The sequence below is a fragment of the Siniperca chuatsi genome, linkage group LG20, assembly GCF_020085105.1.
Source record: "Siniperca chuatsi isolate FFG_IHB_CAS linkage group LG20, ASM2008510v1, whole genome shotgun sequence".
NCBI lineage: Eukaryota > Metazoa > Chordata > Actinopteri > Centrarchiformes > Sinipercidae > Siniperca > Siniperca chuatsi.
The window spans coordinates 16,701,681-16,773,395 of NC_058061.1; the positions used below are offsets into that span (position 1 = coordinate 16,701,681).

At 40.1% G+C, this 71,715-nt stretch overlaps 4 protein-coding genes and 1 long non-coding RNA gene across 10 annotated transcripts; 3 read left to right on the forward strand and 2 right to left on the reverse strand.

Moving 5' to 3' along the window:
- Positions 1-882: 882 nt before the first annotated feature.
- On the reverse strand, positions 883-20,226 carry tex2l (testis expressed 2, like). 5 transcript variants are annotated; one of them, XM_044179456.1, is made up of 13 exons: positions 19,893-20,214; positions 17,681-17,760; positions 14,202-15,645; positions 11,019-11,219; positions 9,919-10,249; positions 8,028-8,305; positions 5,621-5,770; positions 5,405-5,504; positions 4,673-4,805; positions 3,295-3,432; positions 2,666-2,875; positions 1,909-2,029; positions 883-1,809 (listed from the first exon to the last, which is right to left on the reverse strand). In XM_044179456.1, the coding sequence occupies exons 3-13, from the start codon at positions 15,612-15,614 to the stop codon at positions 1,636-1,638; spliced, it is 3,249 nt and encodes a 1,082-aa protein (XP_044035391.1). In that variant the 5' UTR covers positions 15,615-15,645; positions 17,681-17,760; positions 19,893-20,214; the 3' UTR covers positions 883-1,635. The 5 variants fall into 5 exon arrangements, with proteins under 5 accessions (XP_044035391.1, XP_044035390.1, XP_044035393.1 ...); XM_044179455.1 differs by lacking the exon at positions 17,681-17,760 and having other exon boundaries at positions 19,893-20,213; XM_044179457.1 differs by lacking the exons at positions 883-1,809; positions 1,909-2,029; positions 17,681-17,760 and having other exon boundaries at positions 2,803-2,875; positions 3,276-3,432; positions 19,893-20,222.
- Positions 20,227-23,393: 3,167 nt separating this feature from the next.
- On the forward strand, positions 23,394-25,289 carry neurl2 (neuralized E3 ubiquitin protein ligase 2). Of its 2 annotated transcripts, XM_044179445.1 has the most exons (3): positions 23,399-23,533; positions 23,620-24,432; positions 24,972-25,289. In XM_044179445.1, the coding sequence occupies exons 2-3, from the start codon at positions 23,655-23,657 to the stop codon at positions 25,085-25,087; spliced, it is 894 nt and encodes a 297-aa protein (XP_044035380.1). In that variant the 5' UTR covers positions 23,399-23,533; positions 23,620-23,654; the 3' UTR covers positions 25,088-25,289. The 2 variants fall into 2 exon arrangements, with proteins under 2 accessions (XP_044035379.1, XP_044035380.1); XM_044179444.1 differs by having other exon boundaries at positions 23,394-24,432.
- A 509-nt stretch (positions 25,290-25,798) lies between these two features.
- msrb1b (methionine sulfoxide reductase B1b) lies at positions 25,799-29,027 on the forward strand. Its single transcript, XM_044179446.1, has 4 exons — positions 25,799-26,160; positions 26,737-26,879; positions 27,029-27,146; positions 28,290-29,027. Exons 1-4 carry the CDS (start codon positions 26,106-26,108, stop codon positions 28,304-28,306), a joined length of 333 nt encoding a protein of 110 aa, XP_044035381.1. The 5' UTR covers positions 25,799-26,105; the 3' UTR covers positions 28,307-29,027.
- A 1,031-nt stretch (positions 29,028-30,058) lies between these two features.
- LOC122867962 lies at positions 30,059-31,597 on the reverse strand. The gene is made up of 2 exons (XR_006376029.1): positions 31,557-31,597; positions 30,059-30,904 (listed from the first exon to the last, which is right to left on the reverse strand). It is a non-coding gene; the product is annotated as an uncharacterized LOC122867962 (long non-coding RNA).
- A 14,567-nt stretch (positions 31,598-46,164) lies between these two features.
- On the forward strand, positions 46,165-66,888 carry si:dkey-121b10.7 (heparan sulfate glucosamine 3-O-sulfotransferase 6). The gene is made up of 2 exons (XM_044179201.1): positions 46,165-47,367; positions 65,148-66,888. The coding sequence occupies exons 1-2, from the start codon at positions 46,892-46,894 to the stop codon at positions 65,764-65,766; spliced, it is 1,095 nt and encodes a 364-aa protein (XP_044035136.1). The 5' UTR covers positions 46,165-46,891; the 3' UTR covers positions 65,767-66,888.
- The last annotated feature ends 4,827 nt before the right edge of the window (positions 66,889-71,715 follow it).

Below are 71,715 nucleotides of genomic sequence, written 5' to 3' on the forward strand. Positions count from 1 at the left end.
GTCGTGTTTTCTGAAGAATCTGAGCAGAGCTCAAAACGAGTCTTTTCAAGCGCAAAGAAGCACATTTCCCTCGACTTACAATTCACCATATCACTCTTGTTAAATGAAGCTGTGAGCTATGAGATGATGGACAACAGTCATATGATCTCTATCCCCAAATTCAGTCAGTTCAATTATATTCATATTATTTAGGTGATAAGTATAAGTATTAGGTGTACTTATCCCAAACAAACCAGAAAAATAACTTCCTGTGCATCAGAGTACTTTGGCAGTAACAGCAGGGGAGTAAAGGCTCTGCCTTGTGGCCTGATGCTATTGGCACTGATGTTAAAATGCCTGAAATATTGGCTAGCATCTAAAATCCAAAATGAAGACATGATCTAAGAACATAAGCATCATCCTCTGCACTCCTTACTTGATATCTTTGCAAAATAAACTGAATGCAGCCTTATTATTAAATTTGCAAAATATATAATAAAATAAATGCCTGCTTTATTTTCATGAGTCCGATAATAGATTATTGCCACACTGGTTTGATTATTGTAATGCTTTGTTAATGATGGTTTTCAGTTATCAATAGATGGTTTGCTACTTGTTCATCCTAATAAGGGACGAACAAGTAGCAAACCAGGGGTTTTTGATTTAAGGATCATTATAAGTATCCATTAGACGTTTTGGAGATTTTCCTTACGAATAAATATTAACCAATTAAGTAACCAGTGTTAGTCCAGATGTTGACACACAGGTTTTTGCCTTTGGCATCCATTGGAAAATATTTAAACAACTTACAACAGTGAACATTATGTTTGTATGAGGATGAGGGATGGACAGTGTTGGGTATGTCAAATCATAAGCAATAGATTAATAAGAGCTACACCAAAGTAAAATATTAATGAAGTCTTTTAATACACATCAATATCATGTTTAATTGATTTTTTTACATTGAAATTGAGAGGGAGGTCCATTACAGTGTTGCACATGAATGAATTCAAGTATGTGCAGGAAAATATTCACAAATGTTTCATCTTCACTGTTTTTTTTTTAAATAAAAGAGCCCATAGGAAAATGAGAGATTTTTAGAGGATATGTGTATTTTTGTGTCTCATTAAAATTTCACATTTACTCTGCACATGACGTCATGTGGGAGACTCAAACTGGCAGGTGTTTTTTCTAGCTTTTATTTAATGTGTCCATCATCTTATATCCAAAGTGACATTGAGCTGTAAACACCAAAGCAGTATATATATATAATCTCATAGGTATCATTCGCATGTAAACATCTGCAAAAGGTAAAAAGGTATCACCTGTTTGTACAGTAATCTGTTACAGCTCACTCTGACTATACCGTATAATTAAGCTATTCTATTTTAGATGGTACAAACAACCCCCAGACTCTCCATCACACCTACACATACAACGTTAAACATCAGACCTTCAGAAACTCCTGGTTCACAAGGGTTAGTAAGTCTGCCTAAGAGCTACCAAAGTCTATAGAGGCAAATGTAACTTTATGTTCTGTTTGGTGATTCTCATTCTGCTGCTTCTTCCCCTTCGGTCACTGTATATATATATATATATAATGTAATAAATCCATCTTGCGGGATCAGCTCTCCGTTGATCATCAACAACGAGGCACTAGTCAGACTCTGCCCCAGAGATCTCAGGTTGGATCCTCTCGATGGACTCTGTGGAGGAGCTTTGGGACCGTTGGGACTGAGAGGACAGATGCTGCGATGCTTGAGGGCTGTCCACCACAGAGTGCATCAGGGGTAAATAGATGTCATCCATGTTTGGCAGTACAAACACTTTCTGGAGAAGAAAGAACATGATTGTGAGAGAAGGGAGGAAAGCTGAGAAGATGACAGCATTGTGCATAGCAGGTGCTGTTTTGTTTTTGTTTTGTTTTACCTGGAACTCATCCTGCAGTTTCTTTTCAATCCACTCGGTCACATGACAAAAAGTCAACTCCCTCTCCCCTAGTTTGGGACGGACATGCAGATCCAACTTGGGGGGCACACAGAAGCTGTACCTACAGAGGAGATCATCACATCATCACACCCATATTGAGGTTCCATTGCTGTTTTCAGCCACATTTCAGTCTCACTGCTTGAAACAGGCTTAGTGCTCAACTAAAATGGACTGGTAACACAAATAAATGTTCTTTTGGCACGAGATGAGGTGTGAAATGTGAGTCACACCGCAGAAACATGCTGCAGCTGAACATGCTTGTTTTTGAATTAGCATTTCTGAGGTTGCAGTAAATTTATTACATGCAGTAACTGGTACATCAGAGTGAAATATATTTTTAAAGTGTATATATATTTCTGAAATAAGGAAGGCAATCTCAATGTCTATATCCAAACTAGAGCTGGACCAATAAATCGACCAGGCCGATATATATAAGCCGATATCAGCTTATTGCAGATATATCTGACATATCTATATGTCGGCCGATAACTAACAAGAAACTGTACAGTAACTTACAAAGCCTAAACACTTCTTACATTTAGCAGAGTTTAATATATTTATGAAGGATTTCTGTTTGTGTGCATCTGTTTTGTGGAAACATCTAACTCAATACTGAAGGCCTCACTCTTCTTATACTTTGGTGGACATGCATTAAAAAGGATTTCAGCTTCAGTTGCTCTAATGCCTCACTACTTACCATATCCTGTCTGTAGGGGGCGGCGGGATGTTGACAACCAGAGTCCCAGACAGCTCTTGAACCTCCACAGTGAGCAGCAGGGGCGTGTTGGACATCTCCTCAAACTTCTTCTTAATGAACTCGTTCTCTGTTGCCTTCTGGAAATACTTGGATTTAGCGATTTTGTCCACAAATCTCAAAATCTTCCTTCCAGTCTTTCCACCCCCTGCCCTGTAAGATAGGATTAGTGGAGAGGAGAGGAGCATCAGGATGATCCTGCATTTCTGAGTAGATTTAGTGTCAGAATCAAGTCAAAATCTGAGGAGAGATGAGAGTTGAAATGAAAATGAAAGCGGCAGCCATCTGGAGTGTGATGTCAGCACAGTTTATTTTCTGCTTTAGAAAAATGAGCATTCACAACACAGAAGGGTAGAAGTAACACTTCATGGTGTTACTTACTAAAAGTTACACCTTCTCCCTTTTTAAGTAGCTGTTTATGTAAATGTCCTTTGACTTAATTGTCACACAAAAGTAGCAGATGATGGTCCATTTTTGTTTGTAATACTATTTAATTAACGTAACCTACTTTGAACATATTCATAAGCAGTGTTTTTGTTTGATATTACACTACTTTATATATCAGCATTCACCCATCAGTAGCTGGTGTGGATCCCTTCTCCCCCACTGAACCCTGAGGCTCAGAGAGAAGCAGCTCTTCCTCATCAGATGAACCAGCACTGGAGGACTCCTCATCGCTGTCCGCCAACACACTGAAGATGGACCTGCAGCTGGGGAGGACGCACAGGCAGACAAGTTAGGAATGGGCAGATGGATGACAAAATTAAAGTATGGATGGAAGCATCAATACAACTCATTTTTTACATTAAAAAAATGACATTTAAACCCTAATTGATACCTCCATGGACAGATGCATGTGCAAGAGCAAATCTTACATTTACTGTAAAAGTGTCTCAGTGGCTACAAGTCTCTCTGTAAAGCTTCAGATGCACCACAGACGGCCAATATAAAGCTTTGCCTGGACTCTATCTAAGAGCTGGACCACTGTGGGTGTATGACAGGCAGCTCTACGCTAATCAAAGTAATGTGAAGCTCCACTCTGTAGATTAGAGATTAGAGGGAACAGGGGATGGAAAGAGAGGTGTGTAGGTGTGTATTTGTGTGTGTGTGTGTGTGTGTGTGCAATAGAAATGATGAGAAATAAAACACAGGGTTTACTGTTATTTGGGGCACTCTACAGATTGTACGCATAAAGGGCAGCTTACTCATCACGAGGAGTGCTACTCAGCCTGTAAAAACAGCTGTATAATGTCTCCCTTGGATTTGGAGGGAGCTTTCTAAAGGCTGAGAGAATACCCCTCCAAGGTCTAATTAAAGATGCTACTGAGTTGCATTATGGGGATTGTAGGCTCCAGCGTTTTTGAAGCTTGACTAAGGACTAATCTGCCTCTGTTGCTTCGATTTTCACCATTTAAAAAAGAAATCTGTCTCTCACTTCCATAAAATCCCATAGCTTTATTGACGTGCAGTACTAAATCACTGGAGTACCCCTTTAATATATCTGGGTGCCACTGCAGATAATGTTGCATAAACTGCTTTATTGCAGTTTATGACAATATTGCATTAATGTGATTTTTGCATCAAAGTGATCTTGATATGTCAGGTATTAAATTCACTGAATTAGCTGCAAACAGGCATGTAAATCTAAAATATCACAGTATATATCAATATAAAATTACATATAGTGTGAAATAAAACTACGTCAATGATACTAATACTAGTAGTGGCTGCTGCTATTACTAACACAAATAACAATATCACATTCACATTATTTGTTATACACAAAAGGAGATTGAAAAGAGTTGGGAAACACTGTTAGGAGTCAATGATAAAAAATGTGAATTAAAACTTTTCAGAAAAGCGTATAAAAGTGGGCAGTTGGGACAGGTATGCTGCGTGTGTGTGTGTGTGCATAGTGTGAGTGTGTATGGCTTTGTGTGTAGTACTGACCGAGGGCTGCCAGTTTCAGTCGTACTGTCTGTATCTTGACCGCCCTCTTTACCCAGCTTGGACAGGTTGAACTTGGTCTGCAGGGTCATCTGCAGGGCACCAGTGTAGACCAGCTGCAGCTCCACCCACAGGCCTGCCGGGGGCAGCACGAAGAGGCCAACACCAGGCCACCAAAATTAAGACAAAACTCATACACACAGCCTAATCTGCACACACACACACCACTTAGTGGGCAGATTAAACAGCTTTCACTGTGATTATCGAGCCTTGAAATTAAATTTATAATAAATTACGCAGATTATAAATCCCCCTTTAGAAGCTGACACATGTGGACTGAGCGGGAAATAACAGGGAAAAGCTGAAAATGGGATCATTTGTTGACGAGCAGTTGTGTAACAGCGAAGGGTCACACACACGTATGCTGACTTAAATTCTCATTAGGAGTGTTGTCTGCTGATTGCCTGATTTTTAAATACACTCTCTCTCTCTCACACACACACAAGCCAATATGCTCTAAATGTTGAAGGCCATGGCGTAATGGCTCTCCTGCTCTGTGAGATTACAACAGGATAACAGCGTCTGATCTGATGCTCTGCAGCACTCAGCTGTAATCACATGAGCAACAGGTCATCTTCTCACTCATCTCTTGCTGATACTGTGTGTGTGTGTGTGTGTTTGAAAATTGAGTATGTGTATGTTTTTGGCAGTGTTTGATCTCCAGTCTGTACTCACCTCTGTGGTTGACCTCTGGTCTGGAGGTAGTAGTGATTTGCGGCATAGAGCAGCCCATATCCAACTCAGTCAAAGTCAGCTCATTCATAAAGTAAGGCAGCTGTGAAGAACAAACCACATCATAGCTTTAAAGTGATATAAAGTGTATCACACTTATAGTTAACATTTTCTGTGACTTTAAACTGACACAGTAACTTTCAGTAAAACTGCTCGCACTCTGATTTTGCTCAGCTTCTTCTGGATCTTGTGGGAAACCACGTCGGCCCAGTGCTTCTCCCGCAGGAAGTCCCAGAAGATTCGACCAATTAGAGCGTTAGCCCATGCAGTCTGGCTCGTCCCAGGGTGCTCTGCTAGATCACAGGTACACTGTAAAAAAGACACCTGAGTGAGGGCTGAGCATGCTCAAGAAAAGTGCAGGTTTAATACAATTCAGACCTAAAAACAAAGGAAGAAGAGAAGAATCATTTCATAAATGTTGGAAAATTTCCTGCTAGTTTTTTCCATTGACAAATATCGACAACATTATGTTTTTTCAGTTTATTCTACAGTATATTCTTTTCTCTTGCTATATTTTGTTTCATTCCAGAAGCCTTTTTTGATATGTACTGACCCACTTTAATAACATGTTTGATAACTAATGCCATTTTATACTAGTTGCACTATTGCACAGTGTCACTTTACTCTCTATACATGCTTTGTACATCCTCCACTCTTGATCTAGTCCCTAGCAATTTCCTCAAGAATGTATATGACAGCTTGTCTCCCTCCATTCTAAAAATTATTAACACTTCACTAGAAAAACCTATCTTTCCTACTGCCTTTAAAGGTCCAGTGTGTAGGATTTAGTGGCATCTAGCAGTTAAATTGCAGTTTGCACCCATTTGAATACCGCTCGCATCACCCTCCCCTTCCAAGCGTGTAGGAGAAACTATGGTGGCGGCGAAACTCCTATCTAGAACAAGTATTTGGTTTGTCCATTCTGGGCTAGAAACATGGTGGTGCAACATGGCGCTCTCTATGTAGAAAAAAACATCTTATCCTAAGATAATGAAAACACAATGATTCTTATTTTCATGTGATGATACACTAATGAAAACATACTTATAAAATTATATTCCATTCCTTCCAATAGCTCCTCCTAAATTTTACACACTGGAACTTTAAGACTGGGGTAGTGACACCTCTATTAAAGGAGCTAAATCTAGCCTAAAACATCCTTAGTAATTACAGGCCTATATCCAACCTATCCTTTATGAGCAAAGTTCGTTTTTTAATAAACTTAATACCTTTATCAAGTATCACTATTTTAGAGAAGTTCCAATCTGGTTTTAGATCCAACCACAGTACAGAAACGGCCTTAGTCAAAATAGTAAATCATCTCAGACATGCCACTGACTTGAATCAAGTGTCAATCCTCATCCTTTTGGAAGCTCAGCATTTGACACCATCAACCATACTATTTTAATCAATCGTCTTGAAAGATGGGTCGGTCTCTCTGACAGTGCTTTAATCTGGTTTTGATCCTACATAACTGGTAGAAAATTCAATGTTAGTCTGGGTGATCATGTATCTGCGAAACATGACTTGCCATTTGGTATTGCACGAGGAAGCTGTCTTGGTCCCCTGCTATTTTCATTATAAATGCTTCCATTAGGTTGCATCATCAATGAGTTCAATACAATTTTCCATAGCTACGCAGACAACACTCAATTATACATTTCTGTTGAGCCATCTAACCCAAATAGCCTATCATCTCTGACTGCCTGTTTGGCCTCGATAAAACAGTGGATGAGTGATCTTTTCAAACTTAACTAAGATAAAACAGAGATACTTCTGCTAGGTCCTAAATGCAAGAGGGCGACACTTTTTAATAGGCTTGGGAACCTGGCTCACCAGACCAAAACAGAAATTATCTTGGACTCTATATTAGCAGAGTGAACAGCATTCTTCCACTTGAGAAATGTTGCCAAAGTAAGGCCATTCTTAATGAAGCAAGATGCCGAGAATTTGATTCATGCCTTCATTACTAGAAGCAGGTTGGACTATTGTAAAGTCCTCTACACTGGCCTACCAAAAAAGTTGATAGGAAAACTTCAGCTAGTTCAGAACTCTGCCACCAGACTTTTCACAATGCCCAGGAAAAGAGAGCACATTACTTCAGTTTTAGATACCCTGCACTGGCTCCCCATTTCTTACATTTCTGACTTTTTAACTCGTTATCAACGAACAAGAGCCCTTTGGTCCTGATGCTCGTATTTTAACTGTTCCTAAAAAAACCCACAAAATGAGTGGGGAAACTGCTTTTAGCTCCAAGGCTGTGGGACACCCTGCCCAGTTACATATGCAAGCTCTGTTGACATTTTAAGAATCAACTGAAGACTTACTTATTCAGTCAGGCATTTAGTTAGTTTTTATCACTTTCTACTACCATTTTACTGCTTTTTTTCTTTTGTGTTTTGTTTTTAATGCCATACTGTAAAGCACTTTCAACTCCATTGTATATATGAAAGGTGCTATATAAATAAAAGTTGTTATTATTAAACTGTAAACTGTCCAGCTCTGGAATGTTTCTACAGCCTCACTTAATTTGCTTTGCTTAATTTTATAGGCAGTCATGACTTACATTTCCTTTTATGGTTGGGCTTGTCTCTGTGCTGCTGGCTCCAGTACTGGAGAGGGCAGTCAACTCCTCTGTCGCCAGGAGACGAGCCATGTAGCCGGGGTAGTCTAGCAGCGTAAGGCCCCTGGTGCTACTTGAGGTCTGACTGACATGAGCTGCAGGGATGCAGGGGACTGGAGGAGTGAAGGGGGCATCGTCATCACTGCTGCCCACTATGCTGGATCCTCTGCTGCTTGGGACATTACCTGAGGCGCTAACGCTCTGTGCCAGTGCAGGGTTACCTGGGAGAATACAGGAAACATTTACCTGGTTGGTAAAGCTTCAGTTCATGGCAGACAAGTTATTTTCTTTATTAGCAGTGCTTTTAGAATGAATGCCTTTGGTTACAGTGATCATTCAGAAGTAACTGCAATGATTCTTGAGAGCAAGAGAGGTTGCCAACACCAATTTATGAGACTGCAATGAGAAACTAATTGAAATTGAAATTGCACTTTCTTAAAGGAATAATTTGACATTTTTGGGAAATCCACTTTCCACTTTCTTGCCCAGAGTTAGATGGGAAGATGAATACCACCCTTGTGTCTGTACAGTAAATATGAAGCTACAGCCAGCACCTGGTTAGCCTAGCTTACCATAAAGACTGGGAACAGGGGGAATCTGCTAGCTTGGTTCTGTCCAAAAATAACAAAATACACCTGCCAACATCTGAAAAGCTCAGGTTTCTTGGAAGCCTCTCGATGCATCGCTAAAACCTGCAAAGTGATGGTGACTAGCGAGCCAGTCTTTTGCAGACCCACACATTAAAGAATTTCAAAGTCAGTTTTATTTATATAGCCCAGTAGCACAAATCACAAACCCTTGGGGGGCAATCTGTACAGAGAATTTGAGAAAATTCTGTGTAAAGAGAATTGTAATACAGAAATTGAAAAGTGATATTGAAGGGATCCTTAAATGTGTTTTTCAAAATCTGATTAACTAAATGTTTGCATGAATATTCATATTAGACATGATATATTTTGTAGGGCAGTTGGCTTGCAACAAGGCTTTAGTCATAATCATCATTTTCACATTTGAAAAATGCAATGTTTGAATCACAATTTGTCAAAACCATATAGAGATGAAAGATTTAAGAAACATGGCATGCTGATTAACAAGCTTTCTGCATTTTCCCCCCTGTACAGAGTTTCACAAATTTTCCAAGGACAGTTGTGTTATGTGCTTCTTCACGGTTTTGTTTCTGTGACAGTACAAGAAGATAAGCTAGCAAGTCTACCGAAAATTAAGCACCTAAAAGCCTTCGGCCATAGCGGTCCATCAAGATTTTCTTACCTTTGGACAGAGCCAGGCTAGCTGTCTCCCCCCTATTTTCAGTCTTAATGCTAAGATAAACTAACTGTCTCCTGGCTTCAGCTCTATAAGCAACTGGACAGACATGCACAGACATGAGAGTGGTCTCATCTAACGTGTCCCAAAATGCCAAACTATTCCTTAAAATCACTAAACCAAAACCTGTTCTCTGTCATTAATCACCAGCAGTTCTCAAGTGTATGAGAGAGCAATTGTTTTTATATAGTGCTCTTAACTAATGTATTAAACAAGAGTGTGGCAATGGAAAAAAGGAAGTGTGACAGACAACAGATCAAATGACAGCTTTGTATTAGAAAAGAAAAATAACAAATGAGTAATATATTTGCTCTTGCAACTCAGTAATTTTCTCCAAAACAAAGCTGTGCCTCTGATAGATATTTTTCTGATGCCTTTGTCCTCTCAGGTCACCAACCAACTGTGAGCTTTGAAATGCATGTAATCCATAATCCACACATATATAGCATTTGTATAGATGCCTTATCTGGAAGCCTTCTCTTCTCTAACGCATTATTAACATTTCTCATACCTGATCTGGACACACATCTGCAAGGCCTCTGTCTGTCCCTCTCCTTTTCCCTCTCTGTATCCATGGATGCAAACAGGAAGTGACGAAACCACTCTTCTTTCTCTCGTCCTGTGCGGCCGAAGAGGTAAAGAGTGGTGGGAAGGTCATAGACGTGTTTGGAGGAACTTTGTTGTGGACTCTCCGGTTCAGCTCCTGGCTTCTCTCCCCGACTCTCCTCCGACCTTCCTCCCTCATCCCCCTGGGAGTTTGCACCCCCTGCCAGTTGGATGCAGATGGGATACTTTGGGTTCCACACCCTCTTCCGAGCCAAAACAGATGGCAGCAGGAATACCTTTGAGGAACAGTGGCGGTTTTGTTGTGTCAAAGCAAAAGACAACTGTTAAAAGGGCAATGCAGTCAGATGTCCCATTTATGAATTATTAATTAAGGCTGAAGAGTTTAACCAATATTAGAAGTCGATTTATTTTCCTGGCAATTAACCTTTATTTCAAATATACTTTTCTCCACCTTTGTTTATTCTCTCTCAGGCATTATTAGCAATTTCAGGCACTGTACTAAATGTAAATGTCACTTCCATGCATTAATTAGTCAAAACCCTATGTATTCATTAACTGGATACTGAACGCTTTTATACAAAGCTACTGCAGACAGATTTACATCTTTTTTTAGCCATGCTAGCTGTTGCTCTAGGGATGCCAATGTCAGTCTATATGTTGGCCACTTTGGTCCACATTGAAACAACTATTGGTGTGCCATGACAGCCTCACAGAGCTGTTAGCATAGCTGTAGAATCTTAGCCTTGTTCATCCATAAGAAACTATGTTATTATTTAAGTATTATTTTTCAATATCAAGTATATAGTTTAGTTCCTATTTTCTTGGTCTTGAACTGGATTTGCTCTGATTTTATCTTGGGCGACACAAAATTGGACTAAGTTTACTGCAGCTCTGAACTGACTACATACAGCATCGGAACATCACAAGAAAAACAAAATATTTCAGGTTTTCACTTCACTTTCTATATCCAATTAAAGAAAATACAACAGTGTCAGATACAGAACATATATTCCCTTAACACAGTTACTTAGGCAGTCATCATACTTTGCTCTTTGCAAGCTGAAAGGAGCGTGACTTGACGAAAGTGGCCTCGATGACTCTCTCATCGTACGTGGCCCTGCGGCTAATGTTGTTTCGCGGGGAGTCCAGACGGAGACAGGAGCCCTCCAGGGTGGCAAGCACGGAGTGAGTCAGAGCTGGATGGTAGGTTTCTGGGTCGTAATCATGTATCTCATTCATCCAGCCCTGAAAAGGCAGAAAGTAAGTGTTAATTTCAATCAACACTATGCACAGTTTCAAGTGAGTAATAAACACTTGATCTGGAATTGTTTCAGTCTTGAAACTAATGCTGTTATGTTCATAATCAGCCTGAAAATTAAGTATGCAGCAAAAAGTTAACATGATTGTAAATGTGTCTTTTTCAGTGACAGTTTCAGTGACAGGACTGAGGAGATTGGTCCAAACTATCAAACATGGTAAATCAGAATCAGCTTGATTGCCAAGCAGGTGTACACATACAATGAACTTGCTTTGGTATTATGGCACATAAGAAATTGTTGTTCACCATTTTGGGAAATATGCTTATTTGCTAATCGACTAAGTTATGTGCAAAGTTACGTGATAGAACTATTATTGGGCAATGACAGCCTGGTGCAGTGACTTCCTGGAGTCTCCACTGGTTTCCTGGCAAACTCGTGGCAACGAGAAGACTAAAGTCAAGAAATACTTTCAGCACATAACCCCTAATTCCACAAATTAGCGTTTTTACATTTCTGTTTGGTAGGTGTATTTCTCAGAGCCAGGCTAACTGTTTCCTCTTTACTTCCAGTCTTTATGCTAAGCTAAGCTAACTATTTCCTGGCTCTAGCTACATAATTAGCATACAGACATAAGAGTGGTGTTGATCTTCTCATCTAAATCTCAGTAAGAAAGCAAACTTTCCAAAATATTGAACTATTTCTTTAGTATCTGGACTTACATTAGGTCAATGTAAATTCAGATGCTTGAAAACTAATAGATAGACATAAAAGCATAATTAGTGTAAATTTGCTGGCTTTAAAATCCTGTAAAATAAATACATGGAGAAGCTTTAGGTTAAAACTTTGCTTAGTCTGATATGTATGTTGAAGTGTTCATTAGGGTGGCTGTATGTGAGCTGAATGCTGTCATACAATCCTTGTAAGAGCTTGATGCTCCCTCTTGATGCTCCAATTAACTAATAAACAATATATTATACATACTGAAATTTTATTTGTATTTTATTAATAGTGGTGTCAGCCTCTACCCTCACCTAACTATTCTCATTCTGTCATCTGATTACAACCTCTGAAAACATCTCACAAACCTTTTCACATTTTAACAGCCCACAGACTGAAACCAAACTGCTAATGACCAAATAAGGGAATTATCTCAACATTGAGACAGTAAACCCCCCATTTCCAACCATCACCATCACTACCATTCTCCCCCTCACACCTGCCTCACACCCTGACAAATTACAGCTTCCTCCTGCCTGTATCCCCAACTAATTGCCTCTGGAACTGACAGTGCCTGGGACAGTAGCTGTCCTCTCCATTTGCCCTGTGTCAAGCCAGGAGGAGAACAGTAATTACCACTGCGGCTCAGGCAGTTTTTATTATAATTGCATTCTGGGCACCTTGTGTAGTTGCATGCCACTTTCAGAAGCTTTAATCTGTGAAGGAAACAGTCAGCAGAGGTGCTTAAGTGACTCGCTGACTTGACACTGTTCTGTCTTAGAACAAATTACCGTGAAAACTTATTACAAGTACTGTTGTTACTATATTTGGAGTAGCCTTTAAACATGCTTTTAAAGTGCATTCAGAACTCAGTCACTTTCACCAAGTGGTTTTCTGATGAATGTTTACAGTTTGTGTTTTTTTGAAAGGCTGCAAGTCAGAGTAGTCTGCTGTTATGTTATTACAGTATGGCACGGTCAGAAAGATTTTAACGTTTTTTCATTAAAAAGGCCATTTTTGAAAGATTTCTCTTGTACCTCCTTGTACCAGTTTCAAGAGCATCACTGAAGTGGAGAAAAACTAATTGGTAAGGTGTATTCATATTGAAGTTGCTATGGTCAGAAACCTACACTGGCCATTTCACAATGTAATTGCATATGACTATGTAGCAATGTACTGTAGCAATAAGTGCATTTCCATCCACCTGTTTTATGCACATTTTCAATCTTCGCATAAAAACAGTTTTCTCAACTGTCAATTTCGAAATGCCAGAAATTTGAAAAAAAAGTTAAAATATCGCAAAAACGTTTTTACACTTCGCTGAGGTGGAAAAGTTCATCAATAAAAGCAATATGTGACAAGGTGTAATGGAAACTGACTTAACAAATGAATCATGATGTACACGAAGCATGTGACTTAAACGTCCACTGAGGCTGGCAGACAAAAACATCAGATATGTGTGGACCAATAAGGAGAGTGTAACCCCTAAATACATGAAACAAACATAAATGCCATATTTCCATCCATTTAAATTTGCACTGAATTTGGATGAAACTTGACTAAAGTAACTGTAAGTACTAGTATTACCTTTAAAGCAATAGTTCAACATTTTGGGAAATATACTTTCATTCTATTTTCTTGCAATGACTCTCACCAAGCTATAGCCAGCAGTCAGTTAGCTTAGCTTAGCATAAAGACTGGAAACAGGGGGAAACAACTAGCCTGGCTCTCTCCGAAGGCAACAATATCCACCTACCAGCACCTCTAAAGATCACAAATCAACACGTTATATGTCGCTTGTTTAGCAGGACAAGAAGCCTAAAAAAAGTAATTCGCCATTTTACGGGGAGCTGTGAGCCACACTATTTCTCAGCTGGTAGAGGTATCTTCCTGGAGTCTCTCGAGGTTGCCTGGCAATTGGTCGGCAGATTTTGTTAAATTAGGAAACAGCCAGGCTAGCATTATATTTAATGGACATATATTAGAGTAGTATTGATCTTCTCATCTCACTGTCTACCAGAAACTGAATAAGCACATTTCCCAAAATGTCAACTTTTCCTTTAAGGGTAAAGGGTTGGATGGAACAAAGAAATGAAATTCCAAGTCTGATGATTCTTTATGGCACCTATAACTGCTCCTTCTCAGATGTTATTTATGGAAGACCTGTTTAGAAATGTGTGAGTGTTGGAGTGAGACTGAGGAATGAAAATAAGGTGAGAACAAAAATGTGACATTTTCCTCCCTAATTTACCTTGAGGGTGTCAGGCTCAGTGCTGACAGCATCACCTGTCAGAATCCCCTCTCCCAACAGAGTCTGTGCTGGTCTGTATGGTGGATCTGAGCCGAGAGACCCAGAGGAACCCATCCTAATGAGCAACAATCCTAGCAAGAAGCCCAATGCTAATCCCAGAGCCAGGCCAGAGAAGTATGGACTGAGAGGTAGGATGAAATAGCCATAGGACAGCACTGCCACACAGAATAAACTCATGCGTGGCAGAGGATGAGGGGGTTGAGGAAGAGGAGAAGTCCTATGCAGAGAAGATGCAAGGACCTGAGGACCAGCAGGTGATCTCCTCGCCTGCCCGTGGGTCTCAATGGCTAATACTTGCATTATGTCACCGTCTGTACATATTTCGAGCTCCTCATCCCTGTGATGTTGTCTGTAGTGATGCACAGGGCAGGGGCTACGGTTGCTTCTCCCAGGATGTCTAACAGACGGCCAGTCAAACACAGGCACAAACACATCAGCATCTGTTTTTCGAGTATTCCTCACAGGAGACTCAGAAAGAACTGTGTCTGTGCTACCTTCACGGCCCAAACCTCTGGAGCTGACCAGAGGATGAGGCCCCTGGGTCTTACCCTGGTGTTTGGGGCTGCTTGTGTTCTCCTCTCTCATGATCTTACTGAACATGCTGCTCAGAGGCTCATGGACGGCCTCCGAGAGCTTCCTCTTGGTGTCCTCTAACTCCATTTTGAAGAAACCCCCTTTCAGACCCTCTCCACTAGGGGAGAGTGTGCTAGGAGAAGGGGGCGCAGTACGAGAGTCCCCATTGCTGCGGGCTTTTGGTTGGGTAAGCTGCTTCCACAGGTGGAGGTTGAGGCGGGAGTCTGATTTTGACTGCGACACCTCGGGCTCTGCATGGGAGATCTCCGTGGAGATCGACTTTACGAGGCTGAGAAGGGGCTTAGGTCTGAGAGTGGAGCCTTCTTTGAGCTCCAGCTCTGTGGAGAGAGACTTGACCAGGCTTGCAAAGGGTCGGTGGGTGGGTGAAGAAGGGCTTGGGGAGAGGAAGCTGGGGCCAATGGCGGAGCAGTTGCCCAAAGATCCAGGGGACGAGGGAGAAAGAGGGACGTGGAAAGCTTGGGAGTGCAACCCTCTGTCATCCTCAACAGAAAGCTGCCTCTCCTTGGAGAGCGATATAGAGGGGTAGTCGTCATCGTGGTTGAGGGAGAAGATGAGCTCACTGTCATCCAAACTGTCCCATTCTCCCTCTGTTCCAGTCAGCTGGATCACAATCCCTCGAGGGAGATGCCTCTTGGTCCCAAGGGAGGAGGCGCTGACTGGGGAAAGGCCAAGACCTGGGCTGTGGGGCTCCTGGAGAGGTCTGCCACCTCCTTTTCCTTTATCCTTGCTTCTTTGCCCATTTGTTCCGCTCTCTGCCATTTCTTGACTTTACATCGCTCAGCCAAGGCACCTAAGAGTCAGTGAAAGAGAATAAATAAAGAACATGGTCAGCTTCATTATTAAGGCTCAGATACAGAACAAATAAAAGCAGTCAGGGAATGAGTCATAGAGAGAGAGAGGAAGGGCATCTTTTCTATGCTTGTGTGCCTCATTTTCACAGAAACTGCTTACTAGTGCCAACTACCCATTAATGTGTGAATGTCGAACAGTTTAGAGAGTTGTGGAAATCTACATTAATCTGAAGACTAGTGAACCTGAATCTGATCCATATAAGCACCTCTCCCATAGCTGTCGCTCCACATACTGAATGAGTTTTAGAGGCATACAAAAATAGACAAGACAGTCTGTCTCCCCCAAATGTTGCACAAACTAGGGCAACTCAGGCTTGGATCTAACATCTTTTGGGGCTGATTGGATGTCTATATAGAATTCATTCATTTTATATGCAAGGGCTTTCTGTGCATATGAACATGAAATGACAAAGTATATTTGAGTAAAGTTTTTCAGTATAAAACAGAGAGAGTATATTTTTGGCTTTGTCTAAATTGTAATCTCCAAGCAAATACTTAATGTTTTCATGAAATATTACTTCTCTGAAGTAATATTCAGCATGTCATCTCCCCGAGGAAATAACTACAGTGTCTCCCAGTCTCATCCCCTAAAGAGCTAACTGTCAGCCATAAAACCCCAGAGTCACAAACCTCCCTCTGATGTCTTCTCGAGCTGTTTGAAGAGTTACTTATGTATCCCTGAGATGAATAGTGAGGGGAAAGATTACACATTATACAGCCAGCACCTACTGACTGGCCAAAATTATACTAGCAAAACCCATCACAGAACAGAGAGACAATGTGTATTATTAGCTGTCATTTTGTGGGAGAAAAGAGCAGTTCTGCATCACTGGACACACGCTGGGAAACAGCACAAAGGCCCAGTGGAGACCGATTCATTCGCCGACTCTCTGGGTCAAGTGCCCTGCTCTTTATGCAAGTTAAACCCCACCTCTGACTGGTCAGATTTACGTAACTGTATTACAGTGCTGTGTGGCACAATTTCAACCAATTCCACAGCAGCTGGTGGATTCTGACTAATCTGTTCTAACCCAAAATGGACGGTGGGGAGATAAACCTTACAGACACACACGCAGCCAGGCGACATTAAACCTTCCATATAGCTTTTCACAGGGTAGGAAGAGGGACCAGAACCTTTGAGGTGCCATAAAAGAGACACATACACACACACTCACACATGCACTCACACCAACATTAGGGAGGCTAAACTACTGTTAAGCTAACAATGTTTTGAGCTAATAGTAGAACACTAAGAGGAAAAGGCCAATGTTGACATATTGTCATGCTAGTTTGGAAACAGCTGTGTATGGACTCCAGATGCTGCTGTATTTTTCATTAATCCAAATGTTCTTATATCAAATCACTGGAGGTACAAGACCAAATCAACAAGTTAAGGAACATCTTTTGGCCTTGAGTGGTACAATATCCACTGTGGAGAAGACTTTTGGCTACACAGTATCAAATAAGAGTCTACAGCCTTGCTAACTGCTCTGTGAGGCTACTATACTTAGGTATAGCGGTTCTTTGAGCTAAATGCTAACATCAGCAGGCTAACATGCTCACAAGGACAATGTAAATGTGCTGATGTTTAGCGGATATAATGTTCACCATCTTAGTTTAGCGTGTTAACATTTTCTAATTAGCACTAAACAAAGTAAAACTGAGGCTGATGGGAATGTCATTAGTTTCTCAGATATTTGTTAATAAACCAAAGTAGTGAACAAAGTTTTGACAAGAATCTGCAGCTAGATTAAAAAATAACGGGGTCACTAATGTTAGTAGAATTCATCCTCTGTCCTTGGGGTTGTTTGAAGTATTCATCTGTGACAACCCCAGAGGCCAAAGACAGCTGAGTAAAACTTTGTGGTTTAAACAAAGACAACCAAAGAAAGGCAAGAACAGAAGGAAGAGTGTGGTGAATGTGGTACTGTAAATACACTACTGCCTGATTGTAGGACTCCAGGGGCCAGTCACCTTTTTGAGCTTCTATTTGTGGGGCCAACCAGTCATTTCAGGTCCCTATTCAGCAGCATGTGATTCTTAATGATAAGCTCCTGTAAATCAAATACAAGAGAGCTATTCATGTACCGTAAAACTGTGTAGAGTGATCATGTGATGACTGTAGCATGAAATACATCACACATCTGCTCTGAGTGGCACTGCAACGTGTTCGAACCATCCATTACATTCTCGGTGACAGAATCAGCCTAACAGCATGTCTGTGACTCAGTGTGTGTGTGCGTGTGTTTGTGTGCCACCCTCTGATCAAACACGAACAGTAACAATCTCAGATTAACATTAATGCAGGGTTTTACTGTGAAATCTGACAAATCACACAGCCGGATTATGGGCTAAACCAACATTTGGTGGGGTGTGTTTCCAAGCTAGTTCATCTCCATAACTCAGTGTTGATTGTAGTTATTAGTAACATCACAATCCTTCAGAGTCCCTTGCTATCAGTGGTCATATTCTTTTGCTTAAGGTCATACACAGATGGGTGAAATATTAAAGGAAAAATTTCACTGAGTGGAGAAACAAATGTAGATGCTTTTCAGTGCAGGGCGCATGGGAGTCACTGAATGGTTTGATGAGTTTGAAAATAGATCTCAACCAATAGAAACACCTATAGGAGACTTTGAACCAAAATGAAATCCAACCTTTTTACACAGTAATTATAGTGTAGTTACTGGGTTTGCTGGCTGTAAAATAAAGCAGTCCCTCGTTCACCCCTAATTACAAAGTAAGTAGTGGGTATGTTGCATGTCATGTGTGGTATTACTTATTCCAGTACAGTCTTTCACCATAGTAAATACTGTTAAACAGAAAACAAAATATGTCCATCTCAATGACAAAACAGAATTAAAACTGTAATTAGTAAACTTTAAGTAGAATGTATAGTTTTAGTATTATTTAAGGACAATAAGAAGTATTATAGTTTCCCCCTTTCCAGGTTGTGCACAATGAAAGTCAATATATCATATTGTATAGAAAGTTAATTTCAGTATTTTTTAAAAATTGAGTGACAGTGCCACATGCAATTTGGCTCCTTTTTCATGACATACAGTACCTATTGTGTAAAGACATATAAACGAAGCCCATTGGTCCCCTGTCTGAACCCTGTACTTATTTAATTTGTACTGGGCCATTATAAAAGTACTTTAAGCTCCTCCCTAAATGCAAATCAGTGCACACACTGGACTTAAATCAAAATTGCTTATGAACTTTTTGGGAACAACGAGATAAAGTATTTGCCATCATGAATGATATCTTGAAGCTCTTTATATAATTTAATGTAAAAGCTGGCTTTTCGATCAGTTGCTGTATGGAGTTTCATGCAGTATGGCATACAAAAGTGAAACTATTAGTTGATTACAAATTACAAAATATAATATGCAACAGCCTAATCAGTAATTTTTCCAGCAAAAATGTCAAAGATTTGCTGGTTCCAGCTTCTCAAATATGAGGATTTGCTTTTATTTGTCATATATGATAGTAAACTGAGTTTTGGACTGTCAAATAAACCTGGCAACTAAAATATGCCACTTTGGGCCCTGGGTTGTTATAATGGGCATATTTCTCCACTTTCTGAGATTTTATATACAAAATGATTCAATTAATTGATTAATTGAATAAAATAAATCGACAGATTAATACATAATGAAAATAATCGTTAGTTGCAACCCTAATTACACCAAAATGGGTCAACTACAGTATAGCAGACAGATGGATCTCTACACTAGTGAAAACAAATTTATGCCGTCACAACTACCAAAATATGAGACCCATTCCAAAAAACAAAAGGGTCTTATTATAAAATATAAATGCACACAATACAGCATGTGGCCCCACCTTGTGCAGTGGCTATATACAGTATGTAAGTAAAATTCCGGTCACAGAATTCAGTGTAACACCTCCACTCAGAGCTCCACTTTCCCTTTCTCACATCCACAAGACTAGTTTGACATGCAGACATGAAGAAGTAGAAGTTAAATGACCGAGAAAATGTTGCATAATGCTACCAGTGTCCGGTAAAATGCCTTTTATGCGCACTTTGCTCACCAGACAGTGATATTCTTGTCTCCTAGTCTTACTTTTGAATAAAATTGCAAATGTCTGCAGCGCTGATGATGTTTTGCAGAAAGAGAATAGCAAATACTGTACATGGAGATGATGAATATATACTTACCCGAAAAAATTATTCTGTGCATGGAAATGTGACTAAACCTGCCGGTCAGTGTTGTCTTCTGCTAGTCTCCTCTCCATTTGTGTGCGCAAGGACCGCGGAGTGAGGAGTCTTAACGCGCTCACTCTCCTTCTCACGCAGTCACACACACCTCCCCTTAACCGACTGCCAGCATCATCCAGATGTGTCATGCGCTGCCGAGAATCACAGCTCACCAAACTGATTATGAAAAGCATGGCCGTGCTGCATGATAATCCAGATTAAGAGTCCTGCAGCCCCAACAGACGCACACACAAACTCACCCACACAACTCTGCATCCTGAGTGTAACTGCTGTCTAATTGTACAAAACATGGTGACAGCTAAAGTTCAGCCTGAGGGTTAAATAGTATTATTTTCTATTCTGGGGATCCATGCCCCCCATCCTGGCCTACATAAAACACACTGGAAGCCCTAGAAATGACAATATGAAGAACAGGGCAGTGGTGTGCAGGCTGCGGCTGGGGTGAGAGACAATAACCCCCATCCATCACTGACTTGAGGAGATGTTCCTTCACAGCCTAGCTGGCTGAATGCATGACAATAAACACACAAGACCACATATTCATGTATACAGTACATATACAGTTTGATAATTTTAATTATTTGATTTCCATTTTACTCTCTTAATCTAATTTTATTATTTGTTGCCTTTGTATGATTAGATTTAGCTGATTTGGCTTCATATTGATAGTTTCATTTCTTTGTGTCTAAACAGGGGTGTAGTGGTGGGGGAGGGGGGAATAGTGGATCCAAGTACCCAGGGCCCCAACATGGGGAGGACCCTGAAAAAGCCTGGAGTTAAACACTTCTTTTTATCTACAATTTTGACATTTTACATGTGCTGTTAATGTTCTATAATGTTGTAAATCCTCATAGTGAAACCTTCACACAGTAGTTGCAGCATGTTTGCGAAAAGAGGGCTGAAATATACAGAGATTTCAGACTGTGCAGACTTTCTTAAATGCATTATAATAAACACTTCATTACTGGTTACCCTAATAGCCACTGCAGCTGCATGTGTTCACTTGACTTGCTGCAAGGTGAGATGTGCTGTGCTGAACTAAAAAACTGCAGACAATAGTGGGGACTTCTGAAGGAGTCTGGGAAATTGCATCAGCCCAGAAGTAGAACTAAAGTATAATTATATCTAAATGTAAATAGACTGCAATATTCCAACAGTAAAACAATTAGCCAGTGAAGGAATGTAACAAAGTACATTTACTCAAGCAATGTGCCAGTTTTGAGATACTTGTACTTTGCTTAAGTATTTCCATTTTCTGCTACTTCATACTTGCAATCCATTACACTTCAGAGGGATATATTGTACTTTTCACTCCTCTACATTTATTTGACAGCTATAGTTAGTTACTGTGAAGATTAAGATTAAACCTAGGATGAGTTTTATAAAAATTTTAAGCACTTTTTAAGCATTGCAAAAGCTCTGATGAACCTACCCTACATGCCCAACATGAAAGGGCAGACAGACAAAGTTAGCAACTAGCTGGTGAACATAGTGGAGCATTTAGCATTAGCAGCTAAAGAGCCAGATATTTCCCTCAGGAGTTGGTGGAGACCAAAACAGAGCTAAAGGAGAGAGAATATTGGATTTAGATTTGTCAGGTGGATAGAAACACGACTCTGAATAAATGCTAATGTTGCTCTGTGTGGGATGGATGTGTAAATAGGCAACTGCTTGCTAATACATATTAACTCTATAAGGTGATAATATGTCAGTGTTGTGTTTACAGCTTGTTGTGCTGCCCCCATGTGGCCAAAAAAAAATCAAAAATGCAGCTTTAAAGAGAAACTCAATGCAAGTCTCCTAAAAAGAATGTAGGCTGTACAGAAGGCAAAGGGTGGACACACTAAGTCTTTCAAATTTGATTTTGTACATACTGTATCTATGGAGGTTTTAGTATAATTTTGTGTTTTGCTGCATTATTATCTGACGCTGTAAAATAAATACATAACGTGCACATAATGGCTGTTTTACCTGGACAGTAAACAAACACACGTTATACTTATAATGTCACAGACAAAATTTGCATATAGAAAATCTTTCTTTGCAAATCAACCTGACTACAACTAAAAGAACTCCGAACAAAATATCTTTGTTCACGTTTTAATAACGGCTCGAAAAACACAAAACAGACATCCATCAACATGGCAAAAAAACAAAACATTGAATTTTTTTGCTGCTTTATTTCTGTGTACGCTAAGCATCCGACTTTACCACCATGATCCTTTATGTGTACAGTAGACTTAATAACATATTCAACTGATCAGGTAACAGAATCCAATTATAACATTTAAATGGACACCACAAGAAAAAATGTAAGGAATTTTTGTCATTCAATGAAAAATTTTCTCTGACGGAAAATTGTATATTTAATTGTTGCACATTTGACCATTTGTCAATTAACTTACTTTTTAAAAAATACAGCTGAAAACTGTTATGATTACTCAGCTGACATTAAGTGATACGAATTATTTAATTATTTGTTAATTTATTTGTTTCCTAGCACAGATCAATCCTAACTGTCCTCTTAGAGGCATGGCCATCTCAAACTATTTCATGTAACTTTTACATCAAAGGGATAATCTCAAATGTTTGACATTTGTGGGGGGTACATTCAAGAACAAAACAAACGTAGAATGAATGAATGAGTGGAGTTTTTATTATTACATGCATGTATACAGCAATGCCCAGCCCAATCAGATTTTCATGTTTACAATTAAAGTTGGAAATTCTTACAATACATGTACTGTATGATATATTCTTCCATCTTGCCTTATTTTCCAGGCTTTAAAACAAAGTTTGCAAACTTAAACACATTGAAATAGAACAGCCATTCCAAGTTTTGATCATCAGTAAACTCTATATTAATATATTATATTTCTACTAACTACTGCAAATCAAGTGACACAGCCTTTACTCATATATGATGAATAGAAAAAGTATCTGCTGGGAGTTTCCCTTTTTAAATATAATTCCTCTTCATATTCTTATGCTATAATTCCAGTATCATAATAAATCTCCAAAGACCTCTTTATTCTGGAATATTACTTTAATTGCTGCTTTACAAAAGAATGAAATCCAGACTGTATTTGCATGCCATGACTATATTTAGAGTGCAGCTACTGTATGAAAGGCCTGCTGTTTAACATATCTCCCTGGCATATGGCATTATGATAATTATGCTGCTATTACTTCAGTACATGGGTTAGTGAAACTGAATGAGCACCAGGGCCCAGGGGGCTTTGTTGGTCTTACTAACCCCACCTCAATCTTTGTGCAAGTCTGATGCGTGTGAGTGACTGTAGGCATGTGCATGTTGGCCATCCCCCTCAACACACACACACACACACACACACACACACACACACACACACACACACACACACACACACACACACACACATACCTTGCCATCTGTTGACATATGCAGCTGTTCAAAAATAGCCCTCTCCCTGAGTGTCCCACAGATAGGCAGAGCAGGGATCTTGTTGTGTATCTGTGCAAGTTGTTGTGTCTCTACAATGACCACATGTTGGCCGGCTTAGTCTGAAACCACTGCAAGACTGTTTGATTGGAAAGTTTCAGTAAGTCCGTCTCTGTTTGTTGTGTTTTTTGACAGCTATCCAACTGGGAATTTCTTCTTGATAGTCATTTCTGTTCCCCGAACCAGAGTGACTGCTTGAATTGCTGTAAACAAAACTGAAAATGGAGCCCTTTCCTGACCAGTTCATGGAATTCCACCCCATCCACGGTACCAATGTCAGACTGGACCACTCAGGAACTCAGGCCACCCGGGTGGAGAGCTTTGCAAATGGAGTGTGTTTCAGCAAACACCCTCTGAAGCCCGGGGAAATTTTTCTCATAGAGATCGAGGATAAGGAGCTGGGCTGGTGTGGCCACCTCCGGGTTGGCCTGACTGCCAGGGACCCCAGGGGTTTAGAGGTGGTACCTGAATACTCCATCCCAGACCTGACAGACTTAGGGGACAGCTGGGTATTTGCCATCACTCGCAACCACAACAAGATCATAGAGGATACTGGAGCAGGAGGTCAAGAGGCTGGAGACGGAGGACTGGCTGGGGGCCAGAGACTTGGACGAGGGGAGGTTGAAGATGGAGCTGGAGGTGAGGGAGATGGAGGCAACAACATCAAACCAAAGACTTTCTTCACTGACACTCACTTGTGCATTGAGAATGTTCGGATCCCCAGAGACAAGCTGGTCGGTCGGAGCAGGCCCGGACGCTACAGCCACATTTTGGATGACTTGTATAAGACCAATGCCCTGCCTCCTACAGCCAGACGCAGCCGGATCGGCGTACTGTATGTGCCTAAAGGGCGAGACCTGGCTGACATGCACATTGTTATCAATGGTGAGGACATGGGAGCTTCTGCAAAGGGGATCCCTGCCATCCAGCCTCTCTATGCTGTGGTGGACGTCTTTGCTGCTACTAAGTGTGTCCAAATTGTCCAGGTGGAGTATGGATGTGAGTGTCACAGTGATACTTTTAATCATGGATCATTATGAAACAATGGGCCCCTGGGCACAGACACGTTATTGTGTGTTACTAAAAGAGAGTCTCTTTCTTTACTGAAAAACACTCTCTTTCAGTAACATTTTTCAGGTGAACCAGAACTCTCGAACTCTCTGAGACACAAAAAAACAGACTCACAGATGCCATTTGTAGTCGTTTGGAGTCTCTTTGTGGTCATTTTAGCGTCTCTGTAGTCGTTTTATGTCTCTTTGTGGTCATTTTGAGTCTCTTGGTAGTCTTAAGTCTCTTTGCGGTCGTGTTGCGTCTCTTTGCGGTCGCTTTTTTCTCTTTGTGGTTACTTGATTCATTTTCCAACAAGAAATATTAACTATGACTTCATACATAAGCTCTGGCCGGGGACCCGTTCATTAATCCATCCATGCTTTTAATGCATCTTTCCTCATTATTTTTTCATAATTTCTCGGCACTATTTTTATTCTGCTAATCCACAGTCTTTTTTTCTTTTTTGACCTCTTTCTCTGCTGCTTCAGTCTCGTCTTTGCAGACGTTGTGTAGGAAGGCCATCCAGAAGCACATTGTCCACAGGATGGCCATTGACTGGTTGGAGCTGCCAGAGGCACTTAAGCACTACTGCAAGTATGAATGAAGGATACAGACCTGCAACGGACAGAAACATAATTTCTGAGCTCTCTCCTAGTTTCTACAAAGAAAAGGATATTTATTTTCATGCTAGAACTGTGTTTCATTTATAAAATAAAGCTAAAAGAGTTATGCTCTTGATACCTGCCAGGCACTGATGACGTGAACATCATTTGAGATGACAACTAAAATAAAATAAATTCACAGTATTGGTTAGGTGTCTGTCTGTGTGATTCTACTTTCTCCTCACAATGTATGTGTTAGGAATAACTGTGGTGTGATTCATCATTACTTTCTCTCTTTCAAGAACCTTTAAAGGAATAAACAGAGTCCTCATTACTTATTACATAATGCAAATGAAACATTATATTGACTTTAATACTATCAACCTCATTTTACAAAAATGTGAGCCATGTCTTGTGATTTTAAATTATCTGCATAATTTAACAAGTAAATTACGTTGTAGCAATGGATATCTCCTCACATCAGATCACACATAACTGCAGTCTTAGCTGTTTGCAAGCAGCAGTGGCAAGGTCCTGCTGGGGTCACACTGATGCGTTTTCTCAAAGTTAAAAATCAGACAAAAATTGTATGTTTAACCTCAATATGACAGAAGCCAAATTCGTTTGAACGTTTACATCAACTGTCTCCTGAGTTTTTTGTTTTGTTTTGTTTTGTTGTTGTTTTTTTACAAAATAGTGTGTGAACGAGTCCCAGGAATATCGCATAGTAAATCTGTTTTGGGGTAAACTTTCCATTCAGTGTTGGATTGAACTTTGGGCCAATAAAATGCTTCCATGGAGTGGTGTACGTCCGCCTGCCTCCTGTTGTCAGACACTGACATCTAGCGTTAATGTAGAAAACGGCAGGGGGCGGAGCTCCCGTTAAATCTCCAGCCAGGATCGTCACACGAGAGCAGGAAAACAGAAGAGCGTCTGGTCATCTGTCATTGCCGTTTGAAGAAAGCCTGAGCCAGATCAAGATCTATTTTACCTTCAGCTGATCTGTGCGGACACCACAGCATGTCTTTCTGTCAGTTTTTTGGTGGTGAGGTCTACAAGGATCATTTCAAACCAGGTGAGCAGGCGTTGTCTGCTGTTCAGTAAGCAGTGGTGTGATGTAACCTCCCTATAGTCTGGATTATACAGGGTAAAATCACCATTTTATTTTTATTCTTTGGCCTAGGTTTGTTTAAAGCGTCTTTATGGCTGCAAATGAATTGTTTTTAATGGGAAATGATTCTTCAATAATTGTGTAATGTCACAGTGATGAGTAGAGAGGATGGGCACCTTTGGGGATATGAGCAATTGATAAAGAACAGTTTACCTTTATTTGTATTCCATATTTCAGATTTGTAAGATTAAAATTAAGTTTCTAATAGAAATAGATACTACTACTACTACTACTACTACTACCAATAATAATAATAATAATAATAACAATTATGATAATAATAATGATAAAGAAATCTGCTATTAATGATTCTGGTAAAAACACAGCAGTAACATCATTTTGTTTCATGTTGAAATCACCTTGCACTAGCCATAAAGTGTTGGTATATTTAAGTAAAATGTCCATTTGGTCACCAGTTTGTGTTTTTGTTCTTATCCCTTTAATCATCTTGTAATAACTGTAAATAACTGTCCCCTGCAGGCATGTATGTGTGCTCCCAGTGTAACCATCCACTGTTCTCCAGTCGGTCCAAGTTCGCCCACTCGTCTCCCTGGCCAGCTTTCACTGACCCCATCAGAGAGGACAGCGTCACCAAGATGATGGAGACTCTCACTGCCTACAAGGTCAGAGTCACAACTAAAGTTCTTGTGTTTTTTTTACTATCAATGGGTCCTCTTTGTTTTACTGCTGCTGCATCATTCACACAAATCAAACATTTGTTCCATCAGGATGTGACCCAGGAGGCTGATGTGATTGTGTTTCATGCATACAGGTTCTGTGTGGCAAGTGTGGCAACGGGCTGGGCCATGAGTTTGTAAATGACGGCCCGGATGAAGGAGTCTCACGCTTTTGAATATTCAGCCACTCGCTCAAGTTTGTCCCCAGCAAAGGTAAGATGGCCACAGACATGAGTGAGGCAGAGACAGGTGTGCAGGCCAGAAGCATTAGTTTGCCCAAATCATAAATAAATCTCCACGTGCCTTCCCAAAAACAATGCCCTGGGTTAATGAGGACAGTTTTAATTGGGAAGTATTTTCAGCCTAAAGTAAAAATTAATGAGAACTGTTCACAGTGAGGTCTGTAGATACAAAGTAAGTAGGACATTGTCTCTGGAGAGAGATGTTGGTTTTGAAGGTGTGTTTTGTTTTTGCAATCCTTTGTGCACCAAGCACAAATGAAATTCCATTCACCTCCAGATCCCCAAAAATACAGTATGTATGCGGCTAAATCTGACTGAGGCTAAGTGAAAAAAAATTGTTTTTGTGTGATTTGGGTAAACTGACATTTTAGCAGGGGTGGAAGAAGTATTCAGATCCTGTATTAAAATTATTAATACAACAATGTAAAAATACTCCATTACAAGTAAACGTCTTTAAAAAAAACAGAAGTATTAACAGCATAATGTACTTAAAGTAACAAAATTCACAGTACTAATTATGTCGAATGGCCCCTTCCAGTGGTATGTACTACAGTATATTATAGGATTATTATCACTGATGCATTAATGTGTGAGCAACATTTTTGGTGTAGCAAGTTGGAGCTGATTTGAATTACTTTATAACATGTTGGGCTGTTTAACCTACAAAATGTTCTCGAAAAAAGTGTATGTATCATGAAACAACAAAGAACCAGATGGACCAGAATAATGAAATATATATATATCTCTCAATTCTTGAATAAAGTTGATTTGCAGTGAAAACAGGTTGAAATATGTCTCCTACATTGGCACATGCATTTCTATTTTTAGAAGTAAATAAAGCTTTAAGTCAATTCCAGACTAAAATGACTTGACGAGAGGCAGATTTTCTTCACTGACCACAGCATATTTTAGAAGCAGATCATGTTTTTTATGAAAACTAATCAGCACAATATGCATAGTAAGTCACATAAAAGTAAATCTATTTAGTTTAGTTTATTCCCACTGCTGCATTTCATTCTATATGTGTGAAATTTAATTGTGAATCAACATTTTTTTTTACTTCACATGCTTGCAGAGTAGCAGTAAGTGTGTTTCTCTCTTGTCTCCGTCCCAGGCAAGGACAAGCAGTAAAGTGCGAGGCATGAATTTTCACTCCAGCTGCTGTATCTGCTGCTCAGTCCAGGACCAGTGAACCGGTCGGGTCAGTGGGTGACGTGGACAGGGGAAAGGCCTGAGAGGGACCTCCTGTTCGCTGAATAATCTTTGACCAGCTTGTGACACAGTGACAGGACCACACCTCTGCAAATATTCCTTTACAAAACAAAAGTTACATTCCTTGAATACCTCATATTTAAATACACATTAAAGCCATGATTATGATTTTCTCACTCTTGATAAAATGTATCAGTAGATGCATGTCATTTTAGCAAGAAATTAGGTTTTTCATGAATAGAAAGATGCATCAACAGTTAAGTTTTAATTCGGCAGGCACTCGCCAGTTATTGCTGTTATCTTTTTCACTATCTGTTTAATTTTACATTATATTGCTGTTATCATTTATTCCCATTTACTTCCCTAAGGTACATGTAACCATATTATCTATGCACCGAAGATGTTCTGTTTTGTATGTTTATTTTAACAGTATACAATAGCAAAGAAACTGTTAACCAACTGTATGAATCAGCTACAGATACGTTTCGCCTGTGCAATAATGCGAAGTGATCCGTCTCTCAGAACTTTTGTGTATTTGCATTTTACTTTGAAAAAAGTCACGTCTGAGATTTAATTATTCTCCATTGTTAGTGTACTGATGCTCATATGAAGGAAACAACTAATAAATTATAGTTTGATAGATTGTTGTCTTGTCTTTTAGGGTTTATTTGCATTGCTGGAAATACAATGAAGTACACATATTCATGTACGGTATTTAAGTACAATTTTGAGGTACTTTATACTTTCACTCCACAGAGGGAAATATGATACTTTTAAGATTTTACATTCAAAACACATGTTGAGCATCATTATAAATTAAACTACCCAACAGGATGTAAAATTGTTCAAATTAGCTCTACTTCCACCACCGACAGTAAAATGATACTCCCACATCAATGCATCATTAATAACACTCTATTATTATTTTACAGTCATGTAACTCTCAAAGGGGCATTTTTCTACTTTTGATACTTTAAGTGCATTTTGCTCGTAATATTTACATACATATGTATTTGCACAGTGTGATATGGCTACTTTGACTTAAGTAAAGGATCTGAATACTTCTTCCACCATTGTTTATTTGTGAGACAGTCCTCAACTTTCATATGGGCAGAGGAACTGATGTTCCCTAGATTGACCTCTAGATGGAGTTCTCATCCTGCCAGATCACATTCACTCCTCTTCAGAAGTCTAGGTTCCCCAGTTTTGCCACTTGAGTAAAAAGTCTGATGTAAAGAATATTTGATACTATCTGTTCGTGTATGTGGTGTACTACCTGCATGTTTTCACTGCTGCGCTTGTAGAGGCTTGCTTTATATCAACACTGTATTTGTTGCCTTGCATTAATTATGAATGTTGGTTTTTTCAGTAGCTCACATGGGCTCAGGCTCTCTCTGTGGCCCAGTCGCAGGCCATATTCTCTGGGCTCCAGGGGTTGGCAAACACCCTGAGGTTTAGAGGAGTAGCCTGGCCGCCTGGCGAGAGACTGAGGGCTATCATTACAAAGGAAGTGTACACACGCAATCCCAGAAAAACGCGTGAGCCAATCAACATATACTCCTCTTGGATGTCTCTCACATCTCTCACGTCTCTTTTTACCTTATGTTACCACATGCATTGATGTCTTACATACAGTATTCATGCATGCCAAAACACACATGAAAAGACACACACTGTACTCCATTTTATTGGTCTCACCACAGACAAGTTAAGTTTGAAGCATATTTTCTTTCAAAACATCACTTCTTGTAGTGTGCAATTACAAGAGGTCATCAAAACATTCACAGATGTCGTTGAACTCTCAGCATCAACAATTTGAATATTCTGGAGCACCACTCCGCATCCCTCTAAACTTCTACACGCTGCCAAAGGTATTCAAATGAATTTCAGCCCTCAGTGTGGCGGAGAAGCCTGACCTTGCATTGAGGTTGTTATGGCTGAGTAAATGTCCTCTTGTGTTGTCTTGGCAGGCAAACGCTCAGCAGTGTATTCTTTTAACATAGCGTAGTCCATTTGGTGGATGTTTTTACCCAAGCTGCCTTACTGTACTGTGAGCGTGTGCATTTTTAGCATAGGTGGTCCCGCTAGTAATCAAACCCACAGCCTTGGCAGCGTTTGTGTTGTGCTCTGCCCGTCAAACTCTACGGGAGGGGCTATGTCAGATAAGCATAAAGCAAATACAGGGGGATGACAATGTGATTGCTACATCAGATAACTGAAGTGAACTCTGTAATTAAAGGAAAAAAAACAACCCTTATTGGATCATCTTGCGCTGTCTGTGAAGTGTGGTGCATTCCAGCCATAATTTACCTTTCTGATGTACTTTTAACCTGTCATTTATTCTAGGTTACTTCAGTTTTGCTTCCCACAACAATTTTCCCCAGAATTCTCAGACTGGCTCCTTCCATTGTCTGCCCATTCTTCATTTTCTTTCTTTATTTCCTCTTTTTTTTTATTATTCAAGATTTGCTTTATTGTTCCACACTGTAGGAAACTTGGAACGGGCTTCCACTCATGCTGCATCCATAAAAAAAATTCCACATACATAAAAGACAAGGTTAAGACAGCTACAGGGAACAAGAAATGGATCTAATAACATAATAATATAACATACAGTAAAAAAGTTTTTCTTCAGCTGCTTAAGAGGGGTGTCCTTATAATTAAAAATACTTGCTAGCAGCTCTGTGATTCTAACATGCTCACAATAACAACACTAACATGCTGATAATTAGAAGGTATAATGTTTACCAATGTAACCTTCTTAGTTTAGTGTGTTAGCATGCATGCTAACATTTTCTAATTAGCACTAAACACAGGTATTTGGTCATAAACCAAATTAGTGTACAAATTAAACTGATAGCAAAAGTGAAGGAATACCAAAGTTATTAAGGTGTTCAAACATAAAGTTAATTTTCGCCTTTGACCGCTGGAAAGTTTTTGTATTTGCCCCAAACAGCCAATGTACCGCCTATACAGATGTTAGCTGTAAGCTAGATAGCAACGTACGCACGGACCGCGTGTGCCTCCTTAGCGTTCTCCCCTCTACTTTTATGAGGTAGACTTATCCACGCTACTGTGGTTAAAACCGGCTGCTGTACTTTTATTTTTCAACTTGTCATTTATATCTACTTCAGTTTGTGATTTCTAAGGTTTCCCAAAACGACATTACCTTTAATTCTCTTTCATTTCCCCCCATTTTGTCTTTCTTTCATTCTTTCTTTGCCTGACTAGACACCTGACTATGTTTTTAATGACATAATGTTATCCTCAGGAAAAAGATAATACACAATGAGCCACTGTGCTTAATTGTTTTTACTGGATTTTTCCATTAAGGTTGATGCAGGTAAATGATAGTAACAGTTCTATTTCCCAGGGAACCAGAATCCAAAGGAGTGTTTTGGCAATAACAAAGTGGCATGTGTCATGGACCACAAATAAGCCTACATTAACTACCAAACTGGTTTGAACAGCGATCGGTTCATAAAATGCTTCCTCTCGGCATTTTGTGCTCAACTAGATACATCAGCAATAATTTATCTTCTCATCACTGACGTTACCAACTGTATGACTCATATTCATCTTCAGACCCATGCAGCAATTTGGATTTCACATTGTGTTTTCCATTGACAAAATTAAAGAATCTACAGACGATAAGTCCTTTCTCAAAGCAGTGTGAACTCAGGAAACCTTTTTTTTTTTTTTTTTTTTTTACCACTGAACTTGAGGTTAATGGTAAATCTCCTTAAAGGGCAGACAGTACTGTTGGGTCGCACAGGCACTTCATTAACCGAGCTGCCCTGAGACATTGGAGACGTGGTTAATGTTTGATTCAGTGGGAGAAAAATCTTTGCATAGGCATGAAAGAGCTACCTACACAATATTATAAAAGGAAAGGGTATTCAGAGGACAGCTCTATCCTCTAAAAGGTCATTTCAGAGTATTTTCATTGCACTGTTGGATTCAAGGACCCCCACCTTTCCTTTCTGGGCTGTACAGGAGAATCTTCCATTAAATATGAACAGCTTAGGTAGAAATCCCCTACCACAAAATGATTGAAAGGGTAAATGAAACCAAATTAGTGTATTTTATGAAAGAAAATGTTTTGGTCTACAAAACAAACACTTTTCAGACTTGATAAACATAATTTTACAGTGGAAAAACCTCTGTTGTACCGTTTTTCCCAAAGTGGATAAACCCCCAGAGTATTTTGGAATAGATAACTTTTCACATTTATGGTTTGTAATTTATTTGCGTTTCAGCTCATGAGCTCCAGATCAGATAAGATGATTATTCCAAATTGTCCCATCAGTCATCGCTGCCCCCGAGCCAAAAAACAGGTGAATGACATCACGGTTATTAGGGCATATTAGAGCTGCCTGCTGTGCCAAAACACACACACACACACACACACACACACACACACACACACACAGACAATAGTTTTGTTATGGATCTAGATCAAGAGTTAGATTTACCCATTAAGCATTCAAATGCCTCCACTCATAGGGGCAGCTGCTACACACTGAATTCTTTGCAACACCAGTATCGGGGCATGTTAGTGGTATCCTGTCTGACAGGGAAAAAAAGTCTAACCTCCTTTTTCATCATACCTACAGGAAGACAATCTTATGCTGGTAGATATCAGAAAATATTTTGTAATTTATATTTTGATTTTTATCCAAATGACGGGTAAACTGACCTACATGTGTATAATCATTGTAGATTTGTGTGAAATTTAAATTCTGACACCTAAATTGTTGATGTTATTGACAATTTAAAAATGTCTACATGATCCCTGTTCTGTTACTTCCCACTGACAACAATTTAATAAAGTAAATAAAGGCAAAAATACTGGCGATGAAAAAATAGCCCCTACATGCAAGATCGCTCACCAGTACCTTTTTATTTACAGTGTTCTGCCATTGCTAGCCTTGAGTTTAGAACATTAACAAACTGTTAACAAAAGCTGTAAATGTGTCTAGTGTGTTCTGTCACCCTATTCTAGTTTGTCAAGATTGTGTGGTCAAAAGTTTAATCATAAATCACTGCGCTGGCAGCTAACCAGCCCATCAGTGGGACAAGAGTCACTCAGCATCTGGCCTAAATTATGCTCCTTCCTCTGGACACAGAGCAAATCTCTACCATCCATCTTGATGTCCTGACTTGCCTGTAGACTGCAGTGCCCAGCTCACCAGGCCTGCTGTGTATCCCCAGTGTCAGCGGCATCTCTCAGGTCCCTGCGGACCCCACACACGTATCACCATGCATCATACTCAGAGATCCAGAGCATTGATCTGCTGCTCAGTAAGTCAGTGAACAGGCTGCACAGACAGCGAGGTATCGACACCTCTCCAGATGGGATTTTAGTTAGAAAGCAATAAGGGTACTTTACTGACTTATTGCTTTTCTTCCTAGATGTTTCACAATGGCTCTGATTCAGTGATAGACTGTGCGTGTATATGTTATACATGTGTCTATATACATGTAATGCCCTGGTATGTTGCTCAGAAGAGAAGAGACCATATTATTACTGTCAGAGACTGAAAACAAAAGGACTACTCAGGGGCCACTCAGTCCTTAGAACTTAAACTGAGGGCAGTGGGAAGCCTAAGGCTGGAGTATGCTTGACACAAACTAATTTGTGCGAAGTGTCATCCAGCCACGTCTAAAGGCATCATCATTCCAATTTCAAATGGCAAGGAGCACTAATCATTCAAATGTGGATAAAAGTGCATACTTTCAGATAGTCTTTCCTCAAAGGCATTCATTCATTGCACTTATTTGTACACACAAAGAGTGACGGAGATAGTTTAGAGAGCTTAAGAGTTCTCACCTCCACACACCTGGCCAGTTGGTGTGTAAAATAGGCATGTTTGTCAAATTGCCAATTCCGGAAAGTTAGTAAGATTGTCGGACGCAGCCCACCAGTTCCTACGTCAGAAAAGTGTGCGAGGATGGGGTTTCAAATGCTGTCTGATAATCCGACAGGCGCTTCATTTGAAATATGCTGACGCCTTCACACCTTCAACATTACTATCTAGAATCCCAAATCCTACTGGTGCTGTTTCACATTATAAAAACTAAAATACGCTAAATCTTTTTTCAAATTAAAAACACTAAATATATAGACTTGTATACTGCTTGTGGAAAATCTACATGTGGATCGGCTCCTCCAAATAACAAAAAAGCATATATTTTATCACCTTTACCTCTAGTGGTGTCTAGCAATGCAGATAGTTTGGTTACACTTTACAATACGGTACACAAAATTGTGAGTATTACTAGGGAATGAGTGAGAAACGATCAGGAAAGAACGGATAATTAATGAATCATTAATAAGTAGTTAGTGAATAACTCCAAATGGAGGACTATACAGTAGATGATGATGATTTACTAAAGAACTGACTGGGCGATATTAATGAATCATCAGGTAATTATTACTTCAGAAATATCTGTGAAGGGCCACAAAAACAGTTTGTACTTGTTATTTGGTAACAACTCAGTATGATGTACCACTCTACTTTAGGGGACCCAAAAACAGTAACTATGTTTAAGTAATTAGTAATGAATGAGTCGTTACTAGTTTTGTGCCGTTCACCAGCTGGTTCAGAGTTAATTAGGAACGACTCATGAAGAAAGTGCTCAGTATGATCAATTCACAGATATTTATGAAGTAATAATTACCTGATGATTCATTAATATAGCATTTCCCAGTCAGTTCTCTAGTAAATCATCATTATCTACTATACTCCTTTCTGAATTATTCACTAACTACTTATTAACAATTCATTAATTATCAGTTTGTTCCTGATTCATTCCTCACTCGTTCCTTACCAATAGTTTTGTTGGCATTTATTCTGTGGGGTAAAGAAATCTCAGAGACGTCTTAAAATGTGGGCAAATAAAACCAAAGCTGTATCTGCACAGCTACAGGCCTATACTACTAGTACAGTGAGAAAAAAAAAGTTTCTTTGTAATTTGGGTGAACTGACCCTTTAACAGACATCAAATGAAAAACAGGAACAGCTATGAGCCGATTCAAAGTTTACACAAAGTGCTTTATGCCGTGTCTGGCGGCAGCAGGTAGAAACACATCCAGGTTTCAAGCTACATCTGCCCAGTCAGCACCGTCTGATTTGCCTTCTGTTGAGTCACATTTCTGTTTCACCATGGATGCCTCCTGACAGCACCGCTGACTGTTTGTAAACATCGTCTCTGAGTGCTGTCTAACTGTGTTATCTTCAGTCCACGAGAGCAGATAACAGCCAAACACAGCGACTGGCTTCAAAGCTGCTGAGCTCCCTGAGCCGGTGCGACGCACATCCAAAACTATTTAATCAGGAGCTTTTCTCTTGGCCTCTGCAGCAGACCTGGCAGACCTGGGATTGTGATACGCTCTGAGAGCAGACGTTGGTGTGTTTGAGTGTTGTTTGTGTGTGGTGGTAGTGGTTAAGGGGGTCATGTTTGTTTAGGCTGCCTGTCTCTTTCAGTGTGGTGAGACTGCTGTAGATCTTGCTAGTTTTCCTGAGGCCCCTTGTGCTCCAGAGTCCATTGATTTCTGCAGCTTAAATTGTCAGAAAATCAAATAGAGGGTTCTAAGGCATGTTGATGAAGTTATAAACTTTAAACTTTATAAAGCTCCTGTTTTCCAAACTTAGGCAAGGCATCCACAAAAACACCATTTCAGAGCCTGATGCTGGCATTAGTGATTTTTATTTTGTCCTTGGGTTCTGCAAGTACCTATCAGATGGTCTACCAGCGCTGTGTGTCTCTATATTTACAGCTGTGTCCAGCTTCTAATATATCATCCTCCTCTGTGGAATTTCATAGCACAGAGAAGAAGTGACCAGGATGATTATAGGCCAGTCTTTATTGCATGAATGACATCATGACTGTAGATCATGGAATCGTATGGTTTTGGAAATCCTCTATACGCGGCGCAGTAAATCGCACAGTAGCTGTAGCGTGCTGTCCAAGATTCTTGGCTAAATGTTTGAATTTGATGCAGAGGAAAATGGAAGGTCAACGAATGGATGCCTGCAAGCAAGAACAAACAGACGCACACATGTACTGTACTCGCATAACCTGTGAGTAGAGTGGAGCGGCTGCCGTGCAGCTCTAATCAGCACATTTTACAGGGTGGTCTTATTACCTTGAGTTACACCTGTCAGATAACCTATCAAAGAAGCTGATTGTTTTCTGCTGGGAAGTGCAGCACAGATCGGCTGATAGCTCTGCTGTCATTAAAAGGGCCTGACTTCACCTGCACTGTAACGTCATTCCTGTGTTTAGATCTTGGCTGTTTTATGACCTAACATGTTTTTGTCCAACTTCACAGGAAGAGTTTCAGTTACATTTATTAGCTTTACATACATTTAATAGCTTTCTTGCTGAGAGTTAGAAGAGATGATTGATACTACTCTCAAATCTGTCCGTTATAGCCAGGAGACAGTTAGCTTAGCTTTGCTTAGCTGGAAAGTAACTAAGCCCATTTATTCAAGAACTGTACTGTACTTAAAGGAACCGTTTGACATTTTTGGCAATGTGCTTGTTCACCTTCTTACCAAAAGTTATATGAGAAGATTGATACCTCTTTTATGTCTATGTGGTAAATATGGAGCTATATCCAGCAGCTGATTTGCTTAGCTTAGCACAAAGACTGGAAATAGCTAGCTTGGCTCTGTCCAAAGGTAAACAGCTCTAAAGCTCACTAATTAACATGTTATATCTTGTTTGTTTAATATGTACAAAAGGACAAGTGTAAAAAGGACAATTTGTGGTTTTACTGAGGGTTTTTTACAGAGGATTTTTTTTACCTCTGGACAGAGCCAGGCTAGCTGTTTCCCTCTGTTGTTGACCTTCTCATCCAACTCTTGGTAAGAAAACATATAAGCATATTTCACAAAATGTGAGATTGAGATAATGAAATTTGAAACACTGTTTGAAAACTGTAACACCTGATCCTACAGATAGATATCAGTTTCAATTTAACAACTAATAAAGACCTTTCTAAACTCCCATTTTGGTGATATTTGTGTTTACTAGTTAAGGGCTCCATGCTTTCTATGGAGACCGGACATTTTAAAAGCTTTGGGTACATTAAACCTTTTAAAACCCAGTGGCCTCAAAAATGCACATGGCTGGAGACAGCTATTTTCCTTCCTGTTCCCGAAAAGTGGACATTTTGAAAGCCTTTTGACTCAACTTGTCAAAGGAAGTGTCTTAAGTCTTTGTTTGAAAAGAAAAGACAAGAAAACATCACTTTTTGAACCTTGATTTTTTTTTTATAGTAGGGAAACATATGTATACAGTACGGCTTTCTATTACAGAAAATTACTTTTAAAGCTTTTTCAAACTGCAGCAGAAACTCATTCCTAAACGACCCTTCATCTCTCCGAATGTAACATTTTGTTTCAGCCACTTTCTTCTCTTCGATCTTGTAGTAACAGAGATGATAGATGTCAAGAGATAAGTTGATTTCTCTTCATGTTGTTTTGTCTGTATCTCAACACTGCATGATAGACCTGAAGCCTTATATCCTCCTGCATTGGTACTCCACAAAGGTGTGAATGGGCCCAAAAAGCTGGAAGAATACAATTGGTCAGCACGCTGTCAACACAGATCAGCAGATCATTATGTATTTCCCCAAATCCTATTACACAAAAAATATATATATAATGACTGAAGGAGAGTCAGAATATTTGTTCCAGTGCAAAACCAGAATGTTTCCACTAGGCAGGAACCATCTGAAGTTCATTTGTAGCCCTCAAGTTTTTCTCTCAGCCAAGATGCCTTTTCCTTCAGTTTACACAATAAAAAAAAATCAGACGAGAAATAAACACAAGTAAAAGGCCGCTATTGCTTGCTTTAAACAACCAACACAGAAAAAGTGAGGTTTTATTAGAGACAATGGTCACTGTTTAACCACAATGCACTGCAATAAAAGTCAAAATATGATTAGACAGGAAGGCATCAGATTGGGTTTCATGGAAGCAGCTACTCGCACCTTTCCATCTGTAATGACTCAGCTTCAAACTGGTAAACAGTTTTTATTATTACCCTCAAATTTCCCCATGTCACACAGTGAGGCGACGATCCTGTGCAGGCATGCCTGGCACTTTACGTGCCTTCTTTACTCCACAATTGAAAACATTTTTCAAGCAGCAAGCTCATAGCCACACCCATGTGATAATGTACAGTGCTGCTGTGCCCTATACTTACCCAGCTCGCCGCAGAGCTCAGCCCTGCAGTTATGGCTGAGAATATGGCCTTGCCACTAGCTTTCACACAACACAGACTCACAGTGCACAGATTCTGGGACTGTATGGACTCTCTTATTGGTTGGTGTCTGTGCTTTGTTTGTGTGTGAAGTTTTAAAATGGTACTCTGCAGGGGTTTGTTTGCTTGGCAACATCTTTGGTGCTGAGCATAAATTCCTGCAGTGTTTTCTGTGCTGAATGAGAGTAGCTGTCAATCAATTATTTTGTCCAGTAGTTGCTGCAAAATGTGTTTCCCTGGATGTTTTGTTGATAGAGTCAGAGGTCCAGACCTGTTTATGTCCCAGGTGTGGCACAGCATTGCACTAGCCGTGTTTCCATCTAATTGTCAAGCGAATTTGAAGCGAATGTTTGAAATGTCTCAAAAAATAAAATGAAATAATAAAATTAGGTGCGTTTCCATCAACTGGTTTGGAAGAAAAGGTCAAGCGAGCCTACAAACATTTTTGCGAAATTGAGGACGTTTTTTCGAATTTTACCGTTTCCATAAACCTTTTATAATGCGATACTTCAAAATGCACATAAAAATACATTGATGGAAACATGGCTACTGTAGCAGCAGGGGGTTAAAGCACAGATGTATTGGCAGAGCAGGTTACAACCAGCAAACAAGCATTGTTGTCATTTTGTCCCAGCGGTCAAACCACGCAACTGCAACAAAAAATCCCTGCGGTCCAAATAGCATTTTCCCCATAGATCCAAGAAATTTCAGTAACACTTTACAATACGGTACACAAAATAGTGAGCTGTTATGGAACGAGTGAGGAACGAATCAGGAACAAACTGATAATTGAGTAATTAGTAATGAATGAGTCGTTACTAGTTTTGTGCCGTTCACCAGCTGGTTCAGAGTTAATTAGGAACGACTCATGAAGAAAGTGGTCAGTATGATCGACTCACAGATATTTATGAAGTAACCATTACCTGATGATTCAGTAATATAGTATATCCCAGTCAGTTCTCTAGTAAAGCATCATTATTTATTATTAATTATATAGTCCTCCATTCGGAGTTATTCACTAAATTCATACTTACTCACTTACTTAATGATTCATTAATTATCAGTGCGTTCCTGATTCGTTCCTCACTCCTTCCTTAGTAAATAGTCAGTATTTTGTGTACCGTATTATAAAGTGTTACAGAAACGTCCGTAAAACTTTTGACATGCAGGTCCTCGAACAGCAAACGAGGTCAATTATTAGTCTTTATATTGTTACTTTGTGTTATTTTTATCCATAGTACCAGCATGGTTCTAGGGATGGCAATGTCAGTCTGATGGTCAGTTTGTCAGTAAGTCAGTTGGTCGTACAGACAATCATGTTCTCCTCAGGATGAATTATATCACCTTTGGTGATTCTCTTTTCAGCACCATCATCAGGTCAAAATTTAAATTGTTTTTGCCCTATACTTTGGTTTAAAACCCAATTCCCCCAAAACTAATTACACATCAGCCTCAGATTTATTTCTAGCACTAATTAGCAAATGTTAGCTTGCTAACATGCTAAACTAAGATGCTGAACATAGTAAACATTATGTTAGCATGCTGACGTTAGCATTTAGCTCTGAGTTTGATTTCTAGTTATAGTAATACATTCATATTATGCTGCATTCACATCAAATCATACAGACCATAATTACAAGCAAGTGAGATGGAAAAATCTTGCTACTTGTAATTCTGAGTCAGAGATATCAGGAATTTCCGACAGCTTATTTCCAACTTGGTAAAAAAAGTATATTTGTGTCAACAACTGGTGGTAAATGGCTGCAAAGCCTCCATCGCTGGCAGTTACATCAAAATCCAATAATAACACTAAGACTACCAATTCAGCTAATTAAAAAAGAGCTACACACTGGTTTCATTTTTTTTTAGCTACAAACTGTAGCTAATTTAGGCTTAATTTCTATTTGACTACATGACTAGCAATTGTGGAAACAATAACAGTCAGAATAACAGAAAGTTTCCCTGTTCTTCCCAATTTGCCAATATGGCATTTAAGTAGCTTCCCATTCTTGACTTGCTAGTTTTGAGAAAGTCAGCTAAAAGGGAAGGCTACCATTAGCTGACCGCAGCTATCAGTAAAACAACATAAGCTAACGAATAACACAAAGCTAATATAGCATGTCTAACCTTGTTATGGAACAACAGTAATGTCAGTGGAGTACCAGGAAACCTCTTTGATTTAATAACATTCAGGATATAAAGTTTAGAAGCACTCAGACTTTGGTGTTCATTCATAAATTGAAATACAGTGAGTTTCAAAACAGCTACTTATCAATCAACTACTAGTGTGGGAGTCATCATGGTGGGTGACCCTCACTGCTGATAATCAAGTTCATCTTCATCTTAAGTTAACCGTGGTTGCTGCTGACATGTAAAATGGTATCATTTTGTGCACACAGATTACAGCCTGGAAAGTCTAACAGCTTTTCCTGTTTCCTGTTTTCGGGTTGAATCACTTGGACTGACTTAAAAAACCTGCATGTAACGCATCCTTTAATCCTTTCTGGCCTTTAATGACGATGATGTCTAGGGGAGTTTGGTGACACGTGTGTGTGTGTGTGTGTGTGTGTGAGAGAGAGAGAGAGAGAGACATTCCATCCAGGTGAGTTAACAGGTCATTTGAAGTGCAGCTCTTCAGTAGCTAGTCGCATGTATTGTATCCTCAGTGATCCAGTACAACACTGGGACAATGCTTTCTCCTGTGGGACAATGACTACTACGCCCTTCAGGACAACTTGAGAAGTCTGGTGTATTCACTTTGACCTGAAACAGTGACAGGATTAGCTATTGTGAGACACAGAGCAAAAAGTCAGTGGAAATACATGAATTGCAAATGCATTGAATTGCTTAACCTCTGCGGGAAATATCTGCTATCCACTAACAAGTTCAGCGTAAGTGACTAAAATTTAAAGTGAGACTGTAACATTGAAAAAAGATGAAAGACCACATTCTTTCTCTTACAAACATTAAGTTGAATTCATAAGAAATAAAACTCACCCTTGCTCAATTCAAGACACTCAGGGGTTATCTGCTACAGCCTTACTTGGTCAGGTATGACCAATAGCTTATGGTGGCTAATGTTAGCTATTGCTGAGTGACTGACATTACTGAGTTAGTTTGCTAGCTCTTCTCTGCTCTTGTGCTACTGTAACGGTACATTTTAGCACGGTACACATAGCCTGGACTTTACTTTACTGTCATCTTGTTTTTGTGTGTGTGTGTGTGTGTGTGTGTGTGTGTGTGTGTGTGTGTGTTTTATAGACCCATTTTGCTCTCGAAGTCTCGATTTCTTTGGGAGCTGACTTGTGTGGACTTGGAGTAGCCAATTATCCCAGGATGCATTTCGCACCAACTAGCAGTGGTGATGGAGATTTTGAGTCATTACTCAGACTCAAAGCTGTTATAATTTTGGTCCTAGGACTGCAATTGTATCACTTTATTAAGTTTTGATATTTTGTCAGGCGAGAAAGTAACCATTTAGATTTCGAATATGTGGTCAGTTTATCCAATTAATTCCTATCTGGAAATTTGCTCCTACGTTTTTGGAGATCGTGAGAATCCGCCGGCCGGGTCATGTTGGCCGTTAGCAGCCCGCCTCCCGAAATGACCGGCCGGTCAATGTCCGTTGTCATCCCAGCAGAACAGGCTTATCTTGGCAAGCCCTGAGCTGCCCCTAATGTCTCTGTAGTGTTTTGATAAATTATGTAGTTCCATATGGAAGATAACATTTGGTCTCACTCTCCGAGATTAAATATAATATTTGTTGCTGAGATAAAGTTAAGACATATATTTTTTTATTGGAGAGCACAACAGCGCTGCCTCTGTGGACTTTTGGGGTCCTTATATGTACAGATATCACCACATTTCAATAACAATCAATAAATATATATATGAGCTGGAGTTTGCTGAACTCGCCAAGTTCCAACTCTCAAATACACGAGTCTGAACTTGGAGTACTCTGTATTGAGAAAGGCCTCCTGTCTTTGAAGCAGCCGCCACAGGTCGTCACACGGACTTTACCGAGAATTACAGAGCAGAATAGTCACTGCTGAGCTTTGCACAGCTGTCTGCCTTCCCACAGCCACAGACCTTACACAGGTGGGTAGGAATTCAACACAGAGGATGTCACTCACAGACACAGGTGTGTGTGTGTGTGTGTGTGTGTGTGTGTGTGTGTGTGTGTGTGTGTGGGAATGCCTCAGCTCAGGTGTTCTCCTGTAAACTGTCAAAGTGAACAAAGTTCCCATACATTAGACTGTCATTCAGGATTAGAGATACTGTACATGATGGCTGACATTGGCCTAAATCTAAAACACACATTGTTTTCGTTTTGTCTCTAGCTACAATATAGTATAATAATAACGTTTTTTTCTTTTGCATGTTATTTATGAATTAATTATATATTTTATGTTATGACCAATGTTTAATTCAAGTATTTTATTTACTGTCTCGTGATGGCATTAATTCAGTTTACAAACAAAAAGCAAGAATAATATTTTCAACTGTCGGGATGAAAATGGTCAAATTCAGGTATTCAGGCAGACCGTATTGATAGAAAATGTTGCAGAATTTTTGCCTACAAAGGCAAAACATAATGATTATACGACCTGACTATGACTTTTTGACATCTGTTTTACAATATTAAAATATTATGTCATTGAAATTTGCATTAACTAAAAAGCAGAGCCACGGCTAGCCATTTTGATGAAATGATATCTTGGTAATTCAGTTCAGTTATTCCACATAACTACATGAGGCAGTAGCTAAATCCAGTCACGATGTAGAAAAAAAATCACAGCTAATACAAACTCCGGCTAAAGCTAACTACCTTAGCAGAGAAGCAGCAACTGCCAACTCAGCTTTTGACTCGAGTGGAATTTATGCAATTTGTTGTAAGCTACCTTTAAATCACGTTTTTAAATGTACTAAATAGTAAATTATTTTATAATATTAATTTCATTAAAAATAGTGGATGAACAGTTAACTGAAAAAACATACACATTTAATCCTTCTGAACTATGGACTGTAAATAAAGTTCAAACAAGTAAAGTTCAATTAAAGTTGTTTATTTTTAAACAAACAAGTCAAAATGTAGAAGAAATCGGATTTCCATTTTCCCCTTGTTTTCACAAAGATTATCCAAAGGCAGAGTGCCCCTATATATATATCTTGCAGACAAACAAACAAACAAATATGAGCCACTTTGGTGTAAAGCTGCCTTCAAAAACCCAAATCCTTTAAACATTGCACCTAAAGTAAAGAGAACACAGCTCCATATGGCACATATTAAACCAAACAAAGCAAGCCCACGTTATTGATCACTTTGACTACAGAGTGGCACGTCTCCAATTGTTTTTCAACATTACAGCGGATCAATACGGAGGAGTACTGGAAGAGTACAGAAGGGTAAATGATGCCTTCTCTGTTTAGAGACTTGGGGAAATTGACATACTGCCTGGTTGGAAGAGGCGTGGGTCGATTGATATTGTCATCCCCTTCAGATTTATCATCCATATGGATGGGCTGCCATGTAGCACCTCACTTATATTTCAACATATAAGGTGAAGGTGCCAATAAATTGTGATTTATACTGTAACACATATATTGTCAAAAACTATTTTGGGAAAATGGGTTGAGTATCCAGAAGCATCCATTTCAGAACAGTTTGACACTGAAGGCTCATATTGGGTTTGGTAAACTTGTACTCATCAAAGGATGATTTTAATAAGATCAGCCCGGGATCACTTGAAGCAAAAGGCCTTGAAATACATGTAAGAGTACTGGATGAGCAGTTAACATGTTCTAATGTGTTTTACCCGTTTCACCTGTAGAAGCTTGTGTTGGAGAGATACTGTCAAAATGCTTTTTTTTTTTTTTTGGTAACAACAGTTTTTACTTTGAACTTAGAGTAAGTGACAAATGACATGAAACGAGGTGTATGAGGGCAATTTATTAAAGGTTGTTGCATCTTCCTGTCCAGGCAGAGTCTATGGAATGCACGTGGTGAGCCGTGATTTTCCACATTTCTACTGTTCAAGCTTTGGCCTCGTGAATTCTAGCAGTGGACAGTTCCATCATCACAATGTCCTGCAAAAACCGTAAACATTGTCCAGGAGGAAGTTCAGGTGGTGTTATCCATCGCTGAACAATTTTTTTCTGCTGTTAAGCCGGCCAACACTTTACATTGCTTTACATACAGCTGTACATTAAAATCATCATTTCCTCCGCCAAGGAGGTTATGTTTTCGGTAATGTTTGTTTGTTTGTTTGTTTGTTTGTTTGTTTGTTTGTCTGTCAGCAGGATTACGGAAAAACTACTCGCCCGATTTTCATGAAACTTGGTGGAAGAGTGTAGCATGGGCCAAGGAGGAACCCGTTACCTTTTGGAGCAGATCCGAATCACGGGGCGGATACACAAAGAATTTTTCACTTTCGTTAACATTGCGAGATAGGTCAATTGTGAGCTGAGATGATGAGGCTTCAGCTAGGCCCAACCATATTTTGTCATACTGTAATTCTGATAGTTTTATCCAGACATATATAATGGTTGCGCTTGCAGAGTTGTATATCTGGACTATTTGCCTTGGCAGAGGTCTGAGCTCTCCATGTGCCCTTCTAGTTAAGTTAATAAAAGTGGTTGCAAAGGAATGTCTTTACTTCAAAAGTATACCTGTCAGGGGAAAAAGGATCTACACACAAAATGTGTTCTTTCACCTTTCGGCTCCATTTTGACTTGTTTATTTAAAAGAAAAGCTTTATTTTGATTATTTACAGTCAATAGTTTATAGAGATTAAACTCTGCTTTGCTAGATAGTCTGTCCATATTGAAATCATTATAATACATTTATTTACTGTTTAGTACATTTGAACATGTGATTTAAAGATAGCTTACACCAAACTGCATAAAGAACTGGTAGAGAATGCAAACATTCTGTTCTAAATATTCAATGCAAAAATGTTTGGTTGCAGAAATAAAACAGCTGTGTTTAGGTTTTTCAGTGCAGCAGCACCTCCAGTACACCACAAGGAGGGAGCGATGCCAACATTTTATCTGTCTGTGTCCTTGCTGAAAATATAAGCTGTGCCCTTGGGCTTTCTTGGCAAGATTCAGGAACAAATGTGTGGACTTCCAGGACATATAAAGGATGTCGTTCCAAAAACCTGTATATCAGCAAATGTCTCACAGCTACATTTTGAATGTTTTTCTTAGCTAAACTGTTGTGATTTTTTTCTACAAAATAAGGATTTATGTTGTGGTCTTAATAATTAAACAATATTTACTATGGTCTGACGATTACACACACACACACACAGACATTTAGAGAAAGCTGATGACACCTGTCCCTGTTGGGCATGAGTGTAAAGGTTAAATGTCATAGCTGGCTCCATGGCGGTGTGTGGTCAGGGCTAGCAGACAGCAGGTGGCCATTAGCCCCATCCACAGCGAACAATTTGGGCAAGAACCAACCTGGAGCTCAGACCATTTGAAGGCTTCCAAATGCACAGAACGCTTCACAGTGGATGTGGTGATTTAAAGGGGAAATGAGGGGAAATTGCATCCTCAGCCTGCAATCAAAAACTAATATCCCCTCTTCATCATGTTCCAGATAGTGCCCTCCTCTTCCAGTGCATTAAATACAATTAAACTAACGACTATATTTCTTTAAAATTGCTTTCAAAATAATAAAATAATGTGATATGAGGGTTTCTCCCTCTCTGTCAGCTGGGAGAGGGTGCAATGCGCCTGTTAATTCTTTTTCACTGTTGTTTTAGTGTCGCACGGGCTGGGGATGGGAGAGAGCGTGTGTTTGATGGACAGGGCGTGGATTTGGCAGTCAGACGGGAAGGGGCGTTGAGGGTTTCCTATAGAGCCACGGGAGCGCACAGAAGGCACGGAGCGCTGCGGGACATACATTCACAGTCACCTTTCAGCTGAGCCTCGCTGGGACTTTGCTCAAGTCATCGAACAAATCTACAAGTTGTCTTTGATGCGTCCGACGAGCTGACGAATCCCGAGAGAGGCAAAGGGCGAGTGAGATAAACTGAGGAACATGTGGTGGTTTTTGACGCGCGCAGGGCAAGTTTTACGCCACTTGCTGCTGTGGCACGAGAGCGGTGTTTTTTTTAAAGCGTTCTCAGTTTGAGTAACTTCTAAAAGTGAGTAGTATGAAGTCCTTTGATAGAGCATGTTTCCTGCGTTGTGTCCTCATGCTCAGGATTGCGACTCATGGGATGTAGTAAATGGAGAGCTGCGTTCAACTTTGGACACCTGAAGGTGCAGTCCAAGCTGTCCGTCTTCTTTACCATGATCATTCTCTTCACTTACCTCTTCTACTGCCTCAACGGATACTGTGACTCCCTGCCCAGGCCTGTCTATGACCAACAAAGTCATTTGCAAAACAAAGTTATCTTAAACGATGGACACGCATCACCGCAGCAGCTCGGCGCGTATAACGCGTCTCAGGTCTCGTTTGTCCGCGAACAGCTGTCGGACTTGTCGAACAGCGGCGCTCCATCTAACAATATCTCTATAGCCAATAATTTCGGCAGCAAAAAGTTTCCTCAGGCCATCATCATAGGGGTGAAGAAAGGTGGCACCCGGGCTCTGCTGGAGTTCCTGCGCATCCATCCGGACGTGAGAGCCGTCGGCTCGGAGCCTCACTTCTTCGACCGCTTCTACGAAAAGGGGCTGGAATGGTACAGGTAAGCAGCTTTTTTACTTAATAACACAACGATTCACTAAATATTTACTTAAAATCACGAGTTTCCCCGCTGTCCTCAAACTTGAAAATGACCGGAAGAGTAATAAACTGTAAGGGTCAAAGTTCAGGGCAGAAGTCATGGACACCTGATTAGAACTTGTAGCTGCTTACTGTCACTTCCCGGAAGAAAATGTCTGGTAATCTCAGTTTAAGTCAGAGTTCTAGACTTTCTTTTTCTACCTGAAGATCTGTGTAAACATGTGCGGAAGCCTTTTTTTCTTTATCAAGCTGGTTCGTTAAAAGTTACAAATATACCAGGAGGCATTCATTTAAGATGAATTAATTCAAATCCTTTGATGGGTTATACATTGCATTAGGGCTAGTAGTAGTAATGTGCGTTAGTAAAATCAGGTCATAGACTGGGGCCCCCACCACAAGTGCCCCAAAAGTCCCCTATTCTTTTCTAGATTCTTCTAGATTGCTGTCGTGCAAAATGTGCATGATATGTCTTTTATCTTCAGTAGCTGCACATGAAGTGTTTTTAGTGGATCCTGTCTGACCAGTCTGATGGGGTGGACGATGTCTGATAATGTCCACAAAGGGAAATCTCATGTTGTGTCTTTGGAATCTGTTTGACCTTCAAACTAAAAGTGTGTTTAGAAATAAAAGTTAATAAATGATACAGTACAGTATGAAGATTTCAGAGTGAGAAACTGGCAGTTTTTAAACACTTTTTAGTGCCAAATGTGCATCAAGGACTTACCCCCCCCCCAATCTGATACCACAAAAAAAAGGCCTTTCATGTGCTGTCAAATGAACACAATCCTTTATTTTCATGTATGTTCTTATTCCATTATTACAGTAAATAATGAAATATTAGCGACTGAGCATGATGTAACAAAAATAGAGCTAATTCAAATACACTTTCCAGTTATTAGTCCACATAAAGCATGTTTTTGTGCAGACGAACATCATCTCATGTTGATGTGATCAGTCCCTCTCCTCTCTTCATTAATATCCCTCAGCACCAATAAGAGGCTCTGCTGATAGCTTCCAGGGATGGCAGCTTTTTCAGTCTCCTGCCAATAAATTGCTGTTTATTGAGCTGACACGCTGCTTCCCTAAGTGTCCAGTGTTGGTCCCGAGGGCCTCGCTACCAGCCTGATCACAGAGGGAGGATGGGGTATGGTTGTGGATGGTGGTAGTGTGGATGACCCCTCAGGCAGGTAATCATACGTTTGCTTGAGGATCAGCCAAAATGGGCTTTTGAAGGTTGACAGCGATATTTTTTTTTGTCACAAATAGCTTCCATTTTAATTTTTCCAATGAAACCCAGACACATGAAATTGTTTAAGGATAGCAGCATGCAGAGAGACACATTAATCTTAGTTTACAAATTAAGATTTAAGTTTTTTAAATCGATAAATAAAATGGGTGAAAAATGTGTTTTGCAAGTTAAAGAATGTTTTTAAGTAGCTGCCTGATATCTGATAGCACAGAGAGGGAGGGACAGAAGAAAACCATTACAGAGGAAGAACGGGGGGGAGATCTGGGGAGTAAATGACGGTTTGATAAAGAGACAAGAAGAAGAGAGAGGAGAACATGGAGGTGTGGCAGAAAAATGTTGGCTGAGAGACGCAGGGAGAGATCAATACAGCCGGATAATGATTGGTTCACTGCGAGGCTCAGGTGGAGCAGCACCAAGTGACATCAGATATCAAAGTGAGTGTGTCTGCACAAGTGCTGGTTTGCGTCCTTATAAACTTAGTATGGTTTTCAGGAAGAGGAAGAGGCTGGGGTTTTCTTGCTGCATGCAAGCTACATCCTGATCATGGTGTGATGATAAAGTTGAGTGATGTGGGCGGCAGCTTGTTGAGGCAGTTTAACTTTGAGTTTCAAACTGAATCCCTTGAAATAGTTTCAACACAGACATGTAAGTTTTATTCAAGCAGTTGTAAAGTCTGTAAAATAGTTTGCAATCAGTTTTTATAGATGCAAAAATAAAGGATGAATTGAAACAAACTAGAATTTTAGCTAACTGACCAGGTACATACTGTACATAAAGTCTTCCCACTCTGTTAATGATAGGGGATAGGGCTGAAACTAATAATAATCTTTAACTAACAAATATACATTAATCTGCTGATTACTTTCTGAATTAAGGGTTTTGTCTGTAAAATATCCGAAAATAGGGAAAATATATATAATTTCCCAGAATGCAAGGAGATATCTTCAAATTCCTTGTTTTATCCGACCATCAGTCCGGAACCCAAAGATATTCAGTTTACTATCATACAAGACAAAGAACAGCAGCAAATCCTCACATTTGAGAAACTGAAATCAAAGAATGAAATTATTAATTGATTATCAGAATAGCTGCAGATTAATCTTCTGTCACTCAACTAATCAATTACTTGACTAATTGTTTCAGCTCTGTTTCGGCGAGCTGTTTCAGATCTATATAACTTGTTGGAATTTAGGCAAATGTGTATAAAATGATGCACAAACCATTTCCAATTTCAACATTTAATGTAAATGTGAAGCAATGAAAAGGTGCTTCTTGGATCTGAATATTTTACCCCAAACAAGCATGATCTTGAAGGAGAACTCTTACTTTATTTTACATTGTTTTTTCCTATCATTACTGTCCTATTCTTAGCAGATGGAAGGGGATATTTAGGGGTCCAAGAAGTACTGTGAACTGTGAGACTGGAAATGTCAGTGTTGTTGTCTCAGGTATATACATAGGGTCATGTCTCTCAGACCAAATGCACAAGAGTGAAATAATAAGCAGGAAATAATCCTACAAAGCAGAAATCTCAAAATGACTCAAAATAACGTATCCCCGACCTCTCTAATATTTTCTGCCAGATTTGTTACTCAAGTCTGGATAGGATCGGACGGTAGATTAACAGAACTCTCTGAATTCAGAGATGCACAAAATTAACCCTTCCATCATCTTCTCTTCAGTAAAATTATTGCAGACATAACTTCCGAATCCCCTCAATGCACTCAAAGAACTAGAACACTAGAAAGGGTTAAAGGTGAGAAGAACGGCAACCTTTACACGTTCCCTTTATTGCTTTCTGTTGTTGGGAAACTGACCTTACCTTGTACTCTGTTAACACAGACATGACGTGTTCACCTCTCTTTTTTCTCTTCCTCTCCTTTTCTCTTTTGAAGGAATAATGAAACGTGTGTTTTTGCTCCGTCCTAATCCGCTGACAGCTCGTGTCAACACTGTGTGAATTGGACCGGTGTAATGACAGGCATGTCAGGCATGAACATGGACAGCTCAGGGACATGCGGAGGGGCTGAGACGGATTAGGCCCCCAGTTGCAGTTAAACAAGGCCTTATGAAGCATTAGTCAACACCACCACCCAGCCACCCCCTCACCTCTTAGCACTGGTCTATGATGAGCGCTTCAGTATTCCTACACCTAAACCTTCACTGCTATAGGGGAAGCTTATTGTACCCAGGGGCTGTGTAGTTCACTGGCTTACAGACAAGCAATAAGAGTTACTGGGACTTTTTTTATTTTTATATGAGACAGATGTAAATGTTCAAAGCATGTAGTAATCTCAAGTCCAGTGATTCCCAACCAGAGGTACGTGCACCCCAGAGGGTACTTGTGCAGTTGCCAGAAGGCTACGTGGAGAAGCTCGACTTATTTGAAAAAACAGAAATTATGATTGGATTTTAAAAGATATATCCACATATTGAGTCACAGAGACTGTCCTCCCAAGAAAACATCACAATCAGTAGTTTCAGCAAGTGCCCTTACATTCAAGTGATAAAGCCCCCTAGCGGCCATAGGTATTATGACCTTAGTCAAATAAGCAAAGCACACTGTTAAAGAGCTACAAAGTCCACAGAGGGATGAAGTTGGGGTGGATGGATGGCTCCACCGTGGGAGACCTCTGTTCATTTCCCATTTCCTTTTGACAGTCAACTTTGGTTTCTTTTAACTATAACTATGACCGTTCCCTAACCTTAATCGCATGGTTATTACTGTAACCATGATGACGAAGCTCCCGTTACCTTAACGAAGTAGTAATTTTAACCCAAAACACACATTTTCCAACAGTAATTGTTTTGGACGGCACAGATAAAGGATGTCATCCTGCCAATAGCAGTGTCAGGTCAGAAAACACTTTTATGTGTCATTCTAAAGGGCAGTTACAAACTACATTCTTTGGAGGACTTGTTGGTATCATCTGAACACTATGTGTTTGTTAACTAGTTAGCAAGTGAGTAGAGTCTAAATAGCTAGCTAAAAGTAATGGATAAATTATTAAAATAGATAGCTAAAATTAATTGACAAATGTTAGGTCGGAGAACGTTTCCATGGATCGTTCTAAAGGGCAGTTGCAAACAACGTTTTTTTGTTGCTTAAAGTTGTTGGTATCATCTGAACCCTACGTGTTGCGATTAAGAGCCCATGAAAACAAGTTAGCAAGCAAGCAGAGAAGTCTAAACAGCTAGCTAAAAGTAATGGATAAACGGTTGAAATAGTTAGATAACAGTAATGGATACTGGATAGTTTAAACTTCTGCCACTCCAAGTGGTAGTACAGTATGTAGTATAGTATGAATGCAAACCAAACTGACCTAAACATTAACACTTATTGTAAAAAATATTGTAGGCTAACAATATCCACATTTATATAATGAATAGTGTTAAATTACATCCAGTTTATAATCCATTCATATGAACACATTTTGAACATGACAGGTGGTGTCAATGAAGGGGTACTTGAGTTCATTTGACGGGGCTGTAGGGGTACATCAGACAAAGGTTGGGAACCTGTGCTCTAGTCCCTTCCTTTCCTCACACATCACTTCACACATCACACATAGTGCTCAAAATATTAATTTAGTGTAATAATGTGTTAAGTATTGACTGACAAATCTCAACATTGACCTGTCCCCATGTGTTGTTCAGTGGCTTCTGAATAATCAGTAGACATATCTGACTTCCCTGTGCCTTCCTACTTCACTTTCTCCCTTCTCTTCCTGCCCTCCTGCGTATTCCATACTTCAGATATCATATGAAGTTATAAAAATATTATTCATTTAGTGTAATTACATGTTAAGGACCCAGTGATTCACATATATCAATTTGAAACCGAACCGTTGTATGTGAAGCCAACATAATCATCTGAAACTGGGCTGGAAAGTATCACTTAAACATTTATTCTCTGACAGAGCTCTTCATTTCAAAGTGCTGTCTGTGTCTTTGAGCTCGGAGAGAGCCTTGGCCCCTGTCTTCAGCTGGTAACCAAGTAAAACACATGGACATCCTTAAAGGAAGCATTTGGCAAATTGTTTCAGAAAAAATGCTTATATGTGGAAAAGCCTTGGCTTTGCCATCTACTGGAAATGATTCTGTGGTTTGGTGGTGGAGAATGAGGGTTTAGACAGCCATGGTGTGCAAGTGAGTGAGTGTGAGCATGTGTGTGAGCTCGAATTCATTCACACTGCTTCAGCTCTACCTGAAGTCCATCCACTCCCCCTGTTCTTCTCAGCGTCTCTCCACCTGTAAATATCGCTATAAATATCCAGCAGATATAAATGTCATTTCCCGATATCGATCACCTAAAATAGGTTCTTTCTATTGATCCCTCTCACTCTGCCTTTATCACGCTGTTGCAGCAGAAATGAATTGAGTTCTGAATATTCAATCTTGTTGACAAGGAGCTGTTACTCCCTTCTACCGCTGACATTTATACCCCACAGTCCGAGTGTTGCTGTAGTGGATTTATTGGCTCATTCAGGTCACTCAAACTGCGTAATGTAAAGCCACTGGACAAGTCCTCACTCCTGTTAGAGTTGAGTTGATGTTTTTTCTCTCTGTCTCTAAATCTCTTTCTTTATCGACTCATTTCTTTGTCTCATAGTCTCATAGAAGCATGTTGTATAATTCAGAGTGCTGGATGCGCTACCTAGACAGGAATGTCCAGGTTTTATTTCCTGTTAGACTTTTCTACCAATCACAGGGGATTCTCTGGTTGAATTCCTCTCCGCTCACATTCTTGGAAGCTGCATGTTGCGGAGAGTGTTTTTCAGACTGACAAAGGGTTTTGGGGAAAGAGAGGCTTTCGGGGAAGAATTTGGAAAAATAGGAAATGTATAGATCTTGCTGGAAGAAAGTAGGCTTTGTGCAGAAGACAGGGTCCAATGCTTTGTGAGTATTTGAAGCTGCATCACCGTAGGAAGGAAAATCAAGTCGAATATATCCATGAACATGAGCAACACTATCCAGCATGTCTGTCAGAACTTATAGCACAACACGTGCTGCTATTTACATGTAAAGGCATTTTTGTCAGAATTAACATAATGTGTAAATTAAGCTGGAAAAACTATAAGGATATAATCAAATATGACTTGATAAATTGGTGCGGGATAGGTATGGATTTTTACTCGATGAAAAAAAAAGGTCTGATCCAACTCAGTCATCAATATTTTGACAGCTTGTCATTGGTCGACCTTTCCCCTTCCAGCATGCCGTGTCTCATCCAATCAGAAATAATGGAAACAGATGACTGCACAGTGAGAGGATCTTTGGGGAAACACTTAAATCACAGAGTGCAGAAAGAAAGTTTACGTCGTTCATCACTGTGACTGATTTTTAATTCCAGACTGCCAGACTGAGAATGTGCATTTTAAGTCAAAGACTTAAGACATGCTGTTACTTTTCTTCAGCCACAATCTCATCAAAGTCGGCCTTCCCTTGTTAAACAGACAGAGATCAGGATGACTGATGAGCCGCCATGTTTGATGGACCACAACAAAAGAATCATCTTTCTACTTCCTCCACCTTCTCTTAATGTCATTTGCCTTTATTTCCTCTCAACCTGTTCTTATTTTCTTCTCTCTCTGCTTTGAATCATCGGCCTTTTGTTTTAGATTAGTGTGCATACAGTAAATGAGTAAAGATGAGAAAAAAAACTTACTGAGGAAACAGAGGAAGTGAAAGAGGAATAGAAAATTGGTCACACGCCAATCACACATCAGATTTTGTAAGGTACGTGCGGTGGTGGAAATTAACTAAGTTCATTTACTAAAGTGCTGTACAGTTTGAAGGTACTAGTACCATTTTATGTCACTCTATACTTTCTACTTTTTACTCCAATAAATTCATTTGACTCCCATACCATACCTTACTAGTCACTTGCAATACCGATGATCGGATAATAAAACATGATGGAGTATTAAGAACATCTGATGATGTAATCTTAGATTACGATTCAAAAATGCAATAAAGTAACTTTGCTTTTCACATAATCACTGAAGATGTGTAATAGTGATTGTAGCCTAATTTAAATGCCTGAGAAAATATTAGGGGTGCAAATAACATTTTTTAAATCTGCAGATTATTTTTGCAAATTATTGATTGACTGTTGGTCTATAAAATGTCTGACAAGTAAGTAAAAATGCCTGTTACAAAAATGCCTTGGATTTAAATCAGTTTGTGTTGTCTTTACATTGAAAAAAAGATATGAATACAATGCCAACAAATTTTCTCCATTTACATCAATTACATTATTATTTTTGTCAGGAAAAGAGATACATACAGAAGGAGATACATTCATTCATAGTTACAGCTGTTTAGTTTTGATGGACAGAACAGATACTCAAAACTACACCCAGTTAACCGTCACTGGTCTGTCTGGAGAGGCAGGTAATTATTGACTGTGTGTGTGTGTGTGTGTGTGTGACTGTGTGTGTGTGTGTGTGTGTGTGTGTGTGTGTGTGTGTGATTGTGGCTGTGGACCTCTGACTGGGGGGGGTTGGCGTGAGAACCTGCAACCACCCTGAGAATCTCACAGAAAAACACACCTTTCTTTGTCTGCGATTAAACCTTCTTTGAAATCTCCCATCGGTTTGACTTAACCAATTTAGAAGAATTGGTTAATTGTTGGTGATGTCTGTGCTGGTTTGGAGAGGAAATGAGATTAATTATGCCTGAAACTCTGGCACCGAGAGGTAGAGCTGAATTTGAGGACAAGCAAAACATCAAACATGATGTTGTGATGGGAGGAAATCTGGAAACCAACACCAGCTCCCGCTTCATGTCCATCCAAACTCTACTGTGTCCTGTATGTTTGATGTGTGTGTAAGCGTAGCCAAGGCCCGCTGAGTCCACTCTGATGAGCCTGATAGATGGCACTAATAGCAGACCGCTGAATGGACTGTTTCCAGTTGTAAAAGCTGTGCCTCTGCCAGCAGTGATTTCCGTTTTTCAGCTTAAGACACTGCTAACAGTGAGCTGAGAAACCACAGGGAGTGGCAGGCTGAAACTGCTCGGAAGTGGGCTTTTAGGATCGGACAGTATTGAATGTTCTAATTGGTCGGGACCTCGGGAGTTGCCAGACGAGCAAAAGTCCATATTGAGTCGATTACAGTGTTTCTGAGGTGTGTGTACTAATTTAGAAAAGCTGTTTAATTGAAATGTGAAAGCTTGGTTGTTTTCTCTGTCGCCTGTGCAGACTCAGAGAGCAGGGTAAACATTAATGTCTGTACATGTTGTGTCATGTTTAATCTTTAACTGGACTGACTGAACTGAATGCCAAACAAAAAAAATCTATCTATCTATCTATCTATCTATCTATCTATCTATCTATCTATCTATCTATCTATCTATCTATCTATCTATCTATCATAGTAATACAATGTTGAAAGGTGACTATATATCAGTGTGTATCACAAAATATGTTGAGTTCCTCAATGTGATATATTTGATATATATGAGTAAATACTTTTTGGAACACATGGAATAATGCCCTTGCAATATATTTCAGAATATTCCCAGTATTGCCACTTGTCATTTATGTACATATTATTATATATTCTTAATAACTTATCGTATGTATCTAAATATAAGAAAAATATAGGTGATGTACAATCGGCATTATAGCTGATATTTATGATTAAGTAAGATTCTGATTACTTAATATATTTTGAATACATGTTGACATGAATACCAGTATGCACACATTATTTCTGTGATATTTTTTCAAATAATTGATACATTTTTTTGGTCCATAAAATGTAAAAAAATACAAAAATGTCCATAACGTGTTCCATGAGCCCAAGTTGAATGTCTTGTTTTGTCAAATCAGCAGTGCAAAATCCAAAGATATTCAGTTTAATATAATAGAAAAATTAAGACAATCAGTAAATATTCATATTTGAGAAAGTGGAACCTTTTTTGTCTAAATATGACTCAATCAATTAATTGATTATCAATATAGTTCCCAATCAGTTTTCTGTCAATCTAAACTAATTCAGTAACTGACTAACTGTTACAGCTTTAATGTGATCATTTCATTGAAGGAAGGAGGAATTTAAAATTTATATTGCCAGTTAACTGAGTCCACATTCATTTCCAACTCATCACATCATCGCAATTATGTAAGTGTGGCGAGGACATCATGACATCACAGGGGTCAGGATCTACCCGATTTGTCCATCCGTACCTCCCTCCATCCTGTGTTCATGAGATCGGATGAAGGCAGGGTGGGGCCCCCGAGGCCCCTGGCAGCTTCGGAGATAAAGCCACACAAGTAGGCCAGTGTGGGCCCGGCAGGAACACGACTGGAGATTTTCCCATTTGATAAGTCAGGAGGGGTGGGAGCAATCAGTGGCAACATGCACACACACACATACACTCCTTCGTATGGACACATACAGTACAGACACAGAACAGGCTTTGCCTTATTTCCATGCTCTGTCATTACAGGTTGTTACGCTATCAGAGAGATAAAATCACTGCAGCCCTTCTTCCTGTTCTTTATTTTTTCTTACTGTGGTCATTTTTAAGAATTAAGCATTTTGGTGACATGTTTGGTTCTAGATGGTCATTATCACTGCTGTGATATTTTTGAGTTTACTTACCAGAGATAACTTGTCACTTGTCCAACTGTCCAGCCTGTTACGTCCTCCTTCTTGCTTATTATTTTTGTTACAAAAGTCCGAATATTTATTGGTTGTCTTATGTTCCTGTTAATAAAAAAAGAAGTTTAGAACTATTGCTTTAATATTTCAGGAGATTAAAGCAATAGTTTGACAATTTTGGAAGATAAGCTTATTCGCTTTTTTGCTAAGAGATAAGAGACCACTGTCATGTCTGTACAGTAAATATAAGGCTACAGCCAGCAGCCAAATTGTAATTTTTACCCTCAGGTTTTTGTACAGATTAAACAAACGAGCTATAACGTGTCACCTTTGGACAGAGCCAGGCGAGCTGTTTCCAGTCTTTATGCTAAGCTAAGGGCTCCAGCTTCCCAAAATGTAAACCTATTCCTTTAAGACGAATCACTATTGTGTTACATCAATCAGCATTTCAGAGAGGATTCAAACAGTTGCAAGCAGATGCTAAACGTTCAAACGGTGTAAAATTAGTGGCTTTGTTGAAATTCACGCACACACACACATATATCTTCCTCTGTCAGTAGGGCTGCCCTGATTCCTCAGAGGAAACTCTGACTGACCACTACTCACTCACTCACCGCTCTCAGGTCCTGTAATGTCTCTATTAACTGTTACGCCTCTATTTTTCCCCTCAGCTAGACACATTCTTCAGCTCTTTCCTACCGACCTACCCCAGTGATGCAAAGCTCCTCGGTAAAAATACTCCTCACCACCCTGGTGCGTCAGCCAGACGGTAACCTTCGGAGTGTGTAATAGTCCGCCACACACACGCTGAAGTGAGATACAGTAGCATGAGGTGCGAGCAATGTGGGTTTATGTAAAACAGATATTGTGTAAGGGGCTGAGGGATAATATCTTGTGCCAATATTTAGTGTAGAAGAGGGTATCTGCAGGTTTTGATAAGTCTAAAAAAGCATTGAGTTCCCACAATAAAGGCAATGGAAGGTAATAAAAAGGCTTTCATTTACAACAGTCTTGAATATTTTTTCTTGCCTGCCATAGCCAGCAACATTAGTTACGCATTTTTGATCAATCCATCAATTTCCTGCTGCTTATATAGGTCACATTTATTGATTAATTACACTACTAGAAATTATTGTTACATACAACTGAGAAGTACTAACAAAAATGTGATATAAATGTCAATAAATGAATGTACTTAATAAATGAATATGGGCCTTATTGTCCTTACTGGTTTTCTGTTATTCTTTGACCGTGAAAAACGTATTAAACTGCATTCTGTGTGGCATTTAAAAGGTCTTAAAAAGTCTTAAATTTAATTTTGTGAACACTCCAGACACCCTGTAGCAGTTGGGAAAGCCTCTGAAACTGCATTTAGACACAAAAACTCTGCAATGAAAACCAAATGCAATTACTTATCATTAATCACTTTAGGGCTTAAAATCTCCTTTTGGTAGCCTGACAACCAGAAATTTGAATACCTGAAAAAATAAGAAAATGTCCAAGAAAGAAGTTCTCTCTATTTTTACATAGCAATGAATACATTTAACAAAAGCCTAAATATTGGCAAGAAACATCATCCAACTAATGTAATGGCCCAACTCCAACAGACACAAAGAGAAGTACTACTTTACCTTCCCTTTTATTGAGTTGCTTACAGTCCCTGCTGACTTCTAATCAGCCCACAGAAGCTCCTCAGGCCTGCATTTGCCGTCAGTAATGACAAACCTCTCCGTCCACGCAACAGCTTTTACTGATCTTTGAACACACACAGGCAGATTGTATCTGTCTTCATATGTCCCTCTGTAGTGGTCGAAGATGTCGATGTGTTTTAAAATTTCCTTCACACATGTCAAATGTATTCATAACAGTCTCACTTTGAAGGATACAGTAGAGGCCAAGCGGAGGCTTTGAAGTTGTAAGAGGGAGATGGGTACTCGGTTAGAAAAGTGGAAAAAATAGAGGAGGTGAGTGAAGGAGAAATGGGGCGATAGAGGAAGGAAAAGAGGGGGAAACATTGCATGTACCAGAGAAAACTCTGCACATGATGACATGTTGCTTTACATGATCCCCATGATCCCCGGTGGTCTCGCCCTCTGAATCTAAACCATCTGCCTCTGACCTTCAGGGTGGAAGAGTCCATTTCCGTGCAGTGCAGGCTGATGGGGATTAAGAGGGTCCGGGGGTCTGGCCCCGGGCCCAGCAGAGCCAGTATGGATCACAGCTTTCAGAGCTCCGAACCCCGGGACCAGAGGGAAACTTCCTAACCCAGAAACACTTCCCTCATCTCCGCCATACACACACACACACACACACACACACACATACTGAGGACTTCATTGCTCCCAGATGTGGATCCATCCTGTGGAAGGCATGTTCAGATGGTTAGAGTGTGTGCGTTTTGTTTACGTATGTGTGTGTATGTGTGTCACAGTAGAAAGCACAGAAAGAGAGGGAGATGGGTGGTGTACAAACAGAAATGAAAATGGCTGGAGTGTGTGCTTCCCACTGGAAAAGCAATAATAGCCACTGTGCTTACAGTGTCTGCAGGTGCCCTTTTTACTTTAAAATACACACAGTCACATTTGATAAGCACTTTAGTGGGTGAACCCCTTCATTCGGGGCAGCATAGTCAGAGAAAAATGCAGTAACTACAATTATAATGTTTTCTTTCAGCTTTTATTCTCCTTTTGGACTAGTTTATTTAAGAGAATAAACTATTTTTGATTATTTATACTTAATAGTTCATAGAGATAAGTATATCTCTGTTTTGCTGTCTGTCTCTCAGTCTACCATTTGTAATATAACATTTTTGATAGAACAGTTTAATCTACTATTTAGCCTAATACATGTGATTTAAAGTTAGCTTAAAGGGGGTACTTGAGTGATTTAGTATTGCCCTTTCACACAGTTGGGACACTTGCAAGAGATAGATTTAAAAATAAATAAATAAATAAAGGTTAAAATCTATGCAGCTGAGGACGAGAAATCTTGACTTATATTCCCTAGTATCAGTCAAACTCCTAAAACACTTGATCCTATATTTCCCATAATGCAACTCAGTAGCATTTTTCATATAGCTTCATCTGCCTGTTAAACACCCACTTCTTGCCCCATACCCTAAGTTTGTAATGCAGGCTTTCTTTCCGTTAAAAATGTGTAGTCTCCAAGCTGAGGCTGAGATAACCCTATATATATATATATATCTCATTTTTCTTCAAACTTTAGAAAGCTCCTCCAGAGCCACAGAAGGCTGCGTACTGCTCTCTATGACAGGTAAACTGTACTTCATGTGTAAAATCGATGGAAAGCAGATTAAAGATTAAATCAGATTAAATAGCGTGAATTCAATTTGAATCAGACGGTGACATAGCAGGTCCTTCTACTCTGCTAAGATGGGCCAGTTACATTATAGCACGACTAGCTAAACTTAAGCTATGTTTTTCTCACTCATGCTATCTCACTATTCGCTAGCTTTAACTTGATATAGCTGTCTCTCTATGGGATAGAGTGCAGAAAGTGGTCGGCAAGCCCAATTTACCAACCTAGAGTGCAGAGTGCGGTTTGGCATATATTCCACTGTAGCTCCATGTTGTAGTTACTGCACATTCTGCATAGTGTCTTCATGGAAAAGTTACATTTCTATGGCATAATCATTTTTATGTAGTAAAAATGTCGAAATATTCTTGTATTAACTCAATTTTGACCAAATATGTGGTTACCTCAACTTGGCTTGTAGGGCAGAAATGGAAAATTCTATTCAAATAATCGGTTTGTCTAGTACCTCCACGTGAAGCAGCCCCTGCTGACAGTCTGACGTAGGTCCTTATAAGAAGCTCACTCATGTGTCCTCATATTCTAGTCATGAAGTAGCCTATTAGTAGTCCTTTAAACAGGCCCTAATAAGCCCACCCACACAGAGCGCTGCTGAATGTGAGTGCGTGAGAGCGTCTGGACACGTTTGTATGCACAGATACTGTAGATGCACATCTGCGTACTTTCAAAGCCGCATTCCTGCTCCAGATGCTAACGGTAAAGGTGTGATGAAAACAAACATCAGGTCGCTAGGTTTCCCTAAACTCTCTTTTAGAAACCATACAGAGGCCAGCAGTCGATGGCGTCACTCACAGCAACTGGTATCAGATAAAAAGAACAAACACTGTGTTTTTATCTTCATGAGAGAAAAAGAGATTAGACGCTTTCGAACAGTGACTCCAGGTTAATGAGAGGATTTCGTGCCGCTGCTGTTTTTCTTCTCTCCATCTGTGCTCTTCCATTTATTCTTGCCCACACTTTTCCTTTCCTTACTTCTCCTATCCCCTTCTCTGGACACCCTCCTCCCTGTACTCCACCACTGTGTGGCCTCTTCCTGGGCTTTTTGTTGTAGCCAGGCTGTTCCGTGATTACAGGCTAGTGGTTCAAAATGTAAACATGATGTCAATGGAAGCCCCACTCAGCTTCAAATGGAACACCATGGCTTCCATTAGACTGATATGTGCTACAGACACTCACAAAACACCAAACAGTGCAAACACACTGGCACCTCAGTTGTTTTTGCTTTCAGATCTGGTTGTGGGCTTCGAATGTTGCTGCCTGCAACCACAGAAAAATACAAAATTACTAAAATGATCTCACATGTTATCCTGCACCTTGCATATCTGGGCCCATATTGTTGTTTGGAAGTGTGTTTTTCTTCATTTTCCTTTGGATAAAAACATTTCGATGATGCTAGTCTAGGTTTACCCAGAGTCACAACAACTATGTTTTATGGGACAAAATTGTTCCACAATCTAAAACATCAACAGTAACCTTCAAGTTTTAATTCCAGTCCCTTTACAGCTCAGGGATTATTTCTGCAGCCACTGTTTTGCACTAATGTTCAAGAGTCATACTGGGAGAAATTCATCGTAAAAGAAGTAGACTCCACTGACAGCTATATTGAGGGACCCAAGTGTATTGCAGCCAGAAATATGTTGATTAAAGGATGCAACTCTCCCTTTTTCTGCACTGGAAATACTTAATTGTTCAGGCATGTTCTCTCGGGGGTTGTTGAGAGCCAGCCTGTGAAATGTAGGAAACACAGGTAAACTAGGCAGGTTGAGGAGAAGTAGCTGAACCAAAACAACGTGCAATTACCACAAAATATCCTCACAGATTGATGACACATGAGACAGTATCCAAGGGTGGAATTTCCTCTCAAAGCCAGAGTTGTTAAACTGTCCTTGGATCCAAATGAGAAGTTTAGCTTCTTTTTTCTGGAATAGAGATTCATAAAAACTATATTGCCCCTCACGTCATGTGGTGACCAGAAATAAGCCCGCGACCCACAGTCTCAGAAACTTGGCTTCAGAGGGATAGGTTGTAGCTTACGCTTTGGCCTGAAATGCTCTTTGTTATACATCCCAATGTTGAGACTAGCCATAGAAACAGTATTGTTTTTGTAAACTTTTCTCCCTTTGGTATTTGCTGTATTTTTCTGGATTTTGTTTAGCCCCGGCCCTGTAATACAACTCAGGGGTTTCTTATGAATACCATAAGTTGTGTATTTGGTGTTACCCTCATAGCTTCATGCCAGGGGACATGCCGGACTTGGAGCTGACTGTGTGTGTTGGATCAGAGAGAGAGAGGAACGGAGTCGGCTCCGTCACCACACACCAGAGCTCAGAGCCCCATAAGCCCTTCACTTACAGACCAACCACGAAGACTCCGACCCAACCATCACCACATGCCTGCTGAGGAAGGAGGGGGAAGCATGGAAATTAGCTGAGGGATCTTTCACAGTTACAACACTGGCATTCCTCACTGCTTAGATTTCTATAACACAAACTGAGCCTGAGATTTGAATCTCCTCTTTAAACTCAACAAAAGGGGCTGTATTTTTTTGTTGTTTTTTTTTAAGAGAGGAAAATTGGCAGGATATTTTTTTTTCACAACGGAGGTTATTAGATTCCATTTTAGCGTTACAGTAGCATTTGAATGAAATAAAGGACACGAGACAAATAGGTTTTCCTTTCCCTCCCATTTCCCTCATTTTATATACAATCTGCTCTGGCACGTTATAAGGACTCTCAGTCAAACGCAGGCTTTGGTCAGGGTTTGTTGAACTTTTTGAGGTACTACTACGTCTTCTCAGCCTCTGAGTCATCTAAGTAGGGGTAAAGATCAAGAGGAAGAGGGCAGCCCAGTCTTCTAAAAGCCAAAGTGTGCCTAGAATACCTCAACCACTGATGATAATAACAATCAGAGGGCCAAAGGCAATAACCAGGATTGAATGCAAACACATGGCTACCATAAGACAATACTCGACTAACCTGTTTGTTACAGGATAGTTTTGGACTTTTGCCTGTTTTTTACTGTAGGCATTATTTATAAGACTACTGCAGCCAAAATATTCAATAAATTAAAGGATAATTCCAGTGTATTTCAACTTATTTTCGTAACTTTGGCCATCATTTCTATCTGTAATGATAGCATTGTACTCACTAAGTTATTTCATGAGATCTGGGAACATGGCAATACTGCTGTAACAAAATCCAACAGGGAAAGAAACGAGTGGTCAGACAATCAGACAGGTTGTAAATAAGCCAAATGTTTCGCCAGATAATCTAAACCACTTTATTCAGAGGTGGAACTGTTTTGTCTTCCAAAGTTGGCTAACTCGTAGATTTGTTAAAAAGTTGTCTGATTGTCTCACTACTTATGTTGCTTGCCAGATGTCAGCAATGGACCTTTGTCACTTAAGACATTTTGACATGTCTCAGTAGGAAAAGCACAGGTGTAAATAATAAAATTAATGATGGCTGAATTCCACTGCAGGTGCAGGTGTACCAAAAGAGTAGAAATGTGCCTCCTGGTAACTCTAAAGATGTCTTTTGCTAACGTTAGCCACACGTTACATTCAGGAATCACTTGGTTTTGTTAGGAATTGGAGGGTGTGTGAACTCTGCAGGTTAAGGGCTGGAAAGCTGTGTGCAGTCATCGGGGCTACCGTTAAGCTGGCTGTTGATGTTCAGTAAATATATCAAAACAACGCTGGCTGCTTGTTACACCAAAATGTCTCATTTGTTTTTACACCTGTTAAATGTGTAAATATGTAATAGGTGTTGAGGATTTGGAGTTGTTTAAAGGCACTTAAGATGGTGGTGAGGTGGTAACAAAAGTAACGAATAATGTAGCTAACTTTAATTACTTTTGCTGTTGAATAATTAGTAAAGTAGCATAAATACTTTTTCAATGAGCAACACAATGAGTAATTGACTGCATTTTAGTGACTGGCCCAACACTGTCATGTGAGAAGGATTAGCTTGTAGTACACACAAAAGGGGAAAACAAGGAATTCAATTGAAAAAAATATAGTAGCATTGACAGTAATTTCTAACCCTGCTGTAAGACTACAAATACCAGTGGTATAACAGTAATGTGGCTATTATTTCAGTCCTTTGGGACGGTCTCCCAGAGGAACAAGAGCAAAGGGAGAGTCCAGGCTAATATGAGCCTGTTTAGGACGAGGCAGAGGAAATTACTTTTCTGAGGTTAATATAGCCTTGCGGTTTTTCTACAGTAGCCGCTCACAGATTCCCTCCCAGTCTGTGCTGACATGGTCACTCCATCAATGCCAGCAGCTAATGCTCATGTTTATCTACCTCTAATCACAGATTTAGCCCACTAATTACAAAGCAAAATCAAAAAGCCTTCAAGGCAAGTGAGGCATCATCAAAGGAGTGTTATGAGAATTATGAGAAAATCAAGGGAATGTATTAATTTTTTTCTAATATATAGATGTTATTTTTGTAATATAGAGCGTACATTACGTTGGCATTTCTCAAGTATACGCTCATGGAGTACAGATTTATAAATGGCAGTCTCTTTTTCTCTTTCATGCAGGAACCTGATGCCTCGTACTCTGGAGGGTCAGATCACAATGGAGAAAACCCCCAGTTACTTCATCACCAAAGAAGCCCCTCGCCGTGTCTTCTCCATGAGCCGCCACACCAAGCTCATCGTGGTGGTGCGTGACCCTGTAACCAGGGCTGTTTCTGATTACACCCAGACTCTGTCCAAATCTCCCGGGCTTCCAACCTTCCAGAACCTGGCCTTCCGCAATGCCACCACAGGCCTCATCGACACATCTTGGAGTGCTGTGCGCATTGGCATCTACGCCAAGCACCTAGAGAACTGGCTGCGCTTCTTCCCGCTCTCACGCCTCCTCTTTGTCAGCGGCGAACGCCTTGTGACGGACCCAGCAGGTGAGATGGGCCGGGTCCAGGACTTCCTGGGACTCAAGCGCGTGGTGACAGACAAGCACTTCTATTTCAACCAGACCAAAGGTTTCCCCTGCCTAAAGAAGCCTGAGGGGAGCAGCAGGCCGCGGTGCCTGGGGAAGTCAAAGGGAAGGCCCCATCCCCAGATCCCCTCTGAGGTCCTGCTTAGGCTCAGAGACTTCTACAGACCCTTCAATCTCAAGTTTTACCAAATGACTGGCCAAAATTTTGGCTGGGACTGAACAACTACTCACCAGAGCTCTTAAAAACTGTTACTAGCATTCTTGTTCAGCCAACTACCAAAACCAGGATACCTTGAAGACATTGTGTGTTACCAAAGCTTCTACTGTGCAAAATATGCCTTTCCTTAATTTCCTAAGCTATGAAAACTGGCTATGAAAACTCCTGCCTTCCTCCAGCTTTACAACAGCCATGCTAACAAGGTTAGTGAGAACTTCAATCCCTTGAGCCACTTTAGTACGCAATGCTACACACAAGCTTGGGAGAAGCGCTGGTTGTGGCTCATACTGCAGCAGTGTGATGGGTGCAAGCCACATTGAAGCATACTGCTTATTTTCTTTAAATTGGAACTTCTAGCACTTGGCACCCTGAGTGCCAGAAGTATGCTAAGCTCTCATTGCTGTCTGAAACACTTAACGGCACAACCTCTATATTGAAAATAACCACAGAAAGATGCCAACACTGCAAGGAGATGTGCCTAAACCAAATGGCGAAAGAGTTACAAGCCTTGACAGCCGGGCAACGCTACGATAAACCAAATGACATATTGGAGTTTTGAGACACAGGAGTTCTGCTAAAAAAAAATGCCACAGACAGCGAGGAAAGAAGCAAAGGGTTTCAAATTATGCACAATGGTACAAAAATACATGTACATGTGTGTTGTTGAGACATAAATTAATCATTCAGAATCACTTAAATCCCATCATTTCACTAAATGATCTGACACGTTTATACAGTTATAGGAAGTTCTTTTTTCTTCAGTTTTTTCAATGCAAGCTCCTTTTCTGGACTGTCTTTTAATTTTAACACAGAAGATACCTGGTACTGATGCAAAAAGGTACCAGAAATGTAAAACACAGTCCAATATGTGCTGTAAATTTGCTGTTATTTATGTCGCCAATACAGTGCTTGTATAAAATGTTCTTTACAGACAAACACTTGTATCTGTGATTGTTTTCTACTTCATTTAATCGACACACCTCCACAAACGGTACTTACATGCAACTGTATATTTCTAAAAGTCTAATTTATAAGATGACAAACTATTGTTGAGAGATGTTTTTTCTGAGACTTTTGTATTTGAAATTCTGCTGGAAATTCTGACTAAAACTTTTATTCTAAAACATGTGTTTTGGGCTAATTTTTGCACTGCATTTCTGAGAACCACTCAGTTCATCCTCTTTGTATTTATTCCAAACAAGCTGATGTTGCTGCTGCCGGGAATATATAATACATCTGTTTAGCAGATGATTTTTTCCTGGAAGAGACCTACCAGACACCGGATGATTAGAAAAGCAAATAAAATTAATCACTGTTGTGTGATTTTAAGCGATGATTTAGTAGGAAAGCTGACATTTATTTACAGTAAATGAAAATGTTGTGGATTGTTACTTTAATCTTAAACCTTTACTTATTTATAAAATCAAGTGTTAAACTCACAAACAGCATGAGTAAACAACTTTTTAAAACTGGCTCAGTCTAGGATTTTAATGAATAAAGAGTATTGTTCACATCAACAGCTGAAGCTATAGAGCCAGCAGCCAGTTAGCTTAGCTTAGCATAAACACCGGAAACAAATAGCTAGCCTGGCTCTGTCCGAAGGTAACAAAATCCGCCTACCAGCACCTAAATGTCAGGGTGATTACATTTTTCAAAAACATTTCTCCCTGTTTCTGACATTAACTCAGTAATTCCAATGAGCTACAATCAGTAAATTAAATCAGCATTCCAGTACAACAAAACAGGAAGAAGGCCACAGTTTACAAAGCTGTTTTCAATGCTTAAAAGGGAGCCATGCTGGAAAATTAACAGCAAAACTTACCGTCAAAGGAATAGTTTGACATTTTGGGAAATACGCTTATTCGCTTTCTTGCCATGAGTTAGATGAGAAGATCGATACCACTGTAGTGTCTGAATGGTAAATATAATGCTATAGCTAGCACCCAGTTATCTTAGCTTAGACTGAAAACAGCTAGCCTGGCTCTGTGTAAACATAACAAAAAATGAGCCTAACACTAAAGCTCACTAATTAACATGTTAAATCTTGTTTGTTTATCCAGATTTTGTCTCCTTTGGACAGAGCTAAGCTAGCTTTCCCCCTATTTCCAGTTGATCCTGAGCTAAGCTAACTGGCTGCTGGCTGTGGCCATATATTGAACAGACAAATCTGACAGTGGTTTCGATCTTCTCATCCTACTATTGGCAAGAAAGCAAATAAGTATATTTCCCAAAATGTTGAGCTATTCTATTAAGCATAAGTGAGTGGTCAGTCAGTCATTGGCAAACACTTCCCAGTTGAATTGTGCAGAGACAGACTGAAGTTTGTGGTGAAGGCAATGGGGTTTGGGATTTAGGAGGGGTCAGATGGCTGCAGGGCTAAATCTGAAGTTAACACAGGACACTGGCTTTTCTGATGTGTAAGCAATCAATTCACTGGGGTGATTGGAGACCTTTTGGGGATGGCAATCTTTGACCTCCTCGCTCCCCCTTGACCTGTGAGCCTGGTCACCATAAACTGCTGACCGCTGCTGCCACACTGGTTAATGGAGTCGCGCTGCATGAGCTATGAGCGCGGATGCATGCTTTCACACACATGCACACACTCACACACAAACACACACAGGCATACAACAACTCCCCCCTGATCATTAATATTGCATTCTCAACCTCTGGGACCTCCACTGAGGGGAGATGGGACGGATCAATAACTGCCTGTTTAGTTTATTGGCGGCGGGGATATGTGCTTATACCTACCATGTCCCACTGTCACTTTGATTTAACTCCGGGGTCAAGCACAGGTCGCTATCATACATTTGTAAAATATTATTTAACACCTGATATATCTTCCATACATCTGTAATCGATGCAGGACCTAAACATACAACACACAAGGGTGCACACATGGATGCTGGACCAGGTTATGACTTTAATATTTCTTAAAATTGAACTTCCTTACAAATCAGTAGTGGTATCAGTTTTAGAGTTTTTGGGGGTAGTTGTGCCGAGCCATGCATTCCTGTGCAGGGGTTTTCTAGCTGCTGACGTAATCAGTGCTATGCATTTCTTCTCAGTGTTGGTGTAAACAACAGCATTCAGCACGGAGCTCTTGGTTCTTGGAGGAAGCTGGAGTGGAAACTCCAGCAGAACAACATGAGAGAGGTCTGGAGCAGCATGAAGAGCATGACTGGCTTCAGACCGACTGGCAGCAGAGGAGTTGAAGGCAGCTTGGACAGGGCCAACGAACTTAATCTATTCTTTAACATATTCGACACACCGGCTCCTGCTCATCCCCCCTCTAACTCAGCTGCTGTCTGCCCTCAGACTCCTCTGAGTCCACTGCTCCCCCCTCCTCCATCTTCCTGGGAGAGTCCTACTCCCCCCTTCAACTGGCTCTCAGGCTAACGGCCCTCTCCACTGATGACTCCCCAGACCCCCGCCTGTAACCTCTGCTGTGTGCCTGACTACTGACCAGGTGAGAGCTGATAAAACTCCACTCAAACAAGGCTGCAGGCCCTGATGGCGTTTCCCCTGGGGCACTAAAAGCCTGTGCCCCCAGCTATGTGGAGTCCTTCACCATGTCTTCAACCTGAGCCTGAGTCTTCAAAGGGTCCCTGTTCTGTGGAAGACATCTTGCCTCGTTCCTGTGCCGAAGACGCCGTGTCCCAGTGGCTCCAAGGACTACAGACCAGTGGCACTGACCTCCCACATAATGAACACCCTGGGGAGACTGGTGCTGGAACAGCTGCGGCCCATGGTCAGACACCTCCTGGACCCCCTGCAGTTCGCCTACCATCCCCGGCTGGGAGTTGAGGATGCCATCGTCTTCCTGCTGAACTGCATCTACACCCACCTGGACAAGCCAGCAAGCACGGTGAGGATCATATTTTTTGACTTCTCCAGTGCTTTCAACACCATCTGTCCAGCCCTGCTGGGTGAGAAGCTGGCAGTGAAGCAGGTGGATGCCCCTCTCGTGTCCTGGATTGTGGACTACCTGACTGGCAGACCACAGCCACCTCTATTTCCTGAGGAGGCTGAGGTCCTTCAACATCTGCCGGACAATGCTGAGGATGTTTTATGAGTCTGTGGTGGCCAGTGCTAGCCTGTATGCTGTTGCATGCTGGGGCAGCAGTTTGAGGGTAGCAGATGCTAACAGACTCAACAAACTGATCCGTAAGGCCAATGACATTGTGGGGGTGGAGGTGGACTCTCTGTCAGTGGTGTCAGAGAGGAGGATGCTGGCCAAGTTACAAGCCATCTTGGACAGTGTCTCCCACCCACTCCATGACGTGCTGGTCAAACAAAGGAGTACCTTCAGCGGAAGACTCATCTCCCCAAAATGCACCACAGAGCGCCACAGGAAGTCATTCCTGGAGGTCATTCCAGGAATGACTTCCTGTGGCCATCAAACTCTTTAACTCCTCCCTCTAACATCACTTCAATACTTGAAATATTGAAATATTGTACAATATTTTCTGTTTAATACTCCTGTGCAATATACTCTGTTTTCTGTTTAATATTCCCTATTTATTGATATTTATTCATACTTATATTACTGCTGTGCAATATCCACCGTCTAATAATCTGGTTAATCTGCTACACCTAATTTGACAGTTCTCATTATTGCAGTATTACTTACTAATATTACTTATATTATTACATTGTATTATACCGTACATACTTATCAACCTGTATATCCACTTTTGTACTTACACTTATTTTAGCTTTTATACTTATATCCACTTTGTACTTAATTTATCTTAGCTGTATTATAGTGTATTATATTTTGATTTGCTTAGTACTTCTATTCCTGTGTGCATTGACGTGATAGTGAACAGCTGTAACGAAAGAGTTTCCCCTCGGGGATCAATAAAGTATTTCTGATTCTGAATTTGATTGCCGTTCTTTTTATCAGTTTTGTTGAATTGACAGATAGTGACGATAATAACTACAACAGAGGAAGAACTCTTTAAATACCCCTCTTTCTCGTCATTTGTATATGATGACACACTCTTGATCCAATACGGTGACTGTGATGACATGGCTCTGCTGAGGGGGGGTTGTGGCTTTGCTTTGCCCTGCTAGCAAGCAGGACCACAGCAGCCCGACGTGGCTACCCCCTGCTGTGAGACTGTAATGGAAACTCATGTCATCAAGGCTTGGCTTGGGCGTGGCTAAAACAAACCAGGCCCATGGAAAAACCCTCTTTAATTCAATCCCAGGTTACTACCCCTCACTAAGTACTTCCATGAAGAGGTCATAAAGCAGGGAAATCCAGCAAAGAAGGGCAAGTTGGCATCACAATGGCAAATAACATAGTAGGTGAACTTAAAGCTGCACTAATCTACATTTTTATATTAACAATGGATCAAATGACATGTCAAATGAAACCCACAGAAAATTATCACCCAACCCTGCAGTTCCCCTCAGCACTATGAAGCTTTATAGCAACTTTCAGCTCCTTGTTTTGGTTTTCCGGTCCATAACATTACTGTTTTTATTTACTGATTTGTATTGTTGCACTGTTTTAGTCTACAGCCTGCAGCTGTTTTTAGCAAAAATACATGATAAAAGCTCTGATGAACCCACTGTACGCTACCTGTCCAGCACCAAACAGCAGACAAACAACGTTAGCAATTAATGTTAGCTGGTGATTTAGTAGCTAAAGAGCCAGATAGCTAACAGTTTCACCATATCAACTTAAAAGATGATATGTTAGTAGCGTGTTACAGCTTGTCCATCATCGCAGATTTAAAGAGCAAACAACTGAAAACAGAATTAGAAAACTAACACTATCAGCATAGCTTCAGGACAAGAAAAGTTATTTTCTTGCCACTTTCACAGCCAACTACATTTTCAGAATAGACTTTAAATGATGATCAGTTACCTCAGAATTTTTTTACTAATACTTGCTAGCATTTGACAGGTGGGTGGTGTTCATTTTCCACCCTGCA

Excerpts from the sequence above, each read along its gene's own strand:
- si:dkey-121b10.7 (XM_044179201.1), top strand. The coding sequence starts at position 46,892 with ATGGGATGTAGTAAATGGAGAGCTGCGTTCAACTTTGGACACCTGAAG. Across the intron at positions 47,368-65,147 it reads AAGGGGCTGGAATGGTACAG|GAACCTGATGCCTCGTACTC; the intron begins GTAAGCAGCTTT and ends TCTTTCATGCAG.
- neurl2 (XM_044179444.1), top strand. The coding sequence starts at position 23,655 with ATGGAGCCCTTTCCTGACCAGTTCATGGAATTCCACCCCATCCACGGT. Across the intron at positions 24,433-24,971 it reads TGTCCAGGTGGAGTATGGAT|TCTCGTCTTTGCAGACGTTG; the intron begins GTGAGTGTCACA and ends CTGCTGCTTCAG.
- tex2l (XM_044179456.1), bottom strand. The coding sequence starts at position 15,614 with ATGGCAGAGAGCGGAACAAATGGGCAAAGAAGCAAGGATAAAGGAAAA. Across the intron at positions 2,030-2,665 it reads CCCCCTACAGACAGGATATG|GTACAGCTTCTGTGTGCCCC; the intron begins GTAAGTAGTGAG and ends TCTCCTCTGTAG. Across the intron at positions 1,810-1,908 it reads AACTGCAGGATGAGTTCCAG|AAAGTGTTTGTACTGCCAAA; the intron begins GTAAAACAAAAC and ends TTTCTTCTCCAG.